This window comes from Primulina tabacum, chromosome 9 (assembly GCF_025594145.1).
Source record: "Primulina tabacum isolate GXHZ01 chromosome 9, ASM2559414v2, whole genome shotgun sequence".
In the NCBI taxonomy this organism is placed as follows: Eukaryota; Viridiplantae; Streptophyta; class Magnoliopsida; order Lamiales; family Gesneriaceae; genus Primulina; species Primulina tabacum.
The window spans coordinates 4,633,690-4,705,778 of NC_134558.1; the positions used below are offsets into that span (position 1 = coordinate 4,633,690).

The window sequence follows — 72,089 nt, forward strand, 5'->3', positions numbered from 1 at the left end:
CACATTTGCTCCGTATTAGTTGTTTTCCTCATATACCCAAATTTTTGGGAAAAAGCTTTTCATGAGAAATTCTGCTATTTCAGAGATAGTGTGGCTTGGAAAGATGGTTTTGAAGATGACATCGGGGATGGAAGTTACTCTTTTTAATGTACTTATATTCCAGATATAAAAGAAGAACCTAGTGTCAGGTTCATCATTAGTCAATCATGGTTCTAAACTTGTTTTTTAGTCTAGTAAAGTTTTATTGACCAAGAATGGTCCTTCCATTGGAAATGAGTATCTCGATGAGAACCTCTTCAAAATAAATGTAACATAGATTCTAAGCAAGATTGATGGCATTTAAGTAATAATTTTTTTTATTTGTTTGAGTTTTTCGATTTATTGTATGTTCATTTAGGACAATCAATTTTAATACTATGCGACATTTAATGAATTTGTAATGTTGCTTAAGTACAATATTGATCCAGCACATAAATGCGAGGTATGTATAGAAGCAAAAATGACCAAAGCACATTTCCATTCTATTAAAATATGTACAATTCCTCTAGAACTTATACACACCGATCTCAGCGATTTAACATTTGTGCAAACTAGAAGAGGGAAAAAATATTACATAACATTTATTGATTATTGTACGAGGTATTGTTATATATATATTTTGAGAAACAAAGATGAAGCACTTGGTGTATTCAAAACATACACAACCGAAGTTGAAAATCAACTTGGTAAAAAAATAAAAAATATTTGCAATGACAGTGGAGGAGAATATGTAGCACCTTTTGATGAGTTATGTTTATCCTTTGGCATAAGATATTATGATATGAATCTGATCGGACGTGGCGTGATAATGGTTGGAAAGAAAGTCAATGAAGCATTGTATGGACTCATAAGCAATTGAGAAGAGCTTGCAAGCAAGGTTCCAAGCTTCGACAGGGTTGTGATGCATGGGAGTGACCTTGGAAGCTACATGGATGTTATTAAGTGTGGATCAATGTGGATGGACTAGCGCCACATCGCCAAGGAAGAAGCGCCACAGCGCTAGGGAGGAATGCCTAGGCGCTGACTCTTCCGAAACCTCAACACCTGGGTGCTACTTGACCAGCGCCTAGGCACGTCGCAATGCAGATTTTAGATATGGAAAACATAGATTACGATTTCGTTGTATTTTATTATATAAATCCATTGTATACACGATATTAAAGAATAATATATTCAGTTTTAATAATATTTTGTGAGTTTTTCTCTCAAATTCAAAGTGGTTTTGTATACACCTTTGTGTGTTTCTCAAATCAAACTTATCAAAGTTCAACACTTTGTGGCGTTTGTCGATTGTTCTTCATTCAGGTTGTCAAAGACGAGTTCTTTGAAGATTCATTTTAGATCAATTGTTATCTTCATGAATATTTGTTGCTAGGATTTTCGTAGCTTAGATGTGAATATCACAAACTCTTACTTGTTTCAAAAAAATCGGGACAACACAACGTTCTTTGTTTCATCGAATTGAGGGCGTGACTCAGTTTTTGAGTGCTTTTGCTTTTCGTGATTGAAGAATCACATCACATTAAGCTATTGCACCATATTCACCTCAATCTAAAGGCGTTGTAAAAATTTTAAAAAAAATAGAACCTTGAAAGATATGATGAATGTCATGCTGATAAATTCCGGGAACAATATTATCAGCTAATCATATTTTAAACAAGTTACCTCAAAATAAAAATGATAAAACAACATATGAATTACATAAAGCTCATAAATTTTCCTACAAATACTTGAAAGTATGGGGGTGCTTTGCTAAGGTTAAAATACCAAAGCCAAAGTAAGTCAGAATTGAATCAAAGATTGTTGACTTGATATTCATTAGATATGTACACAACAACAATGCATATAGGCTTTTATTACATAAATCTGAAAATTTTGAAATGAGTGAAGGCATGACAATTGAGTCTAGAACGCATATTCTTTGAAAATATTTTTCCTTTCAAAGAATGGAAAGAAAAAAATCATAGCAAAAGAAAAAGAGAAATAGCGAATGAAAGTCCTATATGTAACGATTAACCTATTCATAATGAGGATGCTAGAACAAAAAAAAGTTTCTTCTAAAGGGGAGGAACCTAGACAAAATAAAAATACTAGAATCTGCCTTTTTGTCCACATTTTCACACATATATGCTGGAAAATGAAAAAAAAAAACTAAAAGATGATTTGTCTAGTATTGAAGCACCTTACTAGAAACAAGCCATCCATGCATAAATAAACTTCTTTATTCAAAATCATACTTGGGAACTAGTGAATCTTTCACAAGGAACCAAACCTTTGGGAGGTAAATGGATCCTGAAAAGAAAATACAAATTTTATGGAACTGTAGAAAAGTACAATGTTAAACTGGTGGCTAAAGACTATAAACAAAAAGAAGACATTGATTTAATCGATACTTATTCGTCAGTATCAAGAATAACTTTAATTCGAGTATTCATTGCAATTGCAGCTTTGCATAACCTTGAAATATACCAAATGAATTTTAAAAAAACATTTTTGAATGGTGAAATTGAAGATGAAATATATATGAAACAAATCGAAGGTTACATTGTTCGGGGTAAAAAAAAAGTGTGTGGACTCATTAAATCTCTATAGGGATTTAAAAAAGTGCCCAAGCAGTAGCATGAGAAATTTGTCAAAGTAATGTTGTCCAATTGTTTTGAAATTAATGAGTGTGAAAAATGTGTTTACATTAAAGACAATCGGGAATCTTACGTAATATTATGTCTATATGTAGATAACATTCTAATAATGGAAAGTAATGAAGAAATTATCAAAGCAACAAAGAAAATGTTACAAAATGTTTTGATATGAAATAAATGGGTATTTATGATGTTATATTAGGGATTAAAATCTCTAGAACTTTAGAAGCAATAGTCTCAATCTCACTATGTTAAGATTGTCGTGGGGAAGTTTAATATTTAGGATTCATCTCTTGTAAAGACCCTATGGGTGTGAGCATCCATTTGGGTAAAAATCATTGAGAGATTGTATACCAACTGGAAACAGAATTGGAAGTCTTACGTATATCACTAATTGTAATCGACTGGACATCATTTGTGCAATAAATAATTTGAATCGATTCACAAAAAATACTAGTGATGCTCATTGGAAGGCTTTGACATGGGTGCTTATATATTTAGGATACACCTTAGAGCATGAACTGTATTATACAAAATATCCTGCAATGCTAGAAAGATATAGTGATATTAATTTACTTCAAATTCACTAGAGTGACTATATTTTTAGCATTGGTGGTGGCGTAGTCTCTTGGAGGTCATCAAAACAAACCTGTATCGCTAGATTCACAATAGAATATGAATTTATAGCATTAGATAAAATTACAGAAGAAGCAGAATGGCTTCACAACTTTCTAGAAGATATTCTTTGTTGGACAAGTCTAGTGTATGCAATAATGATAAATTGCGATTGTCAGACGACCATTTCAAAGGCATAAAATAGCATGTACAATGGTAAATCTCGAAATATTCATCGAAAACATAACACATTATGACAATTGATCTCAAATGGAGTAATCTCTTTAGTTATGTTAAATCAAATGATAACTTGGCGGATCCTCTTACGAAAGCATTAATAAAAATCAAGTTGCCTACCAATAAAGTGAGTTTAACTATTGAACTTTTAACGGTTTCTTATCTTATAAAAGGAGAAGTATGGTAGGATACTCGTAAAAAAGACCACTTATTTAAGTGTGAGGATGGGTCACCTCAACCAAACATTTATGAATCCAAGAAGTGTTTCATGGCTAAAACAGGCACAACCGATAAAGAACCAAATGGAAATGGTAGGGAAGTTACCTGGTAGATATTGTTGTCTTGTTTTACACAAACCGCCAAAAATTTTAAGACATCATTTTCACGTAATGGCCTAATAAATCCGATAGTACTCTGCTAAAGAAGGTCTAAAGGAAAAAAAAAAAAAAAAAAAAACCTATCATAGTTCGTTAATTTTTCCATGTGTACTCTCTTGCGACATCACATGAATTCATGCGTTAATTTCATTAATACGAAGGATTGTTAGAATGTTTAAGATTTAGTGATTGAAATTAAACATAAAATATGAAGAAAAACTTAAAAGATTGTTCAATGCGTGTAAGTTGAGGCGCTGAGGGCGCCACATGTGTGGCCTGGAACAATCCAGCCCGCAAAGAGGCGCCTCCTAATGCGCAGTGGAGGCGCCTAAGTGGCTCCCAGGGAGCCTAAACCCCTCTCTGTGTGCCTTGTAATTTCCAGGATTGTGAGGGAAACGTCTAGGAGCTCATAAAGTGGCGAATAAGTATTTTGAAGCATTGATTGACAGAAATTTACGAGTTTCCATTATTTTTTACATCAAAATGGCCTCCCTTGATTGTTTTCATCCTACTTTTGGATGAAAGACGTCACTTTGTTGAAAAAATATATCCCTATTGATTGATATCATTAGATACATGAACATAAAAACAAAAACAAAAAACATGTTTGTATCATAATTTTATGAATATCATTGCACTCACATTGTTTTTTCTAGGGGTGTCAAAATGCGACACGACCCCACACGAAAAAAATCAGGTTCGGGTTGGGGTTTTCGGGTTCGGGTTGGGTTGATTCGGGTTAGTGCCATGTTAGGCGGGTTTCGGGTTGGGTCGCGGGTTGACCCGCGAACTTTTTTTTTGAAAATATTACCTATATTTTTATATATTGTATGCTTGAACAAAATTTATTGTATATTTATATGATAAATTTTCATCATTTAACATTTATTTTGCATATTTTTATTTTTTTAACAATTTTTTATTTGATTTAGTAAATATACTTTTAATTTTCGACGATTAAACTTTCAAATTTAAATCGAAAATTTTGTTTTATGTGTTTAAATTAAAATATTATTATTATTCTTTATTTTTTTGAATTTTTTTCATTAATTTTTTTTAAAAAAATTAAAAAAAATAAAATTCGGGTTAGGAGGGTTAGACGGGTTGAGTCGGGTTATACGGGTTCGTGTTCGGGTTAGGGGTTTTCGGGTTGCTTCGGGTTCGGGTTGTGTTCGGGTTGAAAAAAAAATAAAAAAAATTCGCGGGTTGACCCGAAACCCGACCCAACCCACCCGATTGACCCCCCTAGTTTTTTCTTTGCTTTTTTTTCCCGAAAGAGAGTACGCTGTATTTTTCTAATCATTGTTCTTGTGTATTACTATACTGAATAATCATAATATTTTTTGATTATAATATTACTTATCACGCAATAATAATCATAATATTTTCTAAATATGTTTTATATTTATCACAAAAATTTAAATTTAAAAATATTCAGACAAATTTTAGAACACAACTTCAATCAATTATAAAAAATTAGCAATTGTATATAACCCAATAATTCATATATAATCAATTATCACACTATCATGTGGATAAACACGATATTTAATGCCTCTCACTGTTTGATTGTTCCTTTTGACATCATGTAGACATGGTCCGCACGTGGACATTAGGCTTCCCCCACATGTACTTTGATAATACAAATATATAGTTTGACTGCGACACCTATACTTAGGTGTCCGTTTTAGTAAATAGATTTTTGTAATTCAATATTTTATGCATGTTTCGAGGGGTCGTATCTATTCAAAACCCGACACTATCTGTAAAAGAAAATAATTTACTTATTTTTATCATTCACGCGAGCTATATAAGATTTTTTAGAACTGGTTAAATTTTTTGTAAAAAAATGTTTTTGAAAAATAAACCTCAAAACAAAACAAAAAAACACCTGAATTTATGTGTAAAAATTGAATAAAATATATTTTTAGAAAAATATGTGTGCGCATACCATATATATATATATATATATATATATATATATATATATATATGATCGAGCAATTTGGTCAGGGTTCAAACTATGATGAGTAAATGTCTTATGAGACGATTTCATAGGTTTATATTCATGAGACAGATCAACGACACATATCTATCCTGCAAATTAATACATTCGGCGTAGAAACTATTTTTTCACGAATTGAGTTGTGCCGATGATATGTCTATTTTAGTTAAGTTTGATATGAGCAAACCCCGTCCCATATGTTATAATAAAAAAATATAATAATACATTTGTTTTTAAATCATATCATAGCTCAAACAACGTATTTCAACTTCTTTCTCGAAAAAAATAATCATTGATCTGTAGTTCATACACACATTGTAATTGTTAGCCAAGATCGAGGAGATCGGATCACAAAAATTGATTTCTTGTGATTTCGATCAACTCTTCTTCACAGGATCGATTTTTCTACGTATTTTAACACGAATCAATTAATTACAACACACAGAAAATAGAGATTACCTTTGAAGCGTCTTTCCGATATTTCTCTGCACTAGATCTATGCTCCAAACCTCCAAGCCTTCTCCGGTGTTCTCTCAAACTCTTAACGTAGAATTGTGTGTGGTCACAAGTTACAATATCACATATATATATAAAATATATTTGTGATATCTTGTAACAAAAAGATAATGACAATATCTTTTAGAATATAAATTTAAATGGACAGAATATATTATACCATATCTAGAAGATTCGATGATAAACTTCCATGTAATATATAGTCCAGATAAATTTATCCCACATATACCATAAATTATAACTCATATAATTTATCCGAGTTTATATTAGAGCCACCAAAGGGACCTGGTCGGATTCAATTAAATTAAGCTCCAATAAATTAATTTGATCCAATCAACTCATGATTAATCAAAATAATTTATTAATCTCATTCTACCCCACTAAAAGAATAAGATTGCACTCTCAAATTAATTGATATTACTGAAGCACAAAATCAATAAACATATCCTCTGATTTATCGACCCAACATATCACCCCTGTCGATCAATTAGAACATCTAAAACAGGGTATCATGACCGTATAACCCATATTAGATATTCATAGCTTCTCAACCCTCATCTTCTCTTTGACAGTCCCATGTGATCACATCACATAATTAATTCAACAAGAATGTTGAATTACTGAGCTCAGATTTTACTGTCTTCTAGAAGAACTTGTGAGTTTATGATCATACCTATTGACTAGGTGACAGATTCCATATTACGAACATATGTTCTTTGTTATTTCACTTTGATTCCTAAAACATCGAGATATTGACCAATAGTTTGGTCTTACTCATTGATGTATCAAAGAACTTCAAGTTAGTAATCAAAGTTCATTGTCCGCTCAGGATTAAGGTGTTATGTACGACAATCTAGTGATTTTGAATTAGTATGGTCAAATCAAATTCAAATATAACGTGGTCCAGTCGAATACATCAAAATGTATCCCTAATTTTATTACCAAACCAAAGATATGTTTCAATAAAATTGAGACGATCTTATCAAAATAATTTGTCCTTATTTATTTACCGATCGTGGACAATAAAACTTTGGATTGAATTACAAATTGAATCTTTCTGTGTTTAACGACTTAAACACTCAATTTATAATAATACAACAATCCAATGGACATATGCATTGCTCAAAATAAATTTATTTAAACAAATAAATTAACATTATTCTAATTTCAAAATGTCATCAACATATAACAAAAGTACTCAATGGGCATCATACTATCGAACATTATTTTATCCTCTCACTTGCCCTAGAGTAAATGAGTCATGTCTAGTACACCCATATTTTGAATATGTTCCTCAAAAGCTCTAGCAGGTAAGCTTTTGGTGAAAGGATCAGCAAGATTTTCAGCAGATGCTATCTTGCACACTGTCACGTCTCCTCTTTGAACAGTATCCCTCACTAAGTGATATTTTCGTTCAATGTATTTTCCACGCTGATGGTTTCTTGGTTCTTTTGCATTTGCCTCTGCACCACTGTTATCACAATATAAAGTGATGGCATTTGATGCAGTAAGAACAACCTCAAGGCTTAGCAAAAACTTTTTCAGCCAAACGGCTTCTTTTGCTGCTTCACAAGCCGCTACATACTCCGCTTCCATTGTGGAATCAGCAATACATGATTGCTTGATACTCCTCCAAACAACGGCACCACCACCCAATGTGAACACAGATCCTGATGTGGATTTACGAGAATCTCTATCAGCTTGAAAATCAGAATCAGTATAACCCACATGTGCCAACTGTGAAGCCGAATAAACCAACATATACCCTCTAGTTCTGCGAAGATACTTGAGAATATGCTTTACAGCAATCCAGTGCTCTGGTCCTGGGTTTGACTGATATCTATTAAAAATCCCAACAGCATAACAAATATCTGGTCGAGTGCATAGCATAGCATACATAAGACTTCCTACAGCCGAAGCATAGGGAACTCTTTTCATGTATTCCACTTCACTTGGATTCTTGGGATTGTGGTCCTTTGACAAGTGAATTCCATGTCTAAAAGGTGTTTGACCTTTCTTGGAATTTTGCATTGCATACCTCACCAATATTTTATCAATATATGAAGATTGAGATAAAGCAATCCATTTGTTCTTCCTATCCCGAAGGATTTGGATACCTAGAACATAACTTGCTTCTCCCAAGTCTTTCATGTCAAACTGTTGAGACAACCAATTTTTAGCAGATGTCATCACCCCTACATTATTCCCAATAAGTAGGATGTCATCAACATATAGCACAAGAAAAATCACCTTGTCATCCAAAATTTTCTTATAGACACAAGGTTCATCAAGATTTTGATCGAAACCATAATCTTTCACAGATTGATCAAATTTGATGTTCCAAGACCTAGACGCCTGCTTAAGTCCATAAATAGACTTTTTCAGTTTGCATACTTTATGCTCTTGACCGTTGTGAATAAAACCGTCTGGTTGTACCATATAAATGGTTTCGTCAAGATTTCCATTAAGAAATGCTGTCTTGACATCTATTTGCCACACCTCATAATCAAAATGAGCTGCAATGGATAAGAGGATCCGAATAGACTTTATCATAGCCATAGGTGAGAAGGTTTCATCGTAATCGATTCCTTCTCTTTGGCTAAAACCTTTGGCTACCAATCTAGCCTTAAATGTTTCCATTTTTCCGTCTATTCCTCTCTTCCTCTTGTAGACCCACTTACACCCTATAGGTTTCACCCCTTCAGGAATGTCTACAAGAACCCATACGGAGTTAGTGTACATGGATCTCATTTCTGATTCCATGGCACTCCTCCATTGGTCAGCGTCAACATCCTCCATAGCTTCTTTGTACGTGATGGGATCCTCCTCTTGTTCAATTGGAACCGCATCAAACGATTCTCCATAGAGCAAGTATCTAGAAGGTGGTCGAATGACCCTCCCACTACGTCTAAGTTGTGGAGGTTCTTGGTTGATTGGAATTGATTGTCGTTGTCTTAAGTTCTCTTCTTGATCATTTCCTTCATTCTCCATTTGGATATGATGGGGTGACCGATCATTGGAACCAATGTTTTCAACCACTTCATTTGTTTGGAAACCAGTGGTTAATGGTGGTAGAAATGTGAATTCAAACTGAGTAGGTTCAGTGCGGATCTCTGGAGTAGATGATTCAGTAATCTCTTCCAAAAGAACCTTACTCTTTGATTCACTCTCTTCTATGTGCTTGTCCTCTAAAAAGGTTGCATTTGTACTTACAAATACCTTCTTGTCTTGAGGACTATAGAAGTAATATCCTCTTGTTCCCTTAGGATATCCAACAAACATGCATAATTCTGATCTAGGTTCCATTTTATCCATCTTTCTCTTTAGCACATAAGCATGACATCCCCATATCCGAATATGTCTTAGATTAGGCACGCGCCCATTCCACAATTCAAAAGGTGTTTTAGAGATAGACTTAGAAGGAACCATGTTCAATAAGTATATTGCAGTTTGGATAGCATATCCCCAAAAGGATGTACTGAGCTTAGAGAAACTTAGCATAGACCTAACCATGTCCAACAAAGTCCTATTTCTCCTTTCAGAGACACCATTCTGCTGAGGTGTAGCTGGTGCGCTCAATTGGGATATTATCCCATTATCTGATAAGTATGTTCTAAAGTCATTGGATAGATACTCGTCACCTCTGTCTGATCGAAGTGTTTTTATGCTCTTACCTAATTGTTTTTCCACTTCATTTCTGAATTCCTTGAACTTTTCAAAAGATTCAGATTTGTGGGACATTAGGTAAACATAACCGTATCTAGAGTAATCATCAGTGAATGTGATAAAATACTCAAATCCTCCTCTAGCTTGTACACTAATTGGTCCACATACATCAGTGTGCACTAATTCCAAAACTTCATTGGCTCTATGTCCTTTAGATTTAAAACACCTCTTAGTCATCTTACCTTCCAAACAGGATTCACATACAGGTAAGGATTCCACCTTCAAATTACTTAAAGGACCATCCTTTACCAACCGTTGAATTCTATTAAGGTTGATATGACCAAGTCTCAAGTGCCACAAATAAGTTTCATTAGTGGGAAACAATTTAATTCGTTTGTTGGATTCAATGTGATGCAAAGAGCTGTCATCATGTTTTAAGACATATAAATCGTTATTCAAATGTCCCTTGCAAATAAGGGCTTTATTCAAGGTAATATCAACCACCATTTGTGAAAAATAGACATAATATCCTTGTGTAAACAATAAAGCAACAAAATCAAATTTCTAGTCTCTGGAACATAATAACAATGTCTTAAAACCAAATGTTTATTATTCGAAAAATAAAGATAAACAATTCCAACAGCTTTTGCAGACACCACAGCCCCTGTGCCAACTCTTAGAGTATGTTCCCCTTCATTGAGGCTTCTTGTTACTTGGAACCCCTGCAAAGTATTGCATATATGATTAGTGGCTCCAGAATCTACAATCCAAGTATCAGTAGAATCAACCACTAAACAAGACTCAATAAAAAGATAACTCACCACTAGCCTGCTTCTTGGAAGCTAGGTATCCTTGGCAGTTTCTTTTCCAATGACCCTTTTCTCCACAGTGGAAACATTTTCCCTTAGGCTTGCCTTCTACCTTGACCTTCTTTTCATTTTGTTGTGGACCCTTCTTGTTGGGCTTTTTCCTTTTATTCCCATTTTTACCTTTCGGCTTGGAATAAGATGACCCAGCAGAAGCAACAACAAATGCATCACCAGTTTTAGTCTTAAGAACACTTTCAGCATTTTGGAGTTCCTTCATCAGCTCAGTCAGGGACATGTTTAGCTTATTCATGTTATAGCTAACCTTAAACTGTGAGAACATCTCAGGGAGAGTCTCAAGTGCCATGTCAACCTGAGTCTCTGATTTGATTTCAGCCCCTAACACCTCAGCCACGTTAAACTGAGCGATCAATGCAAGCATATGATCTCTCACGGGCGTCCCAGGTTTCATGCGCATGTTCATAATGGTTCTAATGGCTGCTTGTCGTGCCTGACGTCCTTGATGCTCAAACATTTCTTGGAGGCTATCCATGATTTTTGTAGCAGTGTCCATGTTCTGATGTTTCTGTTGCAGCACATTTGAGATGGATCCCAAAATGTAGCAACGGGCCATCTCATCAGAACTGATCCACTTATCATAAGCCTGCTTCTGAGCTACTGTGGACTCCGTCGTAGGCATCGATGGACAGGGTTCATTGAGCACAAACTTGTGTTTCTCCGCAGTTAAGACAATCAATAAATTACGTTTCCAATCAATGTAATTTTCTCCGACTAGTTGGTTGTTGGTTAATATCATAGACAGTGAATTTCCAGTCATTTTTCTGAAATTAAAATAAATTTAAATGAGCAATGCAATAAATAAAATTATATGTTATGCATGAAATGCATTTGTAGATCCCAAAAACTACTACAACACAGCAATTTACCTAAAACTCCAAAATACATAATTTTTTCTTTAGGAAAAAACATGTTATTTATAGCTAGGCTGAGACCCTCCCACTAAATTCAATATATCTAGCAACTCATGCAATATTAATTTAGTATTGCTTGATTTTTGCCATCAAAAGATATTGTAAAAATATTCTATAGGAAATTCTCACAATATCATTGACTTAAGTGTACACCCTTAAATTAATTATTTATCAAGTACCAAATTAATTATGTCACCTATAGGGTGGTCATAATTAATTTTACTATAAAATAATAATGGGTCCAATCAAGTAACCAAAACAATGTAGCCCTCCTATAGGGAGACCAATAAAATTGGCACGAGGCATACACAATTCTTACTAATGGACTATTAAGGGAGACCGTGGGTTTATTTAAAATATACCCTCTCACACTTAATATTTAAATTTAATTTTGGGTTTTATCCGATTAATAAAATCATGATTATTTTAACTCTTAAAATAGTTCAATTATTAATCAAAATATTTATTCTCTAAAAATAGAATAAATAAAATTTTATGCATGACAATATAGTACCTAAAGCGGTGTTTATGCAATCTACATGGCATGATGCATGAATGACAAATATAAGCAATAATTAAACAAGAACAAATTTATGGCCCAACCTAGACACAAAAAAAAAATTAAAGATCTAATTGAACCCAAATTGGCCCAATACTTCAATTTTTTTCAAAAAAATTTCCAGCCCAAGTAATAAATCCAGCATTATGGTTTGGCCCATGAATAATTTTCGGATCCGACCCGAAAGCCCATGACCCGAACCCGTGACCCATAGCCCGCGACCCGTCTTCTGCATCTCACCCTACAGAAAAATCACCGCCACCGCCGCCGCCGCTGGATTCGCTGGAATCTTGCGGAAGTGAAGATCTCCACCTGCGCCGGTCACCGAAAAACCATCGAGACACCATATCCAATTCGAAATCGGAAAAACATATGCTCGATTTTTCCAGATCCAGCGCCGAAAATTTGAATCTTTTCGCATCTCCTCCGCGCCGCTCCACCGTGAAGAACAACGCGATGAGAAGGACCGCAAATCACCTTCGCATTCATTCCTCATCCTCACGGTCGCGTGCTTCCGATTACGCGACCCAGATATGCTTTTTCATGGTGGTTTTCGGAATTTTCAAAACAGGTCCCTGACGATTTGAAGAAGATGCACTCTGGTCCCTGGAATGCTTTGGACGAAATTTCCGTCTAGTCCTTGTAGTTTTAATTGAATTGCATCCGGCCCTCCAGTTTTTTAATCAGAAACAGAAAGGCCCAAATCCGAAAAAATACAATAAAATTGCATGAAAATAACAAGGGGAAACATGGAGTCGTAATCCACCCCCTTGGTTACAGACTCGAAAATACGAAATACAATTTCACCAAAAACTAAGGCCATAAACTGTTCAAAATTTAAATCAATCCATTCAAACCACAATCACATAAATCTAACACCGCTTTAAACTAAAACATGCATAAATAATTAATTAATTTGAAATACGCAAAACAATATCAAAACCCGTGGCTCTGATACCATATGTTAGCCAAGATCGAGGAGATCGGATCACAAAAATTGATTTCTTGTGATTTCGATCAACTCTTCTTCACAGGATCAATTGTTCTACGTATTTTAACACGAATCAATTAATTACAGCACACAGAAAATAGAGATTACCTTTGAAGCGTGTTTCCGATATTTCTCTGCACTAGATCTACGCTCCAAACCTCCAAGCCTTCTCCGGTGTTCTCTCAAACTCTTAACGTAGGATTGTGTGTGGTCACAAGTTACAATATCACACATATATATAAAATATATTTGTGATATCTTGTAACAAAAAGATAATGACAATATCTTTTAGAATATAAATTTAAATGAACAGAATATATTAGACCATATCTAGAAGATTCGATGATAAACTTCCATGTAATATATAGTCCAGATAAATTTATCCCACATATACCATAAATTATAACTCATATAATTTATCCGAGTTTATATTAGAGCCACCAAAGGGACCTGGTCGGATTCAATTAAATTAAGCTCCAATAAACTAATTTGATCCAATCAACTCATGATTAATCAAAATAATTTATTAATCTTATTCTACTCCACTAAAAGAATAAAATTGCACTCTCAAATTAATTGATATTACTGAAACACAAAATGAATAATTATATCCTCTGATTTATCGACCCAACAGTAAATTCCTAGTATCAATTATTTATGGATTAAGAACACCAAAAGGAAATGCAACTGAGGGTTAAATGTGTAATTCAAACGATGCTCCGTTTGTTTGTTCCTCGATGTTTAGGGCTTAAACCCGTTAGAAAAAGCCTGCTTGTTCGGATATTCACTGTACTGCTTCGAATTTAATAATTTATTATTTCAAAATTTTATTTATTTGTAGAATGTGTGTGATGATCATGGCTCCCATAAAAACTTTTATACAATTTTTTCAAAGATTGTTCTCGGATTTTACAGCAAAAACTCTTGTGAGATCGTCTCACAAATCAATTTATGAGATAAATATCCGACTTAGCTCAACTCATGAAAAAATATTATTTTTATGAAAAATGTTATTTTTATGATATGTATGAATTGGGTTTACTTGTCTCACGAATATAATTCATGAGACGGTATACCAACTCCAAATTTGAGCAAAAACTTGTGTGAGATGGTCTCACGGGTCGTATTTTGTGAGACGGATCTCTTATTTGGGTCATCCATGAAAAATTATTACTTTTTATACTAAGAGTATTACTTTTTTGAATATGTCTCTTGTGAGATGGTCTCACGAATCTTTATCTGTGAGACGGGTCAACCCTACCGATGTTCACAATAAAAAGTAATACTTTTAGCATAAAAAGTAATATTTTTTCATGGATGACCCAAATAAGATATCTGTCTCACAAAATATGACCCGTGAGACCGTCTCACACAAGTTTTTGCTTACTTTTTATTGTGAATATTGGTAGGGTTGACCCGTCTGACAAATAAAGATTTATGAGACCGTATCACAAGAAATATACTCCCAAATTTTATAAATTGGAATGTCAGATGAATTTATCATGATTACTATTAAAAATACTTAAATTGATATGCAACGGATTCGAGATTCATTTGAATTTAGTCAATCCAAAAAAATTAGGTAATTTGATATAATGTAATTGGAAACGGCCACCGAAAAATCCACAAATCAAAACGCATCGAAGAAGTTTAAATTCAAACGATCAGTAGCTGTTTGACGCATCCCGAACAATATTGAAGGGAAAAATACCGAAGCTGGTTAGCGAGGGTTCGGTCGACCTTACCCCTGCGGGCACTGCCTGCAGGGATTAATCCAACGGCTCGGATTTTTTCGAGCCAATTTTTTTTTTTCTTTTTACAGGGAGGTGGGCCCGGATCACTCATGTGGAGTGATCCGGGCCGTTCATTGCCCGTGCAGGCAGTGCCTGCACGGGTAGGTTGAAACAAACCGTTAGCGAGAGGCAGCCCCACTATTTTCGTAGTCCCCTCGAGCTGTGAAATAGACGGCCTCGATTTTTGTTGTTGTTGATGATCAACGGTCAAAATAACGTGGTCGTTGTGCAACAATCAACATATACATTGTTATTATCATCTTTTGAATATAAAAATTCATTATATTTTTTTTTATCAACATGTTTAAGCTCGTGATAATTATTTGTTTTCGAATTAATAGAACAAATATTTGTGAAATTTTAAAAGTGTTTAATTATGCTAGTGACCAATTTTTCAGTATTTATCATTCTACTTCTGATTTAATTTTAATACATTATTGCAACATTGCAGGTATTTTTAGTGCACATGTTAAATTTAGTGATGATGTTGTATTCAATGTATTAATGGCATGAAAGTAAAATGGAAAAAAATTTAGAAATTACTGAAATATTTTTATGTTATTTTGTTTTATATCATAGACTTAAACTAGATGATTTAAAGAAATCCAAATATTAAATTATGATTCTATATATCTTACTATGGAAACGTTTTCATTTACCTAATTGATTTTGTTTAATATTATAACTCATTTATATTATATTTATAATGAATAGAACATCAAATATGGTGGACAAATTGTTCCACATGAACCACAATATACTACCACTAATAATATCACTTTTCGATTTATTAAAGTACAACTTTTAGTAAGAGAATGGACGAAACGTTTATGAGGATCCTCAAGTTCCAATCAAGAACTTGATAATTATTTTACCATTACTTTTGATTTTAATGATGCAGATGAGTACATTTTCAACATATTGCGATGATTGTCGTAAAAAACACAACTATATCCAATTTTGTATATATGGCAAAAGAAATTATAGTTTGTCTCGTTTCAACTCTTGCAGTAGAACAAGCTTTTAGTATCAAATGAAATATATTTCTTAAATCATATATTTATGTGTGTGTAGCTACTCGAGTAGAAACAATTAAAACTTGAACTCGACTCGACTCGAGATCAATCAATTCAAGCTCGAGACAAATTTTGACCGGAGCACTCACGAATAGCGTGAAGGACTCCCTTTGCATAATTTTTAACAAGAATTGTATTTAAGGCCTCATCTTATCCCAAAATTTCACTTTTGTTGCATCCATGTCTGACTCGAGTTCTCCATATCCATTAGACGGGTCGACCTGATCTATACTTGTTAGTTGTCCTACATCAATTGGATAAAATACATGAGAGTTGCATATATGGACTTGGACAATCCTCCCCCCTTGAGCTACCTTTTTGCGTTGAATTAAGTCCAAATTCCAATCTTAACATGGTATCAAAACTTAGGTTCCACCGTTACGTGTTGGACTGCCCATAGGTCATTTGTAAACTTCACGCTCCAGATATTCATTTCTGTGAGTAAGGGGGATGTGTTAGTTGTCCTACATCGGTTGGATAAAATCTTTGAGAGTTGTATATATGGTCTGGTCAATCTTCCCTCATTGAGCTGGATTTTGAAGTTGGGTTAGGTCCAAGCTACAATCTTAACATGGTATCAGAGCTCAGGTTCTACAGTTATGTGTTAGATTGTCCATAGTTGAGACACTCGTTCTGCCCATAATTGGGTCATTTGTAAACTTCACAGTCCAGATGTTCATTCCTGAGTGTGAGGGGTGAGTGTTAGTTGCCTCACATCGGTTAGATAAAATACATGAGAGTTGCATATATGGACTTGGACAATCCTTGCGTGGAGTTAGGTCCAAGTTCCAATCTTAAAATGGTATCAAAACTCAGGTTTCACCGTTACGTGTTGGACTGCCCATTGGTCATTTTTAAACTTCACGCTCCAGATGTTTATTCCTGTGAGTGAGGGGGATGTGTTAGTTGTCCTACATCGGTTGGATAAAATCCTTGGGAGTTGTATATATGGTCTGGATAATCTTCCCTCATTGAGCTGGTTTTTGAAGTTGGGTTAGGTCCAAGCTACAATCTTAACATGGTATCAGTCAGAGCTCAGATTCTACCGTTATGTGTTAGATTGCTCATAGTTGGGACACTCATTCTGCCCATAATTGGGTCATTTGTATTCTTCACGCTCCAGATATTCATTCCTGGGTGTGAGAAGTGTGTGTTAGTTGTCTCACATCGGTTAGATAAAATCCCTGAGAGTTGCATATATAGATTTGAACAATCTTCTCCTCTTGAACTAGTTTTTGGGATTTAGTTAGGTTCAAGTCCTAATCTTAATACGATATCAGAGCTCAGGTTCCAACATTATGTATTAGACTGCCCATAGTTGGCCGTCCGTTCTTTCCATAATTGGGTCATTTGTAAACTTCACGCTCTAGATGTTCATTCCTAGGAGTGAGTGAGGTGTGTTAGTTGTCTCACATCAGTTGGATAAAATATCTGAGAGTTGCATATATGGACTTGGACAATCCTCCCTTCTTGAGCTAGCTTTTGAAGTTGAGTTAGGTCCAAGTTCTAATCTTAACAATACTTATACTGAAAAATAATAGTTTTGACATAAAAAAAATATTTTTCAATGGTCAGATCGGCCCAAAGATTCGTTTTATAAATTGATCCATGAGATGATCGCATATGAATTTTTGTGATAAAGTTATACATCTTTGCCTCTACAATTCATATATTTCAATTTATTATCCATATATTATACATATTTTATCATTCCAACTATTTCAGCCTTCCATGACTGGAATATTTATTCCTCTTCTAAATTGCACTAGAAAAATTAGAATATATTTTTACGTTGGAGATCAAAGTTTGAGAAACGGCTCAAACTTTTTTTCAAAAGAGAGGGCTGAAAATTGAGAGAGACAGGAGAGTGATTTTCAAAAATTGTGTTCTTTTGGAGGCTAGGATTTTTCGAAACATTGTGAATGAATTGTGTTTAACCCTAAGCCTAATACACATATATATAAGCTTAGGGCCCATTAATTAAATTAAATACTTAATGGGCTTAATCAATTAATTATTCTAGTCCAACTAGTTTAATTAATTAATTAATCTTTTAAAGTCCAATTAAGAACCTGAATAATATGTATGTTGCACTTGTACTCATACAAGCCCATTATACATGTACACATTATATTTAATTTAAATCCCTTATAAATTCAACATTGAATTTAATATTTAAATTATAAATTCAACTCTTTGAATTTATCACCTCCAAAATTTAATATTTATTAAACTCACCTTTTGAGTTTAATAAATTAAATCCTCAAATTTTATAAATTCAACTCCTTGAGTTTATTATATCCAAATTTTATAAATTCAACTTCTTGAATTTACTATCTCATAAATTCAACTCCTTGAATTTATTTTCTCAAAATTTAATTATCACAAAATTCAACTCCTTGAATTTACTATATCATAATATAAATTCAACTCCTTGAATTTATTCTCTCAACTGAATCAAATGATCCAGTGTTTGTGTGATCTTCAATGGTTCAGGGATACAGCTAGCCGTTAGTTCACAACTCCTTGTGATTCGGGACATAATCCTTTATTTGAGCTTACCCTAATTTGCCTCATTCTATGTATCAAAAATTGATCATGAAATTTTTAGAAATCATATTTCTGATTAAACCCATCGAATCATGGTAAGAGCGTCTAGTAGCAACGCCCCATGATTCCCTAGGTATCACTAATAGTGCCTACAAGAACCAGTCGGTTATTATTAACGTACAGTACGGTCCCTTCATCTCATATATCCCGATCGAATCTGCAACCTTTGGTTCATCGAGGGTTGCATAATAATTCGATAACTATGTGACACATATAAATAGTGGCATCGTATGTACTATTGGAGAACTCCTTCTCCAACGTACATCTCATACTCTGGCCAGATATTCCATGCACTATTATTTCATCAGATCACATAGGATATCCACACCCGTAGGTGAGCGGTGAATTCCCGACTACAATGCACTGGCTCCTATATGTGTCTTAATTGTACCCAAGTTCGTCACCTGATGACTCTCCTGGAGCCGGTAAACGAGTCAAAGCACAACCCTAGTATATAAAGCCTCAGTGTTGTCCCGGGTCGTAAGGACTAATGGTGTACAATCATAACCACAAAATTATCCTCTCGATGAATGATAACCACTTGGAAAGTTCGAGGGAGGGTTGTTCGATATAATCATCATATGACTACCCATCTGCATGTTTGGACATCTCTATGCCCTTACCCAGAAACGCGGTACACAATATCACATATGCTAGTCTCGAGCTCAAGCGACCTTTATCCATGTTTTAGGTGGCTGAATCGACTAGGAACGAATTTAGATCATACAGTATTTACAAATGAGTTTCAACATCGAATTACGATTCATTTGTATTAAAGTATAATCAAGATCTTTATCTATGCTTGATAACATGTGTATACAGATAAAGAAATAACAAACCATGAAATAATGAATTATATTAAAATAAAGATTGTTCATTACAACTGAGTCAATAAAATCCTCAGCCAACAAGTGGCTTGCAGGGCATCTACTTTAACAAGATTGCCCATAGTTGGGACACTCGTTCTGCCCATAATTGGGTCATTTGTAAACTTCACGTTTCAGATGTTCATTCCTGGGTGTGAGGGGTCTGTGTTAGTTGTCTCACATCGGTTAGATAAAATCCATGAGAGTTGCATATATAGACTTGGACAATCTTCCCCTCTTGAGCTAGTTTTTGGAGTTGAGTTAGGTTCAAGCTCTAATCCTAACACGATATCAGAGCTCAGGTTCCACCGTTATGTATTGGCCTGCCCATAGTTGGCCTTCCGTTCTTTCCATAATTGGGTTATTCGTAAATTTCACGTTCCAGATGTTCATTTCTGGGAGTGAGTGAGGTGTGTTAGTTGTCTCACATCAGTTGGATAAAGTATTTGGGAGTTGTATATTTGGACTTGGACAATCCTCCCTCCTTGAGCTAGCTTTTGAAGTTGAGTTAGGTCTAAGTTCCAATATTAACAATACGTATACTGAAAAATAATAGTTTTGACATAAAAAAAATATTTTTCAATGGTCAGTTCGGGCCAAAGATTCGTCTTATAAAATTGATCCGTGAGATGGTCGCATATGAACTTTTGTGATAAAGTTATACATCTTTGCATGTATAATTCATGTATTTCAATTTATTATCCGTTTATTATGCATATTTTATCATTCCATCTTGTTCACCCTTCCATTGATATAATAAGGAAATACAATCTATTTTTTTTTAAAAAAAATATTATTATACATGAACATGATATTTTTCAAATTATTATTTAAAATACAAGTATCGCTATCGAGCCTCCATGAGATTAGCATATGTTAGCAAGTTACAAATTGAGGCACAATAAGTGCAAGCACATTCAAGCATTTATAGCAAAACTTCCCAATTGTGACTAATCAATACATAGTCATCTCCAAGCGTGTGGACACCAAATTGCTACGACTACTTTCACATTAAATTCGTTAAATTGGTCACCCGTGGATGGGTCTCACATCCTTCTTACAACACAAAAAAATCCGAGACTACACTCGAGTTCTGACACAAATATAAGTGAAATTGTAAATGTCAGAATAAATTCAATATCTTTTTTCAATTTCTTCTACTTCCATATTACCTATAAATCAAATCATGTCAAGGATAATATTTTTTTAGAGATGTCGTATAAATTCCTTTATTTTCGACGTATTATTTTACCAAAAGTGCTTAGATTTAATAAAAATGAAATATCGGGAAACAAAATGTCACGATCTCTATAACGTAAAGTAAGCCAAAATAGGCTAAAAAGTCGTGTCATAAAGAAGAACATTGGAATAAATCCTAAAAAAATTGAGTTTTGTAGGGGTAACAATCCCCATTTTCTTCATATTTGTCAGGATTCACACTCTTTTATCCCCTTTTTTCTATTAATTTTCGTCATAATTGATGCCCCATTTGTTTATTTTAGAAAAATCCACGCAACATTTGTTCTCCACTTCTGGAATTCATTTCTCACTCGCAAAATAAAATTAAATAAACAAAAAATCTTATAATACGTCTCATAATTCAATTTTGTGAACCACATTTACGACCCGATATATCTCATGAAAAATATTATTTATTTATTAAAAACATTATTTTCAAGGTAGATATGAGTCGGGTCGATTCCTCTCATGGACATAAACCTATGAGACGTTCTCACAAGAAACCTACTCAATTAAATATCATAATTTCCTTTTTAAACTTTTCTCAAAATATATTTCTTTCCATTTTTACATTTCTTGGCATGATCATTAATTACAATTATCAAAATTTTCATGAATTTTAGCATTATCATATAATATTTTAGTCATATCTATTAATATCTTTTTTAAATTAAAATATCTCAATATAGTTATTATCCACACAAGTGTGAACTCAAAATATTAAAAATATATATTTGCGGCACAAAATCTTAGGCAGAGTTTGGTTGCATTGATTCAGTAGGATTGTGTTCATTTTTTCATGGTAATCCAACGTTTGGTTTAACTTTTTTATTAAACTCAGCCTATGTACTCCCCAATGGACTAGACTGTATTACGTTGGTTAAAATAAACTCATGATTGAGCCCAATATTATTAATCCTTGTATCCGTCAAACGTATGTTTTCCTATAATACCCTTTCTCCCAACCAAGAAACCCAACAAAAAGATTCTTCCTCCATCTAAACAACAACGTACGAAGAAAGGGGTATGACTTAGGTTTTTGTTGTCTGCGACGAAATCTTCAGAAATCAGGTAAATAGTGTTGCAATAATTTGTTTCAAACATGTATTTGCAGAAGCTATTGTCAAAATTTAGTTTTGTTAGGTTACATTTTGCTGCTGTCAGTTGCGAAAGATTGAGAAATCTGAAGAGAATCTCACTGTGTCGGTAAATGACATTTCTTTATGTTTATGTTTTATGAAAGCTGATGTTTGATTTCCATTTTGGGTTGAAATTGTACTGATTTCAATCTTGTCTTCTTTTGTGTTTCTAGTTTCTCTGTTTGAGGCAACCATTGTATCTTTCTTTTGTAAGGTTATCTTCTGCCTAGCTTGTTTTCGATTTCATTTATGTTATATTTCATTTTAATCGTAAACCAAATTTGAATAAACATCTGTTAATTTCTTACTTAATACAATGTCAAAGACGGCCGTGTAAAAGTAATCGAAAATTTTTTTAAAGAGTGATGATTTTGTTAATAGTGAAGAAACCAATGATTTTCGTATTGTATTTTAATTTGTTTTGAAGTATGTTTTGATGTATTTTTAAATAAGCATCGGTAAACAAGAAATTTGTTGTTAAACCTACAATATTGTCTTCGTTTACAATAACTGTAATTATTGAAGGGTTTTTTGAAATGCATAGTTAACCACATTTTAAATTTTAATTTTTTGTGAAGTGTATCTTCGATAGATGACCATTATGCGTAGACACATTCTACTTTTTGTGATGCTGCACCAAATCATGTGCTGATCATTGTTGATTATGTTACTCATGAGACGACATGGACTGAAGTTATGTGTAAAACGACGTTACAAGACGCGTAGAACAACAGTGTCCTATAGCATGACACAAAGAATAAATGTGCAAATGAACCATTTGCACATGATTATTCAAATATGAGATGTTCAATGTGTGGTGAACTTGCGAATGAATAGGAATGCATTTGTACGATTGTGTTACTTGCTAATGTTGGAGGACTAGTCGAATCTAGATATGTCTATGTTGAAGAGAAGGTGAGCATGTTTCTGACTGTATTGGCTCATCACAAGAAAAATAGACTTGTTGGTCATGACTATGTACGTAGTGGCCACACAATCAACACCCATTTCCATCAGTCCTCCGATCAATTCTCATGTTACATCCTATACTATTGGTTAAACCATCCCCTGTCAATGATTCTTGCACAATGAATCTTGGAAATGGTTCAAGGTAAGGTAAAACCATTTTTAACAACTTGTACAAAATAAACATTTGAACTACTCATGTATGAAGTTTGTGATAGTTAAATTGATGTGAAGTTATTATCATTAAATTGTACTGGGATGTCTTGGTGCATTGAACGGAACATATATAAGTGTACATGTATCTACCATGGACAAGGCACGATATAGAACAAGAAAAGGTACTATTGCAGTCAACGTTCTTGGGGTTTGCGACCGTGACATGAAGTTCGTATATGCACTTACGGGGTGGGAGAGATCTTTAGCAGATGTCAGGGTTCTTAAAGATGCATTGACTCGTGACGACACACTGAAAGTTCCAAGAGGTTTTGATATTATGATTTTTTATTCTCAATCGTGAAGTATGAGACTTATTTTTGAAGTATTATTTGCATATTTTGTTATTTCTTTCCTCTGAAATTTAGTGCTTATTTAATGATAATGACCTAATAACTAATTTCTTATTTTTAGGTTGTTATTACCTATGTGATAATTTTTTTTTCTTCTAGGGATAGGAATCAGAAGCTTATTTGGCCAGTATTTCATTTTAAAAAAAGAGAAACTTGATCCCGAACCCTACTAGAATCTGACCGATTGGGTATTCGGCTAGTCGGATAGCAAAACACTACTCGACCAAATTGGGTACCCGAACCAAACTGCCTGAAACCCGAACATCCGACCCGTGTCCACGCCTATTTTGTAACGTACCGTACTTTTAAACTATTTAAATTTTGCGGAAAATAAAAATGTTCTTAAATAATTAACAACCTCACAAAATACACTTGTAAATAAAATGTTTGATCAAATATTTAGAATGTAAACAAACTTGCAACAAGTGCTTGTTTAAAACAACAAAAAGTAATTCGTTAATCAGAGTAAATGAGTTCAACATGCATAGAAATCCTTAAAACTTAAGTGGTCCTCAAGTTAGTCCTCCGCCCAGTCCGAGTCATCTCACTGGTCTCCGCCTCTCGTCTCCTCAAACTCGTCATCACCTGCATCGATCAAGTCTAGTGAGTCTAAAGACTCAATATGTATAAACTGGGAATAGAAATTAACGTATAATACAACCACATGCATTTTAAAGTAGCGCATACAAACTTAAATCTTGAACATACATACGTAAAAATAGACGTGCCATCAATTCATAAACATTTTCATAAACGTGCTTGCATCGTACATAAGTAAACATGAATCATCAACATCATTTTGTGTAGAAATATGTTTCAAAGCAAGTGACTCATAACATAGGACGACTGATCAGACTAAACCACAGTACTGGACTGGCAGAGATGTCCACTACCACATACATAAGATCTCCGGCCATACTTTACCGGGTGGATTGGTCTCTGGTCATACTTTACCGCTTTCCAATCCTGATCAAAACCCGGTCATACTTTACCTCGGTGGAGAGGTCCCCGGACACGTTCTCCTGGCTTCCAAACCCATTCATATTTTGTCACAAGACAATTAGCATACCTCAAAAATATAAAATATTTTCTTTTGCTCGTCGAACATACTTACATAGCGTTGAGGGATTCGTTGGATCTCACTTGGGCTACTGCTGCACATGCTAAAACTTATTTCAAGCAACTCAAATTTTATAACTTAATCATGTCAATCGTACTCACTACCAAAATAATTAAATAACTTGTGACTTTCTAGACCACTCGGAACTTGACCATGTTCAACCATCATACTAAACTGTAACATCGATCCACAAAAACAATCCCAATATGAAGTATAAACATTCCCCAAACAATGGAAGACACAGACCAAGACTGCCCAAAATAGTAACACAAACAACCCTGAACTAGCGCCTAAGTGTCGAGACATGCAGCGCTGCGGCGCTAACAGCACCGAAGTGCTAACGCTGTGGCGCCACACGGGCAGCACCATGGCGCTAAAAACATTGAAACGTTGGTGTTGCGGCTCCACGAGGACAGCGTCGCGGCACCCGACCTGCGAAACATTTTCCCAAAAACGATTCTTGATCCAAACTCTAAGCCATGCCCAACCGACTCGAACCAACCCATCGAGACACATCCTAAGACGCTAAGACATTGACTCAAACCCATACAAATGCCCCAAACATTCCTCAAGAAATGAAACACAACCACAACGCATCACAATCCCATAAACTCGAAATTCGGCATTATTCACTTCCCTACGACTTCTATTGAAACCAAAACCTTACCGACTCGAAACGAAGCATCAACTAGCATTTGATCACAACACATGACACACCAAAATGCAGCAATGACTACTCGGCGATTCCCAACGAATCCTGCAACCAAATAACTCAAGAAACATGAAGAACATATTTTTAAAAACGTCACAGTTTGAGCAGTCACACGAAAATAATCATAACTCACTTGTTTCTTGTCCGAAAATTACGAATTTACTGTCGAATCGAAGGTATCAAAGAGTAATACGTTTTATATGTTGATTGTTTTTCCAGAAAGTTGATCGAAAATTTACAGTACTCGAAATGAAAATAGATTCGGTTTTGAGATCTAAAATTTTGATCCAAAATCGTTTCAAACATTTTTTCTCACGCTTTTGCATAACATATACAGATTTTTCATACAATATACATCTAAATATTTATTATGACAACACTATAACAAATATGGCTTTTCGCAGCACGCAAATTCTCTTTCCGCGGCGCACATTGCACGCTGCGAAATTGAAAGCCGTTGAAAGTTCAAGATTATCCACAGCGTACATGTGCACGCTGTTAATAATTATCAACGGCGTGTATATGTACGCCGTTAATATAACTATCCGCAGCGTGCAATGTACGCCGTTGATATTCAAAAAAATCTAAATATTAGCGACGGTTTTTCACAAAACCGTCGCTAATTGGCGACAGTTTAAAACCGAAGACACCATCGCTAAAGTAACGAAGGTTTATTATCCGTCGCAAAATTAACGACGGCATTTAAATTTAACGACGGTTACAAAACTGTCGCTACATTTCGCGACTGTTTAAAAACCGTCGCTAAAGTTTACGTAAAAATAAAAAAATTTACTTTTATAATTTAATAAATTTTAAAAAAAACTACAATAAAACTATGATATATTGACTGATGATCTTAACTAACACTTAAAAAATTAACCAAAAATTGAAACAAAAAAATGTACCTAAATCGAAATTAAAATCTTATAAGAGAGAAAAATTTTAAGTATTGTGAAGTGGTGTGGAGTAAAGTGGAACGGAAATCGGATATTTATAGATAATTTGCGACTATTAGCGACGGTTTTCCATCATACCGTCGCTATTAGAGACATTTTAAATATAATCGTCGCTGATTTACGGCTATGAGCGACGGTTTTTAAAAACCGTCGCCGACTTTAAATCGGCGACGGTTTACGTTTACCGTTTATAAAGATAGCGACGGTTTCAAAAACCGTCGCAAATGTTAAATTAGCGACGGTTTGACCAAAACCATTGCTAATTTAAAAATTCGCATCCATTTTCAACAGCGTGCTTTTAATGCATGCCGTGAATGTATAGGGTATTAACAGCGCACATTATTGCACGCTGCGGATAGTATATAATATTACTTTACGCAGCGTGTTTTTAATGCGCGGCGTTAATGTATATGTTATTAATGGCGCGCATTAAAAGCACGCTGCGAAAAGTATATAATATTTACAGCACACATAAATGCACGCTGCAGATATTATTTTCCGCAGCGTGCTTTTAATGCACGCCGTTATTTCTGTCAAGTACAACAATATTAATAGCGCACATATTGATGCACGCCGTTAAAAGTACTATTCGCAGCGTGCTTTTAATGCACGCTGTTGATGATGTGCTGCGGAAAATCATTTTTCTTGCAGTGCAAGATCGATGCGAAAAACGAAAGATTATACATGCCTCGATGATTTAAACTCACGAAACGACTAATAACGAAGCGAGAAGATGCGAGAACCGATCCGAGACGACTTGCGGCACGATTCTTGTTGCTAAATAAACGTGAGTCTACTGAAGAAAATTGTAGGGGAAAGGTTGGCTGCTGAATACTCTAAGAACCCTAGTTTCTTATCAAAAGCAAGAATGCCAAGTGTGTGCCGATGGGTGTGTAATAGTTTAGGTAAGAATTTTGTTTAATTAATTAATTAGGGGCTAAAGAAATACTTAGTTAAATAATTAGGGATAAAATACTACTAATCTAATTATTTAACCCTACTCAAAGGTTTAATAAAATAATTTACAAGGTTTAAAAATCCACATTACTCAACTTAGTATTTTTGAAAAGTTTAAAATCTCAAATTCACTTAATTAATTAAATTAGGCTTTAAAATGCTTAAAATTCTATAAATAATTTAAAATATCAATCTCCTTGACTTGAAATAAAATACCGCAATAACAGACAACGCCTAAATCGTCTCCAATCTCTTTTTCCGATCCCGTATCGAATATTCTTCTGAAACATAAAACTCAAAAAAATATTTTAACGTGCATCAAATTAACATGCACTAATTTAAAATAATGCAAATCATAAATCAAGCTGTCACGCCCCGAAACTCGGGATTGACACCGGCGTTGTTTAACAATCACACAATCGAAACAACAAGCCTTTCGTAGCACAGTATAAACCGAAACCAGTTTATATATCATAATCTCAATGAAATAACAATTGTCTTTACAATACCGAATTAAAGAAGACGACAGAGTTTTAATGCGGAAACGTAAATAATAACTTAAACATAATCGATTTCCTTGAGCATTCACCATCCCCAAAACTGCTCGGATTCTTCCTCCTCAATCTGTTCTTCGGACTTATCTGGGAAGGGTTGTAAGGGGGGTGAGTATTTTGGGAATACTCAGTAAATGGGAGACTTTGAACACAACATAACCAATTTAATAACAATTTCAAAACATATCATAAACGTACATCATGCTTTTCATAATCGTAACGTAAATTTCATAACATAATAACACTGCGATTTTTCACCTTTAACGGTTTACTGACGTCAGTCCCTAAGTTTTAATCCTCTAAGGGGGCGGGCCATAAAACAGTTCTATCCCACTGTTAAGGGCCATATGTTGGAATTCCACCCATTTTCAGGGAATTCTCACAGTGTCAAACATAAACGTACCAAAAGTTCGTAAAAACGTATAGACAAAACGACGGTACTCGACCGTATTTTTAAACTACAAAACCGAAATTTTCATGTGCATAAAAAAAAATTTGAAACAGCCCACTTACAATGTTTGGATGTACTTAAAAAACCGTGGAGTGAACGGCTTGGTTTGGATCACTTCGCGCTCCTCGTCCGGGTAGCGCTCCGGCTCGATTTCTTTGACGATTTTCGGGACGATTTTTGTGCAGTATTTTGGCTAGGGAGAGTTGCTGAATTTTCGAGTTTTTCAGCTCTAGGATTTCGAAATTATGTGTGTTGAATGAGGGGGGTTGATGCACTATTTATAGGGGAGGAGGGTGGAGCTAAATTTGGCACTAAAAATCATACCAAAAATCATATCAAATCTCCTAATATTGGCTCCAAATTTTCTTGTCATTCTCGAAAAATATGATGGCTAATATATGGGATTTGTTTCCAATTTCCTTATAGTTTATTCTTGTATGTGATAATTTCGAAAATTGCTAGGTCCATGCCTTAATTCCTCTAGTCTAGGATGGTCTCTACCCAATATAGAATATCCCTTTGCATATTTTCGAGAATATGCTAGCCTTATTGTAGGTATTTTTGACTTGGTAATTAAGATTTCCAACAATTAATTTCCCCATAATCATATCCTATTTATTAATAAAGTCTTATGCTAAACAAATTTCCTTACAATTATTTAATTACAAGATGGAAAAATCCGGTTCTTACACAAGCATCATAAAAAAAATCATTTCAAAAATTAAATAAGTAAATTAACAATTAAATAAATGCATAAGTTTACGTGTACTAATTTTGGGTTCTAAATATTTAGCATTAAAATTTAAAAGTATTTTAAATCTTATGTTTTAAAAACTGCAATACTAGGGAAGTTTTATCTAATTTTTTAAAAATAAAAGGTTTTGAAAAATCATTTATTCAAGATAGAGTTTTGTTTTTCTGGTTTTTGACATTGCTCTAAACGTTATTTTCCCGTCTAAACGTATACCCGACCACTGTTTCCTGATAACCATGGAATTGAGATCTGAACATCTCGTGAGGTCAGCTTCAATTGCTCGCGATTTATGTGATTAACGTAATTTACAAATAATTTCGTTACAAACTGTACCAAAGTCATTGGAATTTGGAACCTGATCATACCCTAGTAGTCCGTTTCCAATTCCAAATTAGAACCAGATCCAAGACCGAAACCGTAAATTTCAGAACCATGGCGAAGACCGCCTAAAAGAGTTGATATGAACTCCGGTTAGAATCAAGAAGCTACTTTCATGCTATCCCAACTTTAACTTTTCATCATGTTTAACAAAATGGCAACCATCTTTATATGTTGTGAAGAACATATTTTGAGATCCACACGTTATTTCCAACATGATATGGGTAATAACACACACAAAACAATCGTATTTAATCCAAAAGAACACTTTCCGATGCCAGATATGAACTCAACATTGCCACAGCCAAGTGCCTTGATCTTGGACAGGGAACCCCAAATTGCATGAATTCGGCTGCAAATCATCATAAGATTGAAGTTCAAGTTTGGGCAAGCATGATGACAATGGCAATAGCCTCGTCCTGATATTGTCATCTTCATCAGAAGCGTATGGCTCAGTAGCATGTGAAGAATCAGTGGGTTCGGCCACCAAAACCGAATCCGTGTAACGTGGACTGTCGGAGTCGAAAACGTCGCTCCTCGCAGAGCTTGATGCATCTTCTTGCTTGCAGGCCATGGCTGTTGCAGCATTTGGTGCAAGAATTGGCTGCTTTGGTTGTAAATCCAGTGGGCTCATGGGATCAAACGGTTCCATCTCGGGCAACTTCTCCTTGAGAAAATGAACCTATCGTGACACAGATATTGTGAGAATTAAACAAACGATTTCGTCACTGCTAGAGAAGTCGGTCCATAGCAATAGGCGGTATTTTACACAAAGGACTTCAAAGATGTTTAATTATTGCATACCTCAATCTTCAATCTCTCATTTTCTTTGTAAAGGGTTTCATAATCTGCATTGAGTAGATCGAAACTTGCTTTCAAAGAGTCGTATTCGTTCTCTAGCTTCTTCATTTTGTACCGGGCACGTCGGTTTTGAAACCAAATGGCTACTTGCCTAGGCTGCAAACCGAGTTCGTTAGCAAGCTTGACCTTCCTCTCAGGTTCAAGTTTGTTTTCCAAATCAAAACTTTTTTCAAGTAACTGGACTTGCTCCGGTAGGAGCCGCCTCTTTTTCTCCGGATGTCGGTAACATTCATCAAAATCCTCGTTGCCATTGTCTGATTTATCGTCAATCTTTGATAGGAAAAGCTTCTCAGAATTGCTTTTGCCTCGAATATATTCGAAGTTCAGCATTGTTGTAGAACCTGAATCAGAGAGCAAGCCTACAAGATCAGGAGCCTAATTCTAAAATTTTCGTATACTTATTTTTCGTTAAACCAAAAGTTTTGCAGCTAAAAAGAAAACTAGCTAGATTGTCTCTTCAAGAACCTTCTCATTCAATTCTAACTAGAAACTATGAAATTTTTCAGTAAAAAGCTCCTTTTTTAACACGCCGATACCATAAATCAAGACTCGACATAGTCTGTATACATGTCAGTGCAAAATCTCAAGCTCCACACGAAGAATATAATCTCTCAAATCAAAGGTTAATAATATCACACCAAAAAGGTGCTCAAAAATTATTCAACTGGATCGAGAAACAGATCACAAACAAGGGATCAATGGCAGGCAGGAAACAGCCCACAAAACGGAAACCCAAGAAAAATAACAGAAATGCAAAACCCGTAACTTTTTTATACTGCATTCACCTATAAAAGACGGGGAAGAAGAATCCGAAACCGAGAAGGAATCAAAAACCTCAGGAGCACCAGAAATCCTTTCGTTCTTCGACACACCATTTGACACCCCACCCTCCATAGCTGTTGTTCAAAAGATTGAATTTTTATTAAAAAAATTCAAAGACACATCACTTTTTGCACAACTTTAGGAAAAATTCAAGACAAATGACGCAATAAAGTTGAACTTCAGCAGCTTAACGATGATTCGGGCGTTTAAGAGTTACAAGGGCTGAGACCCATTAATCAGAAGATGCCTAAGAGAGAACTATGCAGAACGGGAGAGAGAATGAGATTCTTTGTATGGGAAGAAGAGCACGATTGCTTGATTGGGATGATAAAACGCTTCTTCTTTCTTCATGGGCTAGAACTGGTACACTTGGGATTACCGAATTGCCCTTTATTTTTATTAGAGAATAAATTTTGGATTATTTATTAAAGAAAATCAAAATCAATGCGACTCATGTCTATTTCAAACATAACTTTTAATTTGTGAGTCTAGGGAGAAAATATAGAGGGTTGATAGAAGTTATCTACATGACAGTGTTCTCATTCACTCAACATATTATATATGTGTTGAGTGATTAATCATGATCAATTATACATATATCATTATTGAATGAGTAACCATGATTTATCCACTCATCACACGTGTCATATGCTGAGTAGATAAAGACACTACTCATATTAGTACAATGAACAAAACCCAGAGGAAGACCACCTGAGCTAAAGTCCGATCTCACTTTTCAATTCGCTATTGACATCTAATAAATTAAAATGTAACTGCTAGGTTTTTTTTTTTAGATCGAACTCATGTCAAAATAAATAAATAAATAAATAAAAACTCTTGTTTTTAGTTAAGTAGAATAAGCGGCTTTTATATGATGATGTAATTATTTACTTACTCATTACACTTACATCGTTATTTAATTTGTGTACCATCGGATTCCTTTGAAATTAGCAGTGCCTTCTCCTTAATAATTATTTTTGTTTCATACATGATTTTGCCAATTGTTGATAAAAATATAAACATGTATCAGTTGAGATAGGGTGTCAATTCGGGTGAGTTGAGTAGGTTGAGTTGAGTTGAGCAATAGTACTATTCAAAAATTGCTCAACCCGAACCCTATCCGAACCCGAGCCAACCAGAAAACTCTCAACCCCAACCTGAACCCGAATCAACTCGATCTACCCGTATAACCTGATTTTGAATTTTTTATAATTTTTTTTAAAGAAAATTCAAAAAAAAACTAATATTTTAATTTAAATACATAATAATAAAATTTTTCTCATATATATGATTTAAATTTGAAAGTGTAATTGTAGAAAAATAAAGTATATTTACTAAATCAAATAAACAATTGTTTAAAAAATAAAAAAATGTTCAAAATAAATATTAAATTATGAAATTTTATGATATAAATTTACAATAAATATTTTTTAGACATACAATATATAAAAATGTAGGCAATATTTATTAATTATGTTTTTTTTTAAAAAAATAAAATTTTCGGTTGACCCGAACCAACCCAACCCGATCATTTTTTTGGGTCAGCTATTGGGTCCAACCCGATCTGACCTGAACCCGAAAATCCTAAACTCAAACATGATTTTTTTCGGATTGAACCGTATTGGGTTGGTGGGTCGTGTCTGATTTTGACATCCCTAGTTTGGGAATAGTTTAACATGAAAAAACCGATGAAATATTTGATGTCAAAAATATTTTTTATTTTTAAAATAACAAAAAGGATATTATTCAACAATTTTTGATTTTATGTGTTTGTTACTTTCTAATTTAATAAACATACTATAATATATTTAGTTATTAAATAGAATTTTCTATAATAATAATAATAATAAAATAAAATTAATCTTAAAATACGAGCAAAAAATCACAATTTCTACAAATGATAATAAAATTGATAAATTGATGAAAATATAGTTTTATAATGAAAGAAGTAAAATCGAATAGTACATAATCTAAAAAATTAATCTTAAGTTGAGTTTTTTATTTTATTTTATTTCGGTTATGTGCGATTTTTTTCCTATAGATCTCACAAAGCTAAATCAATTTTTGTTCTTTGGATATAGCAATAAGATGTGTATCTGTTGGAGAGATTTGCTGATTAGTTTTTTTTTAACATAATCTTGTAGTTTTATTTTGTAGGACTTTTATTGATATTTGTAAAATTTTTAATAGAACCTGTGGATTTTATAATTTATGATTGTTATTTTTTAAATTTCTTTGAACTAACATATAAATGTATATAACTTTTATTTATTTAAAATATTCTTATATATCGATATAAATATTTTTTATTTATTGATTTAATTTACGAAAGATGAACAAATATAATTCTAAATTTCGTTAGTTTTTGTAATCAAACTCAAAAAATAAAATGAATTAAGTTAATAATTTAATTTTAAAATAATCTCAGCAATAAAAAAATAATAACTCCAAAGAAAAGGAAAACATATGGAAAAGATAAATTAACTAGTGTTTGTATTGATATTATATTTAATTGAAATGAATGTGAGTTTGTGATTTTGAGATATTTGTCAATTAAATGTTTTTCTAAATCTTTAGGTTGAATCAAATATATTTTTTGATATTTTATTTTTGTATCTTAGGCTTTGATTCCTGCACTTAATAGAATTACATGTAATGATTAAAATTTTATTGATATTTTGAATACATCTACACTTTTGTAAAGTTTTTAAAAGTTAATTTTGAATATAACATGACTTTTTAAGACTCTGCAAAAGTTTACATTAAATATTGACCGACGATTTTGATTAAGAATAAATGAAGCAAGCGAAATATGTCAAATTATATTAAATGGATGATGAGCCCAAGTATTGATCCAATGGAGACTAATACTAAATTTTAATCACTTAACTTAACTAAAATAAATAAATAAAAAGAGATATATGAATTATTAGACTAAACTATTAAATAAAACAATTTCAATAAAAAACGATTGATTCAAAGACCAATGACATATTCAACTTCAAATAAATAACTAAAATACACAACGATACCGGACTCTACTAAGTTGACACATGTTAAAATTCAATTAATTATTAATTCTTGATAATCACGGTTGATACCCTCATAAGGATCCGGGTCGTCTTTAACCCGGTTTATTAAATGGGAAGCCCAGATCATAGCCAGCTTCCCGGGCATTCCATTTCTTCCCGGGCCATCATCATAGCCCGGGCTCTCATGCAAGCTCCCGGGAACTTTCTACTCGGGCTACCTCGAGAAGCGCACCATACTCGAGTGTATCGGTATGGGCAGTCTTATCTGTCAGAACTACAGAGGTTTGGCGTGTCAGAGAAGCTATCAGAGGTAGGGTGGCTTAACAGAAAGTCAACATCAAAGGCTATGAGTGGTAGGTGTACACGAAAATCGAAGTAATCATGATATTTCCTCCTATAAATAGCATGTATGTTTCTCATTTAAAGAGGGGGGAAAAATCCTGAGCATTGGCACTCACATATATTCGCATATATATCGCCATTTTCTCTCATCTTCAACCTGCTGACTTAAGCATCGGAGTGGCCACGTCGGACACCCCTCCGGCGCCCATTCACGAGTTCTTTTATTGTGTGCAGGTCACGATCGAAGTCATCTACTTTGCTCATTTTCCTAAACAACACTATAAATTATTGATTTGATCCGGTGGAGCATCCGACCCGGCTCACCCATTTAACCCGGATCGCATCATTGGCGCCGTCTGTGGGAACTTGAGCTCAAGACGTAGATATGGTTTCCATTCAAAAGTAAGTCCGACCAGCTCGACACACAGATCTTATATGTGGATTTCATATGGGCTCAAAGCTCAGCAGCTATCCCTAATTGGCATGAGATCATTTACTATGCACTCAGTAGCATACAGCTATATTAGTCACCTAATTTAGCTCAACCAGAGAAGTTTCACTCTACAGAAAATGAATTTGGATTCAATATTTCCAGGTTAGTGATTTGATTTTTAATAAAACTAGTATAGCAGGAGGAGCAAAAAGGTTGAAAGTCCGGGAGGTATGAGGCCCTGACACATTATTTTAAGTCCGGGAGACACGAGGCCCCGGCACATTATCTAAGCCCAGGGCACTACACCCTGGCTCGGGGCTCCGCACCTCGACCACTCTCAAGTCCCGGGACATGCTCCCCGGCCCAAGGCTCCGCACCTTGGTTATTCATAAGCCTAGGGCACTACACCCTGGCTCGGGGCTGCGCACCTCGACCACTCCCAAGTTCCGGGACATGCTCCCCGACCCAAGGCTCCACACCTTGGTTATTCATAAACCCAGGGCACTACACCCTGGCTCGGGGCTCCGCACCTCGACCATTCTCAAGTCCCGGGATATGCTCCCTGGCCCAAGGCTCCGCACCTTGGTTATTCATAAGCCCAGGGCACTACACCCTGGCCCAAGGCTCCGCACCTTGGTTATTCATAAGCCCAGGGCACTACACCCTGGCTCGGGGCTCCGCACCTCGACCATTCTCAAGTCCCGGGACATGCTCCCCGGCCCAAGGCTCCGCACCTTGGTTATTCAAAAGCCCAGGGCACTACACCCTGGCTCGAAGCACCACACCTCGACCAATCTAAATCCCGGTATTTGCTTTCTTGCCTGATTTTCCCATTTTGGTTATATGCACCAATATCCGGGTTTAAGTTTGCTTACATCTGGGTCACTTACTGATTATGAGGCATTTTATTCATTATAAGGATCAAGATCCCGGGTACTCATTTGAAGTTATCGGTTAAATCACAACACTTAGAAAATTTCCTAATTATTTTGTACACAAGAAATTATATTACTCGGGTCTTTGAAGATTTATCAGGATATGACTGCAAAAATGATAAAGGGAAAATGAAGATTTCATTAAAAAAAGAAGGCCCGAAGGCCGAGGAATTACAAGTAAGAGCAGGAAAAAGAAGAGAAACGCAAGTACAAATCCTATTCTATGTCCGGAGTGCGCGGACCCTGGCTGATCTTCTACGTCCTCGGAGTCTTCTTTCTCCTCCTCCCCGGCCTTTGGAAGTGATGCAATGGCTAGCCTAAAGTCTGGGAAGTTAGACTTATCCTTAGGCAAGAGCCCGACCTCTTCAAATTGTTTGCGACATTTGTTGAAACCAGTCTTGAAAAGAGGATAAGCCCGATCCTCAACTGCTGCCTTGAATTCTGGGGAGGTGAGGAAGGAGGTCTGAAGTTGCTCCCTCTTTCGCTCAGCCTCAGCCAGAGCCTCCTCTGCGGCATCCGACCGGGACGTCTGCTCAGTCATACCCTCTGCCAGGGATTTATTCTTGCCTTCAAGAAACGAGACGTGTTCTTGAAGGGATTTCTCCCGGACAAGACTTTCTTGTAAATCATCCCGGGCTACATCCAGGGAGGCGTGAAGGGCAGCCTTGTCTTCTTCATGGAGCCCTTTCAGCCGGGCAATCTCTCCCTGGAGGCGATCGTGGATCTCTCTGGAAGCCCGGACTTGGGGAGCCTGCCGAGTAGCTATGGCAGCTACCTCCTCGAAGGCTGATATCAGCATTTGCATGCCCTGTTTTGTAAGAAAGAGGTTAGAAACAAACAAGAAAAAAAAGAGGAAAGAAGGGTAAGGAAACTTACTGATAGAAGCCTGTTTGAGCCCTCGAGGAACCGAGGACCCGGGGTGGAGCTCTTCAGAAAAGCCTCCTCGGCAGGGATCAACATCTGCCTAATAAGGTTCACCCCGAGTGTTGTAGCCCCTGCTGTGAAGATGCTGGCCCTGGGTAGGCTGCTCGGATAGGGAGGGCTCTTGGAGTGGCTCCTGAAGGGCCTGTTGGAGGGAAGGGGTGTTGGATTGGCTTGCCCGGGAAGAACCTTGGTCTCCTGCCTGATCATCTTCAACCAGAATCAACTCCTGGTGCTTGTTTCATCTTTTCAGCAGCAGCCTTCCGTGCTGCCAGTTTCTTCTCCTTGGCTAGCCGCTCAGCCTCCCACTTTTTTGCGAAAGCTTCTTGCATCTTGTCTGCATTTATGAAAAAACAAAGGGTATCACCTAAGAAACATAAATAAAGAATAGGAAAGACAAGACAAGGAAAATAGAGTTATCGGGCTGAGAGCCCGAGCCAGCCGCCTCATCAATCGCTCGATCTATGGGGTCTTCAGCCCAGGCACTCAACCCATATGCAACCAGATTCTCCTGGGAAATAAGGATAGAGGAGGAGTATCTTTTGCCCTCTACCAAGTCTTGGCTCCGGGTATAAAAATCCTCAAATTTGTAGGCCCGGGGAAGGGTGGGTTGTTGAGGAAGGGAAGTAAGAAACTCTGTTAAACAGGAGAGAGGACCCGGGAGTCGAATATAAAAGAATCTTCCTTTCCACCCCTTCTGGGAAGAAGGGATGTCATCAAGGAACCGGGCATTTAGTCGGGCAGTGAGGGAGAAGGCATTATCTCCCAATCTACAAACGAAAAAAATAGTGGAGAATAAGGGGAGTGATAAGGAGATTATTCATTTTGAAAAGAATATAGGCCGAGGCCATAATGCGGAAGGAATTCAGATGAAATTGGTTAATGGGCACGCCAAAGAATTCAGCAACCTCGATATAAAACGGAGGGAGGGGAAAACGAAGACCACTTCTGACTTGGTCCCGAAAGAAAGTGGTGTACCCGGGAGGAGGGTTATTGGCTCTATCGGAAGGACCGAGAATCAGAATGGAAAAAGCAGAAGGGATAGACCCCTGAACCCGGAGCTCCTCGTCCGCCCCTGAGCGCAAAGTGCTGCTCATTGAGGAGAACCAAGGAACTCCCGGGGCCTCAATAGAAGGATGGTCAGAAGCACGGGCTTTGCCCTTACCCTTGTCCTTCTTCAGGACCCGTGAAGTGCCCGAAGAAGAAGGTTTAGTTTGGTGGGCTGCAGGCTTTTTAGAAGTTTGAGCAAAACGATGGCGAGGAGGAGAAGGGGGGAATCGGAGCGCATCGCGATGGACTCATACCCAGATGAGCCTCGCGCATTGGCTCCTGAGGTGGAGGAAGTAGAATTAGACATGGATTATAGAAAAGTAACTTACGAGTTTTTGAAGGGACTAGTTTCAGTGGTACCAAGTCGCCGGAGATAGAGGAGTTTACACGCCGGAAAGCTGAGAGGAAAATTTGCAAGAGCTTCGCCGCAAATTTGAATTTGAAATTAATTTTTGAAAATGAGGAGGGCTAATATATATGGGCGAGGGGAGATCTCTGTCGCTAATCTAGATACACGTGGACGATCAAGATGTCCCTCGTAAATTGTACCGGGCATATGAAAGGACGTGCACGAATGTCAATATGTCAGACTTATCGGATCCTTGGAATATGGAACGATTTTCGGCGGCATAAATGCTAAAGCATGGGTAATAATGATACTCTTTGGACTACCCGATAATACTAAAGACACTATATTCAAAGCCCGAGAGATATGAGGCCCCGACACCATTTATTAAGCCCATGAAAAATAAGGTCCCGGCGCCTCATTCAAAACCCGGGTTGTATCAGACCCCGGTACCCCATTTCATCTATAGGACATTTGAAGCCTCCGATGCTCTTACACACTCTAAATTATGTTTCAACAAAAGTACAAAGTATAACTGATCGGGACAGCGAGTCAAGCTCTATCCCGACTATTTTAGGGATGGGTGGTGATACCCCCATAAGGATCCGGGTCGTCTTTAACCCGGTTAATTAAATGGGAAGCCCAGATCATAGCCAGCTTCCCGGGCATTCCATTTCTTCCCGGGCCATCATCATAGCCCGGGCTCTCATGCAAGCTCCCGGAAACTTTCTACTCGGACTACCTCGAGAAGCGCACCATACTCGAGTGTATCGGTATGGGCAGTCTTATCTGTCAGAACTACATGGGTTTGGCGTGTCAGAGAAGCTATCAGAGGTAGGGTGGCTTGACAGAAAGTCAACATCAAAGGCTATGAGTGGTAGGTGTACACGAAAGTCGAAGTAATCATGATATTTCCTCCTATAAATAGCATGTATGTTTCTCATTTAAAGAGTGGGGAAAAATCCTGAGCATTGGCACTCACATATATTCGCACATATATCGCCATTTTCTCTCATCTTCAACCTGCTGACTTAAGCATCGGATGTGGCCACGCCGGACACCCCTCCGGCGCCCATTCACGAGTTTCTTTTATTGTGTGCAGGTCACGATCGAAGTCATCTACTTTGCTCATTTTCCTAAACAACACTATAAATTATTGATTTGATCCGGTGGAGCATCCGATCCGGCTCACCCATTTAACCTGGATCGCATCAACGGTGAAATCCCCAATTTATTTGTTAAACGATTCCTTGAGTTAATAAAACTATTTAAATATAACAGTGTGATTATTTCTAATTGAATTTAATTAGATCTAACTGCATTAAATCATTGTGGAATTTCAGTTTTCACCTAAAACCGCACATTGAAACCGGGTACTATTTTTATTTTTACTCAGTTTGATCATGTGTTGGTTGACATCTTTGTTGCTATATTAAAGCAATTATCTTTTGATTTGTGATTAATTAACATACATGTAAATAGGTGATCAGACTATTAACAAGAAATATTAAACAACATCAAACGATAATTAAAATCAAGAAAAATAATATAATTAAAATAAAACCAAATATCAAATAAAGTATTGTCTGGCTCTATTGTGGTCTTAGCTTAAAGAAATTTATTCCATAAAATCAAAACAAAGAAAAACACAATTTTTGAATTTATAAAATAAAATTTAGAAAGGAATAAGAAAGTCCCATTGTTTTCTTTGTGTCTTAAGTATCCGTTCACCTTTTATTTCTTCTAACCTTAATGGGCATAATCTCCAAATTTTTGAACTCATATCAAGTTCAAGTTGTTGATAAGATCGTAGATATTTTATTTTTAAAAGATGAGACTTCATTTCTATCAAGGTTTGCCTATATTTTTTTCGAAACTCTAAGATTCTCACGTTAATAAAATATAAAAATAGTTTATTTCCTTTATTTTCGTATTTTGTGTTTTTTGAATTCTTTTACAATCATCTTATCTCCAAAAATAGGGTTTTTTCGTCTTTAATTAATATTTAAAAATAATAAATCAAATAAGCACAAAATAAAGAATGAAAATTCAAGATAAGCATGAAAATGAAATCCCTAAAATTCGATAGGATTTGGACTTATCAATCCCTCAACACTTGACATTTGTTATTCCTCAGACAAATCAGAGAATAAAAATATAGGAGATGAATATTCGATGATCTCTACAAAAATGAGACAATCAATAACTTTTTAATCCACCAAATTCCGTCACACTCAATCAAAGGATCAAACTTCGGAAATCATAAAATTCACTTTCATTGCAAATTCAAAACTAAAACATTCACTAGAAAAGATCAAGATATTGAGACTTGTAGTACGGAAGTCAAAACTCATATTCTTCAATGGTGTTTCACTTCAACGATTGCTAAATTTATTTTGCATGAAACACTCCATAAGTTAATCTTTCATACCATTTCCTACTAAATGTTGAAGGATTATGACCGATCAATAGGTATTTTCAAGTTTTTAATGTTAGGCCATGATTCACGGTTACAATAAAAGTATGGAGATTCAAAATGAGAGAAAATAAATATTTAATCATACAACGTACTCCTTTATCTCTTATCTTCCTCACCTTATTGAATTTCATCATCCTTGATCTAACTTTTTCATATTCATTCTACTTTCATCATTTAACTTTAGTTCTTCGATCAGCTTATTGTTATATGACATCATTCATCCTTTTTTTATATACCTCATACTTTCGTTCATCTTCCCTCATCTTTTTTGCTGGATAGGTTCGGGCATCTTCGAGGGTTCTTCAAACACAATATTCTCAATGAGCTGCAATTGCTCGTGTTCTAAGAATGTAAACACCGATAAATTAGATCGAGTTTGGTTACAAACCAAGCGAAAAATACTCGAAATAATCCTTCGTGAAGAAAGCTGATATATTTTAAAGACTTTTAACTTGTGTAAACTGGTTAACTGATTTAAGAGGAATAAGTTCGAGTTTGTATGAGTTTAGTTATGGTGAGAACTGAACTGATATCAACTGAACTGATCAAATTAGTTTAAAACAAAAGTTAATTGGTTAAATACACAAGATATGTTTATGGATGTTCGGAGATTTCAATTACTCCTACGTCACCCCTTCTACCACCTCGGGTAGGATTCACTAGAAGACTTTGATTTATACAACACCTTGTACTAATCAAATCGGTTTAGGACTTATCCTACTGCCTAAATGAACTCCTAGCCTAGACTGAGGACAACATCTTCCAGCCAACACTTGTTTAACGTATGTGTGTTAAAGACTACATACACAAGTTTTATGTCTTTGTGCAAGACTCACTCAACTGATTTTTAAGCTCTACTCTCTAATATATGTGAGTGATTGTGTGTGCGTGTGTGTGTGAGAACTGAACAATGAATATAACGAGAAGGTGTTCTCATACATTGAGAATTTTTGCTTCTATACTAAGCAGTTGGCATGCCCTATTTCTCTTTAGAACTTCACACACTTCTTGTTCATAGTCTTCATTGTTCTTCATCTTCTATTTATAGCCGCGAAGCTTGATCGTACAGCGAGACTCAATTATTGTATCCGTTGCATTTTGAATCCGTCCCTCAATATTTGTCTTGTACTTTCTGACAGCCATTCTGGAACGTTTTGGCTTTAAGCACTGACGCAACATCTATTATTGTCCTTTGACTGGACAAAAGCTTTTTCTCAGTGCGCACAGCTGGATTCCATTGAATAAGCTTGTCGTGTTCTGCAACTAATTGGTTCTAACTGATGTTCTGAACTGGTCATCTGAACCGATCTTCAGTTGGGCTGGTGAAATTAGTTGACTCGTTAGTTGAACTGATTTCACTCTTTCAGTTGACTTCAGTTGGATAATCAGTTGAGCTGGTTTACGATTCATCAATTGAGCTGGTTCAATTCAATTAATCAGTTGGTACTTTCAGTTTGCATTCTTAGCTTCAGTTACGTTCAGCTAACTGCACACTTAGGTAAGTTCATTATTAACAAAATAAAAAGTTTTGTTCACATCAAAATCAAACAAGATTGCGAACATGAAATGTTCCAACATTTTTTTTTTCCTTTTCCAGCTTTTTTTACATAATACTGCAGATTTGATCATCTTCCAACTTTTTTTCATCTTCCTTCAACTTTTTTTTATTCTTCATTTTTTTTTCAATTCTCAACAACATTTCATTTTATTTCTTTTCAATCACCATACTATACAACATTCCTTCCTCCTCCTTTCTTTTATCATTATTTTTTTCCATCAATCTCCTTCTCTTTCTTTTTTTTTCTTTTTTTTGCAAACTCCTCCAATTCTTCTGATATATTGTCAACACATAAGAGTTATTGAAATTCTAAATCACTAAAGGGTTTATTTATCTCAAAATTAAGGTAAAGGAATAATGTATGAGCTAAAATTGGTAGTTGATGTTGGATTTTGAAAGATATACGAAGAGGGCTGATTGTATGCCTTTGACACACTTCATTATTTGACACACTTCATTCGATTTATTAGGCTCAAAAAGGGATATTATATATATGAATGATGGATTGGGTATGCTTGAAACGCTCAAAGAGTCAAAGGATCGCATAAATCATTCCTAAGTTATTCTTTTCCGTATTTTCACCTTGAAAGATAATCATAAAAGTTCTGGATTGTTCCTTTTTTTCATCAGCTCACCTCTTGCCAATTCAAAATTAATTCATATAATTTTGACTTAAAGTGTATATACGATGTCTCAAAATATGATACAAAACTACTTCATGTTCAAATCCAGCTAAAATTACAACTTATCTCAATCAATTTTAGATGTGATTCAATATCTTGGGTGATAAAAAATATGTCAAATAGTGTGTCATGTAATCACAAGTGGAGTTTCTCAAAGAAAAGCCATAAAATAAAATCATTTTCAATGATTAAACATTAAAACACACACTACTTGTTGTGACGTTAAACAAAATAATCAATCTTCCCTTACGTTAAAGATCGACAATGTCCTCAGTGTCATGCTATGATAAAACAAAAACAAGAAAATAATAAATAACAAAAACACTTCCCTGACATTGTCATAACTTTGAATAACCATTGGAGAATATGCTGCTAGAAATACTCAAGTGATAATCCTTTATCTTGATAAATCATCGGGGTGCAAATCAAGTCACTGCTGAGAATTCAAAACCTATAAAATAAAAAAAAACAAAATAAAATATTAGAATAAAAAATACTTAAAGAAAGTAAAAAATGAAAAAGAACACTGGTTTGCCCTTCAGTAAGCGATAAATTTATTGTCTATAACTTGACTATGGAGAAGCAATCATCAAAGAGTGGCCATAGTAAGTATCATAGAATATTACATATGAGTCTTGATTATGTGTGCCCTCAAGCTTGATATGAAATTTACATTGTAAGCTCGTCGCTTCAACAACGCTCGACATAAACTGATTATTAGGGGAAAAAATTTAATCCAAATATCGATCACACATAGACTAATATTAATTACTAGATTTTTTTACCACTTAACTTAAACTTAAAAAAATAAATAAAAGAGAATATATGAATTATTAATCTAAACTATTAAATAAAATAATTTCAATAAAAAACGATGGATTCAAAGACTAAGGAGAGATTCAACTTCAAATATATAACTAAGACACACAACGATAACAAACTCTACTATATTGACAGATGTTAAAGTTCAGTTAATTATTTAATTCATGACAATCACGGTGAAATCATCAATTTATTTATTAAACGATTCCCCAAATTAATAAATCTATTTAAATCTAACAGTCAAATTATTACTAATTGAATTTAATTAGATCTAAATGCATTAAATTTTTGTGAAATTTCGGTTTTCACATAAAACCGCACACTGAAATCGAGTACAATTTTTAGTCAGTTTAATCATGTGTTGATTAACATATTTGTTGTTATATTTAACCATACATATTTGGATTCGTGATTAATCAACATACATGTAAATATGTGATCAGACTATCAACAAGAAATATTAAGCCAATATCAATAAATAATTAAAATTAAAAATAATAATTTGCTGAAAATAGAACAAAATATCAAACAAAATATTTTTGACCATATTGTGGTCTTAGCATAAAGAATTTATTTCATAAAATCAAAACAAACCAAAAACAAAATGTTTGAATTCATAAGAATAAAATCTAAGAAATAATAAGAAAATCTCAGCGTGGTTAGCGTGATTTCCCTTTTGAAGTTGTTTATTTCCTCTCTAGTGAAACTCTAAATTCTTTCTTGTTTATCCAAGTTATGTCTTCTACTGGAAGCGCTGTACATGAATGATTCTGCATTTTCATTTTTCTCTATGTTTGTGCCCTCTGTATCTCGAGTATCTGTTCATCTTTTATTTCTATTCACTTTAATGAGTCTAATCCTCCAAATATTCGAAACTCATATCAAGTTCAAGTTGATAATATTATAGAGATTTTATTTTTAAAAGGTGAGACTTCATCTTTAAATTTCGACAAGATTTGAACTTATCAAATACCACTAAACTTTGCGGAGTGAGTAAAAGTCTAGATTAAATAATTCTAATCTTTTAAACTTCACAAAAATCATTAAAAATCTAGAATCAATATACCCCTTACTCCGTTACCGGACACTAAAAAGGACCCAATATAAAACATGTTCATATTGCAATCTTACCATCATCATATTTGATAGACTCAAAATTTCTTGAAAATCGATTATGTACTAATTTAATATATACGATGGTAAAAATATATATGAAAATTTCAAAATCCTCTATTTCCATCTTGAAAACGTCGTTACTAGTTTCTTAGCCACAAAGCAACAATTCAAAGTCTTCCGTTGCTTGCACAAATGCAAATAATTCATTGGATTCTAAAATCTAAATGCTGATAAATTGAAGGAAAAACAAAGTGTTAGACTTAATTTTATTGTGGAGATGCTAGTACAAAACCAGTAGATGCTGGCTTAAGCATAAAACCAGTAGATATAAATAAGCAGAAAATCAGAAGCACTTGTACCGCGCTAAAACCTGTAGCAGCACTTATCAAGTACTTCTTAATCTACTTAACAAGTGACTTCTTAGCTAAAACCAGAACTAGAAGGAATACAAAACTCGAAATTGACACTAGCAGAATTTTGTGTATCTCAAGTCTTTAAATATTACCGTTGATCTATTAACGTGATACTAGCATTTATTGCTTCATTAAATGCCATTAAATGTTGTACTGGGAACATTTAAGACGGCTTACCATTTTTGGTATGAACTGAGACTGATTGCTTTAATGTATTCTGCAGGGTCCATTTTCAGCAATAAAACTGAACCACTGAAAAGTCAAAAGAGCTGTTCAGATTTTAAAACGTTGGATGAAGCCTATATATGGAGACGAAGGACTTTTCAAGAAAAGAAGTGAACGAATCTCAATCAGAAAAATATCATTCGAGCATTGCTAGAACTTTCAGCTATCTCAAAAGCTCAACACTGAAAGAGCAGCACACGCTTCATTGCATACATTTGATCACTTGAGATCATATTGTGCTAGCTATTTTCATTATATCTTCTTAAGCTATTCACTTCATTATCTCATTAGTAGAAGAATCTGTAACTGGAAAAGAGTCCTTTCCAGAACTTAAGATCATTCAAGTAGTTGAGTTGTAAAACTAAGAGTTTCAGTAGGAGAATGGTAAGTCCTGTTGAAGTGGGTGTGTACAACTGCTGTACTGTATTCACCAAAGTCTTTTAGTGATACCTTCTGGAAACAGAAGAAGGGGAGACGTAGAAGATTCATCTTCGAACTTCCAGAAACAAACCCTGTGCCATCTACTGTTTTTCTGTTTCATTATTTTTCACCCACTAACCAACATATCGTTTCCGCACATTCTCTTGTGATCTGCTGGTCTTTAAAGTTGAACAAAAATCTGCTAGTATCTTTAACAGGATTCTAGCACATCATTCTGGAAAATCAATTAAGTTTGCCGTTGAGTTTATTCAACCCCTCTTCTAAACTCAACCCGATCCTCAACACAAAGTTAAAAATATATTATTATTATGAGTGGGTCTTTTGTGAGACGGTCTCACGAATTTTTTTCTGTGAGACGGGTCAACCCTACTAATATTCACAATAAAAATTAATACTCTTAGCATAAAAAGTAATATTTTTTCATGGATGTCCCAAATAATAGATTTGTCTAATAAAATACGATCCGTGAGACCGTCTCACACAAATTTTTTGTCTATTATTATTATTATTAATGTTATTATAAAAGAAAAAAGAAGGAGGTTAAAAGAGTAAATGCAAGTGTGAGAGAAATTAGAGATGACAAGGAAGAAAGAGGGGAGGGGAAAAAGCCAAAGGAAACAAGTCGAATCAATCACAATCTCTACGATTTAGGAAGACTTTGATGACTCGTCCACACCACCCCTCTTTCCTTCTTTGCCCCACATTTCACTCTCCCGTTTCCCTATTTTGTCCATTTCTTATCAATGTTCTAAGTTGAGACGCTGGCGGCGACCGACCGCACCGAAAATGTGCTAATTAGTCGGTCTAGGCGGGTTTAGTCTCTGCTTATTTTATTTATTTTGAGCTTTTTATTTGGGTTTTTAATTTTTGGAAGCTGAATTAAAATAGAATTGAAAGTTGAACAAAGGTCTACGTGAATATATCAAACAAGAACAGATTTGTTTTTGCGTTTGCCCTGCCTGACGCACACCGCTATCATCTTCGTCTTCATCAGAGCAAACAAGAAAATCGAACCGACCTCTACAGGTTTTTCTTCTTCTTATTCTTCCGTCTGAGATAGCCTTGCTTCTAACCAGCTGTCAAGAAAAGAAGATGCAAGAGACTTTCTAATTAGAAAAACAGAATGAGTGGGATGGCGGATAGGGCAGAGAAAAATTAAAGGAAATGTTATGTATATTGAGCCTTTCACAACCACACGAATTCCCGAAGACACCCAAGATTGATCAACCTTTAATGATCAAGAATGCAAAAGAGAAGATAAATTCATAAAGTAAGAAAACACAAGTATTTATAGTGGTTCGGCTTTAAACCGCCTACATCCACTTTGAACTCGGAACAAAGTTTATTGATGAACACCGAAAAGTAATATCCAGCATTACAGAGATGAAGCAAGGAAGAAGATGATCACTTGCTAACTGAATTCTTAGACCATTTATAAAATTAAATCTAATACTCGGCCCACTACTCAAATTAGCCCAGCCCATTAACATTTAGCTTATTTCTCCTATTCCTTAATCCAAGCACATAGCTAATACTTTCTTCGTCACTTGATGTTGGGAAATACTAATAAAAGCTCAACAAATCCACCTGATCATTATTATTCCAACGTCTCCTCTGCTCCTCGAGTTCAAGTACCTTCCTTCACTCAAGGAGGTTTTCCAACTTTGAGTAGAGCTAGATATTGTTAAAACTTGACTCCAGCTACTACTTTAGTTAACATATCAGAAGAATTGTCATCAGTTGCAACCTTCTTGATATTTACTTTTTCCAATTGCTATTATGTCTCGGATGAAATGAAGCCTCACATCTATATGTTTTGTTCTTTCATGGTGTATGAGATTCTTGGCTAACTGAACTGCCCCTTGACTATCACACCATATGGCAGCTTCTGTTTTCTTGCCTTCTATTTATTCCATTATGCCTTTAATCCATAATGCCTCCTTAAAGGCTTCGGTGGCAGCAACATATTCTGCCTCAGTAGTTAAAAGGGCTACTATGGGTTGAAGATTTGCTTTCCAGCTTATTGTATTCCCATAAAGGATAAAGACGTAACATGTTTGAGACTTCCTTCTGTCTTGATCACCAGCGAAGTCTGAATCCACATACCCTTCAACTTTCTCCCTGTTACTTCCACCTGTTTGTGTAAGTTAGTCCAATATCTTGAGAACCCTTTAGGTACCCGAGTATCCACTTGACAGCTTGCCAGTGTTCTGGTCTTGGATTTGACATGAACCTACTGACTAAGCTTGATGCATAGGCAAGGATCTGGCCGTGTACATACCATCCCATACATTATGCTTCCTACTGCATTGGCATAAGGTATTACCTTCATTTGTTCAATACCTTCATGCGTTGTGGGACTTTGCACAGCTGAAAGCTTTATGTGAGCTCCTATTGGGGTTATAACATGTTTGGAGTGTGCCATGTTAAACCGATTCAGTACTTTATTTATATAGCTGCTCTGAGTAATGTGTAAAGTTCCCTTTGATATGTTTTTTTGAATTTCCATCCCCAGTATTTTTGAAGCTTGACCCATGTCTTTCATTTCAAACTCAGCAGCCAAAAGACCCTTTAGATTGTTTATGGCACTATGTTTGTTGCTTGCTATGAGCATGTCATCAACATATAGAATCAGATAGAGTTGCTCATCATCATGAACATGTTTGTAATAGAAACATGCATCATAACAGCTTCTTTTAAAACCATTCTCTGTCATGAATTTATCAAATCTCAAGTACCATTGTCTAGGTGCTTGTTTGAGGCCATATATCGATTTTTTCAGTAGACACACTTTATCTCTGTCATTAACCAGTGCATACCCCTCGGGTTGAGTCATGAAGATTGTCTCCTCCAAATTTCCATGCAAGAAAGCCGTCTTGACATCCATTTGCTCTAAGTTCAGATCATAATGAACCACCATTGACAGCAGGATTCTTATTGATATATGTTTCACCACGAAAGAGAATATTTCTCTAAAGTCTATGCCTTCTTGTTGTGCATAACCTTTAGCAACCAGTCTAGCTTTGTATTTGGGATCCATTACCCCTGGGATTCCTTCTTTCAGCTTATATATCCATTTGCTTCCAATGATCCTTTGATTCTTTGGTTTTTGAACTAGAACCCAGGTGTTATTCTTCTTCAGAGATCTCATCTCATCATCCATAGCTAGTTTCCAAAGTTTACATGTATCACTGCTCATGGCTTCCTTGTAGGTTCTTGGTTCATTGCTCATGAAGTCTGCAGCAGTCATGAGAGCATAGGCAGTAACTTCATCATATCCAAACTTGTTGGGAGGCTTTATATTTCTTCTTTTTCTATCACTTGCAAGCTGATAATGACTTTGATCCTCTTGGTCTTCAATCTCTTCTTCGACATGAGTTTGTATTACCTCTTTCTTTATAGCAGATGTAATTTTTCTTTTATCTCCAGATGCTTCATGATTGTCCTCATTTTCAATAGTGCCTCTATCATTTTCTGTAACAGTTTGAGTAGGCTTATCATCCCACATCTCTTGTCCATTAAAAAATTACATCCCTGTTAGTGATGAGTTTAGATTTAATTCCATCCTTGGCCCAACATCTGTATCCTTTTGTTCCATCAGGATAACCCAAGAATATACACTTCCTAGACCTTGGTTCAAGCTTACCTTCATTCACATGTACATAGGCAGGACACCCAAAGATCCTCAAATTTGAGTAGTCAGGTTTCTTTCCAGACCACACCTCCTCGGGTGTTTGAAGCTTAGAGCTGTTGATGGTGACCTATTGATCAGGTGTACTGCTGTGGATGCAGCCTCCCCCCAAAAGTTCTTTTCTAAGTTTGCAAACTTTAGCATGCATCTAACTCTTTCTAAGATGGTTCTATTCATCCTTTCTGCAATACCATTTTGTTGAGGAGTGTTCTTAACTGTCCGGTGTCTAGCAGTGCCTTGTTCTTTGCAGTATTCTGTGAATTCATCACTGATGTATTCTAGTCCATGTTAGTCCGGAGCCTTTTGATTTTCTTTCCTGTTTGATTTTCTATTAAACCTTTCCACTGTCTGAAGGTTTTGAAAGCCTCAATTTTCTGTTTTAGGACATACAACCACACCTTCCTTGAGTAATCATCAATGAAGGTGATAAAATATTTGGCTCCACCTAATGTGTTGACAGTACTGTCTCTTTGGTTGTGTGTTTGGCAGTGTCAAACTTCACTCTAGTTTGTTTGCCTAGCACACAATGTTCACAGAAACTCAACCTATCAACCTCATCAGTTCTAAATGCACCTTGTTTCTTTAATTCATCAATACCTCTTTGACTTACACGACCAAGCCTCAGGTGCCAAACTCTGGTCATATCCTGTTGAACTTACTGTAGCTAAGCTTGAGGATGGGAAAAATGTTTTTCCCTGCAGTACATATAAGCCATTTTGCTTGACTCCTTTCATAATAACCAGTGACCCATAGCTTACATTCATTATTCCACCTTCTGCTTTGTAGGAGGAGCCTTTGGCATCTAAGCTTCCAAGAGATATCAGATCTCTCCTTAGGCCTGGAACATATCGCACATCAGTGAGTGTTTTACATGTGCCATCTTTCATTCTGATCTTTATTGATTCGATCCCAGCAATGGTACATTCAACATCATTACCCATTACCACTTTACCTCCCTCATAGTTGTCTAGTTGCTCGAACCAGTTCTTATTTGGAGTCATGTGATATGTACAGCCTGAGTCTAATATCCAGTCCTCATCATTATGGAATGTTGAGACTGTTAGCACACCAGAGCTCTCATACCCATCAGAGAGCATTGCTTGATTACCTGACTCATCTTCCTTTGCTTTTCCTTTGTGTTTTCTCTCAGGACAACCTCGCTTGAAATGCCCTTTTCTATGGCAGTGGAAACATTTCAGTCTTGTTCGAGATTTTGATCTGGTTCTACTCCTTTTCTTTTGAGTATTGTATCTCTTTTCAAGCCTTCCTCTCATTGTCAACCCTTGACCATCTTCATCAATCTTGCCCTTCCTTTCTTGACTTTCTTTGGCTTTAATGGCAGTCACAACCTCATCAAGAGATATATTATCTCTTGAGAACTTCATTGTGTCAACAAAGATCTCATAAGATTTCGGTAGAGAGTTCATGATCAATACTGCTTTGTACTCATCTTCGATGTTGATAGCAAGATTTTCCAGTGCAATAATGATCTAGTTGAATTCATCAAGATTGTATTCAATGGATTTTTCTCCCATCATCTTGAATCCGAATAATTTCACTTTAAGATGGATTCGATTGTAAAGTGTGTTTGTCATGTATAGCTGTTCTAATTTTAGCCATACACCCGCTGTACTGGTTTCTTTATCAACTTCAAGTAGAACACGGTCACTTAAGTGCAAAATCAGAGTGCTGTATGCTTGATCCAGAATCTCTGCCTTCTGATCGAGTGTGAGAGTTGTTGGCAACTGTTTTTCCCCTTCAAGAGCTTTGGCAACCTTCATTTGTACCAGGATTGCCTTCATCCTCTTCCGCCATATCGAGAAATCTGTCATGCCATCAAACCTCTCAATCTCTACATGAGTAATTCCCATTCTTGATATTACTGCCGAGAAGCACTAACAACCTGGAGCTCTGATACTAGTTTGTTATGTATATTGAGCCTTTCACAACCACACGAATTCCCGAAGACACCCAAGATTGATCAACCTTTAATGATCAAGAATGCAAAAGAGAAGATAAATTCATAAAGTAAGAAAACACAAGTATTTATAGTGGTTCAGGCTTTAAACCGCCTATATCCACTTTGAACTCGGAGCAAAGTTTATTGATGAACACCGAAAAGTAATATCCAGCATTACAGAGATGAAGCAAGGAAGAAGATGATCACTTGCTAACTGAATTCTTAGACCGTTTATAAAATTAAATCTAATACCCGGCCCACTACTCAAATTAGCCAAGCCCATTAACTTTTATCCTAACTGGCCTATTTCTCCTATTCCTTAATCCAAGTACATCGCTTATACTTTCTTCATCACTTGACGTTGGGAAATATTGATCAAAGCTCAACAGGAAAAATTCCTATCATTTTTAAATATGAATCGGTTAATGGACAACCTTTTAAATTCATGGTTCGCGCTCGCGTAGACCAGATGTTATCGTTCTAGTTCTCATGACATTTTGCGAAATGGTCACGACGCGGAGATTTTTTAAAACTTAATATAAATTGAAAATTTTGGAAAAATATTTAAAAACATGTAAATCAAAATAAATATTATTTAAATAGATTATTTGACGAAAACAAGATAGTAAATATATTTTTTAAATTTTATTCGCATATTATTGAATGACAAAGTATATCTTTGTTATATATCGAAATTTTCACAACCCTCTCAAAATTGAAATATACTATTAAGAAAGTTTTGGGTTATAATTAATTAAACTTTTGAAAAGTTTCAATTGGAGGTACATATGTTAACTCAAATTGAAATTAAATTTCTTCAAAGCTTCCTTAAGATTTACATATTATTTAACATGAACTATACATCAACTAAAATCAACATTTTACAATCAATTTAATTATTTTATTATTACACATTCTGATGAAAATTTCTCAATATAAATAGATAAATCTCAGTGTAGTTTTTCTCTCTTTGATGGATGAGTGGGAAGTAGACTCGAGATTCACCACCATCTTAGATCAATTGATGTGCTTTCCAATGTTCATAGTCAAATTATTGTTAACCATATTAAATTATGTATAAAATATAAATGAGAATAAAATGACAATAATAATTGAAATATAAATTTATTGAAAAATGATATATTGACATATAACTATATGACAATATTAATGTAAAAAAATACCTGCAAATGTTAACCATCGAGACTAATACCAAGAACAGTGACGTGCAAGAACTAAATCAACAGTAAACTCTCCCTCGAGATTCAACTGAGAAAATCGATCTTAACCATATGGTCGTGGATAAAAATCAGTGTTGTATTGTCCACAAGGATATTGATTGAATCGGAGATTCGAAACGGAGTCGGTGTGGTGTAATGAATGTGGATTTAATAACGATTCATCACGACGATGACGATCTCCAAATTCTCGATGCCCAAAAGAATTACTAGCATCACTTGAAGATACATATCCATGGTCATGATGTCTAACATCATCTGCTGCGAGTGATCGATGATCATGATATCTATTTTGTCCAATATTAGAATACGCTTCAATTGATTATTCATGTGATTGGTATATTTAGATGGCTCATAATCAAATCCATAATTTCTAATTTCAATTGCATTAGATGAAGAATGATCATGTCTAATATTATAAGGCTTCGTTTGGTTCATGTGATGTGATAAGTGAAGATGTATAATCAAAGTGACAAAAAAAAAGTTGATGATAAATAATGTAGAATGATAAAATATATGGCGTTGATATGATTTTAAAACAATAGATTAATTTTGTGTATTAATTACCATTACCAAAATACCCATACAATCACTGAAGCCTTAGAAAGACCAAATTAATAACATATTTTTACATTAATTGGATAATAATTAAATATTTACAAACATACTAAATAAAATAATATTACTATTCTTATCACGTATATATTATTTTTATTAGTATTATTTTAATTCTTAATATGTTGTTATTATTTTTTCTTACTGTTTTATTATTAAACCTTTTTAAAAATGTGTACATTTCGTTATATATTGTCAAGTAAAATATCTATTTTTTAAGCTTAAAATTCTCTATCTTTAGTATTTTGAAAACCCATTTTCTTTTGTAATTAATTTATCATTTTTTCCTTTCAACCTTAATTTCACATTTTATGTCAAAAAGCAACGAGTTGTTAAAAAACTATAAACAATTACGTGAATATATATTAATGGTAATAAACTATTCTAATCATAAAAATGCACAAAGAATTACACATCTAGAGAGTGAGAAAGCATCACACACTTTTTTCAGTACGATGCGGGCCTAAATGAGGTGTTGGAAATTTTCAAGTTCGCAATCTTGATTTTGATGTTAACAAAACTTTTTATTGTGTTTCTAACATATTTACTCAAGTGTTAAGTTGCAAACACAAGAAGCAAGCTGAAACTGAATTTTGCACAAACTGAATTTCTGGCGAGCTTCGGTATTTTGATGATATCTCTCAACTGGATTATCCAAATGACAATCCGCCAACTGGACTGATTAGAAAACTCAATTTGGAACAAATCATAATTCACGTCAGTTGGGCAAAATCGGATGTTATCATGGTCTAACTGATCGCTCAATTACCGAACTGATCACACGAAAATAGCAATCAGTTGAGTTTGAGCAGCTGCGGTATTTTGGTCATATCTCCCAGCTCGGTTATCGAAATTAAGCGATTCAGTATGCATTGGAAAGATAAGACGATGATCTACAAATCATCTTCAGAAGTCAAAGTCTGAATCAAAGCTTAAGATGCTGATAAATGACGATGAAGTTACTGGTTCTGCAAAAACTGAAATCAGCTAGGCTGATTTCAGCACACTAGCTGAAACTGAACCAACTGCTGACCAGCTGACCAACCAACTGAACTGAACTAGCTGCTGACCAACTGAAACTGAACCAGACCAGCTGAAGACCAGTTGAACCAGACCAGCTGAACTGAACCAGCTGAAACTGAACAAGACCAGCTGAAGACCAGTTGAACCAGTCCAACTGAACCAGTCCAACTGAACCAGACCAACTGAACCAGTTGAACTGATTGACCAGTTGAGTTGACCAGTTGACCAGAGTTGACCAGTCGAGAAAATGTCCAGCAAGATGAATTTGACCGTTGCAATTCCAGAAACAGTACAGAAACTTTCCAACGGTCATATTCTTGTGTCTAACGTATATATCAGTGTTGGAGCCTATAAATACAACATATTGAAGATCAAACAATAGCTTTGGAAGAGGATTCAAAGAATGGGCAGTTAGCAAGAAAAAATCAGTTAGTTGAGAGCACAAGCCCTTGTGTGAGGATACATTTGAAATGTGCACTGTAAAAGATAAATTCCTCACACACACAATCACTCACACATATACGAGAGAGTTGAGCTTACAAGTTTAGTTGAGTGTGTCTTTACACAAAGACGTAAAACATTGTGTTTGTAGTCTTTGCATATGAGACATTAAATAATATGCTAATTGTGAGGTGCTGCCTACAATCTTGAGTGCTAGGAGTTCTAGTTGGGTGCTGCCCTTCCGGATCGGGTTTGTACAAAGAGTTGTATGAATCAAAGTCTTCTAGTGAATCCTTCCCAAGGGGAAGAAGGGGTGACGTAGGAGTGTTTGAAATCTCCGAACACCAATAAAAAAATTCGTGTCTATTTGTTTATTGCATTTATTTATCATTTTCACTGTTTTTAAAGATGCATTGTTGAAGCATTTTATGTGTTCTTCAAATACCAAAATATTGCATACCAAGTGTTTGATAAAATGCTTCAACCGAAAATCTTTTTACTCATTCAACTTGCATATATCTTAAATGGTTTACAAAATATTTAATCGATTTCTACGAAGGATTATTTCGAGTGTCTTCCGCTTGGTTTGAAAACCAAACTCGATTTAATTCATCGATGTTCAATATTTCAAGAACCGAGCTATTGTAGCTCAACGATGCTCCCCCCCAATCGATCCTAACACGAGGGCTAATAAGATAACTCAAAACATATGATATTCCAACCAAACGCAGGATGATGATTGATTAGTTATTAATCAATATCTTATCCAGCTAACCAAACTGACCCTAATTATGAGAATACCCAAAGCTAGGTTCATTATATCCAATGGCACCACGACTAAATTGTTGAGAGCCCCAATGGTAATTTCTTGATTTATAATCATCTCCAGATTGAAATTATTGGTTACCCCCAAGCCAAAATTTTTTATTTGTTCCTCAACACCCACATATGAATGTGAAGATCTACTAAAATGTTCATTGTCTTCGGCACTCGAGAATCCTAACAAACTTGCTAAAAACAACGTTGTTCCTCTATCCCAGGGTGATACCCATGATCAGTGTCTTGAATGGCATAATAATTATCTTTCCTTGTGTCCATGCATTCCAGTATCTGGTGATCATCTTGATGTGTTTGGTCATTGTGTTGTTTTTTTTTTACCACTTTCACCATTATTTCCATCAATATTATCATCACTATTGTCACTGCTTCCGTTATTGTCTGCTTCATCACTATCACTTAATATGATTCTTTTGCCTTTTGATACTCTTGAGGTGCCCTCATTGTTTTTATTCTTAGAATGACTTTGATCATTATATGCATGTTTTGATCCTGGGCATTTGATGTTCCATGGCTTTGATCTAACCATTCTAAGTCATCATCTTGCAATAAAGGGGAGTCATTATCTCTTGTTCATTCATTTAAAATATCATCATCTTTGAATATGTGATCAAAGTCTATAGGACTATAATAATAATTGTTGGGGATCAATATAGAGTTTAGAGGGGGAGGTGAATAAACTCATTCATTTGACGGTCGTTTTTGCAAAGGGTGCTAGAATTCTATTAGAGATTATAGCTAATCTTGTTCAAGTATATAACCAGCAGACCACAATATAGTGCGGAAACGATATGATGGTTTAAGGGTAAAAATGATAAAACAGTAGGCAGTAGACAAGGGTTGTTTATGGAAGTTCGAATATGAAATCTTCTACGTCTCCCCTTCTTCTGTTTCCAGAAGGTATCACTAAAAGACTTTGGTTTTTACAGTGCAACACTTGTACACACCCACTTCAGCAGGACTTATCCTTTGCCTACTGGAACTCTTAGTTTCTTAACAAAATAAAACGAATACAGCAAAGTTCTGTAAAAGACTCTTTTCCAGTTTAAAAACTCTTCTCAAAGATTTAGTAATGTTAATATGATTGTAGAGAGAGTAAGAAACAGTCAGCACAATATGATCTCAAAAGATAAGATAACTTTTGTGAAGCGTGTGCTGCTTTTCTGTATATTGAGCTTGAAGATGATAAGTAGTTCTAAGTGCTCAAATCGACGTTCGTAGAGTTAGAGAATGTGATCGTTGTTTTTGGTGACCTATAAACGTCGTTGATCTTGTGTATTTATAGAAGTCTTGATTCCAACGTCTATAAATAAAACGGCTTCTTTGACTTATGATAGAATCAGATTTATTGCCGAAAAAGGTTCCTGCAAAAAGCTTCAGAACAACCAGTCTTGTTTCATAACAAAATTGGTAAAACGTATTAAATGACTTTGTTCAGCATTGATGATGCATTTAATACACGTACTTGGTAAAGTAACGGTAACATTTAATATATGTTCATTAGGTTCTGATTTAGTAAAAGTCAAGTTATGTTTCTGTTTATCTAAGATACTCGAAGAGTACTGCTTTGTTCAGGTGGCACGAGAACTTCTGCTTTTATACTATCTACTGGTTTTACTAACGCGATTTATTGGTTTTGACTCTCATCACCACAATCAAATAAAGTCTATCAATTTTCCCCCTTTGCGGTGGTGCCAAAACCTAGAAGTAGTTGTGATGAAAAGAAGCAATTATATAAATAAAAACAAATAGCAGTTAAAACCAAATAATTGATAAGTAAACAGTTAAACAGAGTTCAGAAGAGAGTATTAAATCAGAAGTTCAATCATCAGTTTCAATGTCTCTGAACATTGTATCCTCATCCTGAGGATCTTGGCTTCTGAAAAAAGATTCTGCAACATGTCCTCCAGTTCTTCCTTCTTCTGTCCTTCGTTCTACTGCTTCCCCCTTTTTGGCATCAATGCGAGTAAGCAATTCATCCACTCGTCCAGTAAGATTGATAATGCTATCATTCATCATCTCCAGAAATGGGGCTTGATTTGAAACCCGAGCACTAAGGGCTTGAAGAGAATGAGATTGGGACTCAATCTTGGCATCGATGGATTCAAGTTTCAAATCAGTAGCCTCAACTTTAGTTGAGGATTGAGTGAAGAGACGACTCATGAGCAGACAAAGTTTGAATGACATCAGATTGACCAAGAACGATGTTGGCGTGACTAGACAAAACATTCTTTCTGAAAAGGTCGGATTCAACTTCAAGCTTAGCCAACGATTCTGCCGTTTTAACGACATATTTCGTTACACGCTCTGGGAAGAATTTGGTGGCATCGACTTCACCGGCATGTTCATAGGATATCTTTTTGACGATATCTGAAAGTGTGTCAATATTTCGTTTCAGTATGTCAATCTCAAATTCAAGATTAAAGCGCTCTTCGTCTGGGGATGGACTTCTTGCGAGCATACGTTCTGAGATTTCAGCAAGATGCGCAATATGAGCAATGCGAGATGGTGAATCAGTAGGAAGAACAACTAAGGCAGTAGAAGAAACAAGATCTTTTGGAGCAGTAGTAACAGCAGTAGACTGTTCAGCAGAAGATCCTTCAGCAGCAGCAGAGGGTTCAGGAAGTGCTCTTTCTTCTGGTTGCTCGCCTTCCATGGCCTCCAGTTATTCAGCGGCTCGAATTTGATCATTCAAGATAGCTATCATTTCTGCTTGATGTTCAGCAGAGAAAATCTCCAAATTTATTCAGTGATTGAGATGGGGCAGCATCTGATTCTGCTAAGTGTTGGTCTGCTGGTTGAGTTTGCGGTTGGACCATGTCATCAGCCTGGGCTGCTTCCGGTGCAGCAGAGACATTAAGAACAATAGATTGAATGACTTAATCCACTGAAGCCAATTCACGAACAGATAGAAGAGATGAAGACTGAGTAGGCTGCTTCGGAAATGCAGGAGTACTGGAAACCCTTGCTTCTTGAGGAGCTATAGTTCTTTTCTCAACTGGCTTAATATGAGCAAAGTCTGGAATGAAGCCTACTGAATACTGTACAGATTCTTCAAATGTCTGTTCTTGAGCAAGAAGTTGCTCATTCATCATTCTCAAACGGTCAGATAGAATATGGATCACATTCTTATCTTGGGCAGCACTTGGAATCATAGCATCAAAATTAGACTGAAGAGTCTTTAAAACTGATTCCAGCTTCTGTCGTTTCAGCTGCTCAAGAATGAAACTTCTTCGTCTCATTGCTTCAATCACATTTTCAGTTTTGGCAAGTTCAAGAACCTTTTCTTCATTCTTTACCATTTTACGAAATGCACCTGGTGTTCTGAAGAATGTGAGTGGATGGAATACTCGAACCTTATGCCAATCATCAAAGAAAGTCATTCTTCATTGGCAGATTTCTCAATCTCTTCCAAATGAAGATCAATGCTAGTTAGAACGGATGATTTGGCGCCGTGAAATTGTGATTCTTCAACGGGTTTCCCTTTGCCTTTATCTGAAGATGAGATAGGCATCACGGGTCTAAAAGCAGAAGATCCTGCAGAAGATTCATGAATAACGACTCCAGGCGAGGGTCTGAAAGTCGGAGCAGTAGATGAGGTGGTGGCAAAAGAAGTAGCTGCTGGCTTAGTGACAAGAACAGATTCTTGCAAAGAAGAAGCAGCTTCTGGAAACACTTAGTCTCATAGGGACAGTGTCTAAATCAGCAATGGCTACTGTTTTCTTGATGCGGAGCACCGTGCGAGCCTTCTTCTTGCTTGGGGTGGCAGGGATAGATGCTTGGGTAGAAGCAGCAGACTCCTCAGAAACTGTTTTATCAGAATCAGTGGAGATAACCACTCTTTTTCTCTTGATCTTCTTCTAAGGTCCTTGAACCTTAGTCCGAGCATCTCCAATTTCTCTTTTTAGAGCAATAAATTCCGCCACAGTTGGCTTTGGCCTCAAGGCAAGCACATTATCAGCATCTGCCATTGTCACAAAAGAAGCGTCTTTTTCCGAAGTTAAAGGAAAACCAGCATCCTTTAGCATTGTGCTGATCTGCACAGAAAAACCAGAACTCTTCCTAACAACCATATCCTTCATGATTTTAAAAAGGAAACGGCTCCAGTTGTAAGGTCCAAAAATTAAGACAACGTAATCCAACTGCATGCAAATCTAGGGAATATGAAAAAATATCTAATTAATTGATTTTAATTGTTAATTGATTATGTGACATCATTCTTAAATGTTAAATAGGATTTTATTGTCATAATGCATAAAACTGTATTTCTAAGGAATATTCAAGTTACGATCGAGGAACGGAGACCGAGGGATGAAAAACGTAAAATGTTTTTATTTAAATAATTATTTTTAACTGTTTAAAATATGGTTGATGGTTTTTCATATTTTTGAAAATAAGGAGTTTTGAGGTGATTTTATACGCCGAGACGTAAATTTTATCGGTGTTTGTTTTTCAACAAAATTACAAATTTTTTGGCAACCCGGCTATTAAATTCACAAACTTATTTTTACCAAAACTACTTTAATATTTTAATTAAATTATAATTAAGACTAATGGGCCTAAATTGTTTGCTTAATAGGCCTAAAGCCTTGTTAGTGATTTAATTAGTATATATTATATAAAACTCATCCTAAACCCACACAAATCACACGCCTCTTTTCTGAAAAACTCCTCCCAATACACACGACAGCACACACATCATATTTGGAAGAAGAATTTTCGGTTTCTGCAAGGAAAACATCAAAGCCATCGTCTCCTCGCCCCCGTTCTTCGACGTCAACATTTATCGTACGTTTAAAACGCAAAGGCACGCCATACATCTCCTTTTCTCATCTATCACATCATAATATCGGTTTAAAAGTTGTGTGCATGAAAATCATGAAGTTGCTTTGTTTATTTTCGGATTATTGCACATACATGTATCTAATCCATGAATTTTGATCCAAAAACTTGTGCTATTCACGTTAAGGGGCTGCCATGATGTTAGGTATTGGTCAAAAAAAGTTTATGCACGCTCTAGAGTCCTAGGGACACACCATACCCACGTAAGCCACAACCAAATCAAGTTGGATCGATAGTTGCTGTCATGGAGTTTGGGTTCGGATTTCTTGTTTAAGGGGATGGCTTGGTCTTGGCCTTGGCCAGGGCTCGGCCAGTGTCGGTTATGGGTCAAGGGGAGAGTCCTAGCCAAGCTAGGACTCACGGTAAGGGCTGGGGAAGGAGTCCTAGCCATGCTAGGACTCCCACCCGAGAAACACGCAGCTTGAGCGTGGGTGAGTGCAGGAGTCCAGAGGCTTGGGGGCTCGGCATGTAGGTCACGGGCTGGGCTAGAGTGTCTCACTAGGGTCCTAAGAAGGTGCACAACTTGTTGGTTCAAGGGCTGGGGCGTCGGCTGGAACCTAGCAACCAAAAACGGAGAGTCCCTTGCATGTGTGAGCTTCTCGGCTGCAGCATGCTTGGAGTGGCTAACCTCGGTTCAGTGGTTAGGGGTCAGGTTCAAGAGTTCCTAAGGTCCAGTAGGGAGGGTGTTGGTCAGGGTTTGGTTCAACATGGTTCGGGGGTGGCTCGAGAAAATCGAAAGATGGCTCGGTGCTAACCAATAAGTGTCAAGTTAGGGTTTTAATAGCTAAATTAATTGAAAAACAGCTCGCGGGGGTCGAGTCGCGGTTCATAAGGGCTAAAATAATATAAAAAGACTAAGTTTTTAATTTACGAATTTTATATTAAAGTTTGGAATTTTTCGGAATTAAAACACCGTCAAAACAATTAATTAAAGATAAATTGAAAAGCCTAGGTTTTAAGAATTATGGGAATTTTAATTTAAGCTTAAATGATTATTTGGGACATGTTAGAGTCAATGAATTCAAGAAAAAGTAAAAAACGTGAAATTTTACGTCCAAGGGTAAAACGGTCTATTTACACCTAAAAACTAGTAAGCGTCATGGTAGTGCTCTAAATGTTGTTTTTATTATATTATGATTATTTTTTAATTTTTATGAAATTTTACATGATGAAATTATGAGTTTTAAATGTCTATTTGACTTTAATGATTTAAGGAAGACATTTAAAAGACATGTTGCATGCTTGGCTTAAAAAACATAAGGTTATGTTATGCATGATTTTTATAAAGCAATGAGAATGTAAAACATTGAAGGAAGTGAAGTAATCGTGACTATTGAGGTATGAGGTAAAAATGGAAATATCGTGAGGGAAAAGGCCCAGAGGGAGCCCGTCGATCGTATTTCTATTCGAAAGAGAATAGGCCAGGGCCCAGTTGACCGGTGAGAGTGTTGCTGGTGTCCCCCGCCGCCCAGTACCGCGGTTTCATGTAGATGGATCCATCGACTTTTTGAGGTTTGAGGAAAGTCACAATTAACGATCTGAATTCAATAAAGGAAAAAGGAAAATGTTTATTATCTTGAAAAAGGTTTTATGTCATGTCATGTTGAGGAAAAAGAAAGAAAAAAGTTAAGGTTTATGTTTGCACGTCATGAAAAAGTTATTTTTACGTAAAAATATTTTCATTGTTGCATGAGATTTTATACGTATTATTTGTTATAAAGATTATGGTGTGTTGAGTCTTTAGACTCACTAGGTGTGATGGATGTAGGTGAGTTTGAGGGAGGTCTTGATGGATGAACTGACTGGACTGAAGGTGCACACAACCCGAGGATCAGCACTTCTACTTTTCCGCATTTATGATTCATGATTTACGTTAAAGATTTTAAGATTATTTATTTATGCTTATGAGAGATTTTGAGAGGTTTAGTATGAGCTATACTTTTCAAATTTATTGCTTTTTAGGTTTGGTAAAACAATTGACGATTTCATTTTTATAACTATTTCACTTGATTTTTAAAATGTTAGTTGGTTGATGTTTTATTTTAATGGGTAAAATATTTTATAAAAACATATTTTTATGTAGTATATGTACATGGCCGAAAATATAAGTGAAAAAAAAATTTCTAGTACTTTTTAAGCAATAAAAAGGGTAGACGTTACAGTTGGTATCAGAGCAAATGTCCTGTAAAGGGTTGTGCCACCATCAGCGCCGGAAAGATTAGTCGTCAAGCATCAAAGTTGTAAGTTTTTACATGCTTTATATGATTCAGTATGAAGTTACCTGCATGACTACATGAATATTATGTTTATGGTACATGTTTACGAGCTTTCTGAGTATTTATGTTTTGTATGCTTAAATTGCTAAATGAGTTAGGATATGTCACATGATTAGACAACTTAGATTTAAATGCTTGTTGGTTACGTTAGAATTTGAAAAACGTTCAGATAAAATGCCTCCTAGACGTGCCCCCGTTATTGAGAATCAGGAAGAGAACAGCGTGAATCATCAAGGGAATAACCAAGGGAATGCACCACCACCACTACCACCAGGGGATGCTGCTACTCGTGCTTTAGAGGGGATGGCTCGTCTCTTCGAGTAGCAGATACAGCAGCAGCAGTTACAATAGCAGCAGTTGCAGCAGCAGTTACAGCAGCTGCAAAGGCACCTAGGCCACAGCACGGCATTTATGATCAGTTCCGGAGGCTAGGGCCGAAGGTATTTTCTGGCACCACCGATCCCTTTGCTTGTGAGAGTTGGATCCGTTCACTTGAGGTACACTTTCGTTATCTGGATATGGGGGATGTGGATCGAGTGAGGTGTACTACTTATCTATTCAGGGATGACGCTTCTTTATGGTGGGAGGGAGCCGAGTACAGTGTTAATCTTGCTACTAACACTTGGGCCGTTTCAAGGAAATATTATATGAAAAATACTTTACTACCAATGTTAGAGGGCGACTGATGAGGGAGTTTATGACCCTCCGCTAGGAGGACGCGGCTGTTGCCGAATTTGTGAAGAAGTTTGATAGGGGTTGTCATTTGTACCCCTCATTTCCGGGGATCCTGCAGTGAAGCTTAGGCATTTCATGGATGGCCTACGACCTACCCTTCGCAACAATGTTATGATGATGCGTCCATTGGATTATGCTACCACTACTGCTTGTGTTTTTCAGTCTGAGCAGTCGTTGAGGGACATCGATTTAGAGAATCAGCGCAAGAGGCAGCACTTTCAGAACAACAATCTGCCAAATAAAAAGCATACACGGGTCCTTCTAGACCTCAAGGGCCTCAAAAGCCCCAAGGTCAAGTCAAGAAGCAAGCACCACAAAAGCCACAGAATCCTGGAGTACCAAAGCCTGCTGAGAGGCAACCATGTAAGGAGTGCAACCGTCTACATCTTGGCAAATGTGAATGGGGATCATTTAAGTGTTTCTACTGCAAGGAGGCTGGACACAAAGCTGCTGATTGCCCAAAGAGGAAAACAGCTACTACGGCACGAGCTTATGTTATGAATGCCGAAGAAGCTGAGGAAGAGGCAGACACTACACTCATTACGGGTAACCTAGTTATTTAACATTTTTATATTTCGTTTTGTTGCATGAAATGTTAAATTGGTTATTGAAATTAAATTGAGATTAAGCCTAACCTAGTGGAAATTAGGTTGCATGTTCTATTTAGTTGGACTTAAGTTATGATTTTAGAAACCATAGAAAATGATATTAATTTTGCGCCATATTTTATGTAAAGGATGACTTAATTCCAAATAAAAAGTTTGAGGGCCAAAATTTAAAGAAAATCATAACTAGGATTTATAGGGGTTTCGAAATCATGGGGTCAAATGTGCAATTTTCGAAAATTTGGGGACTAAAGTGAAATTTCAAAAAAATTGAAGGGCTAAAAATGCAATTTTTCAAGAAATGCTTAAGTTCAACGCACAATCTTCACATAAATTTGGGAAATTAATGATAGAAATTCTTTAAGCTTCGACACAAAAAGATTTAAAAGACATTTTCGCCGCAGGGAGGATCATCATTCTAGGTGTAGCTACCTATGCATTGCTAGATTCAGTGGCTACACATTTATTCATATCTAAAACCTTCATCAAAAGATTGAATATTACTCCTCAAGATATGGGTATGGGTTTCAAAGTTTCTATTCCTTCCGGTGAACAAATGCTCACGTCTAAGATTGTCAAGAATCTGGAGCTTCGTTTATTCAAAGATGTTGTGCGGGCAGATCTTATTGTGCTTCCAATGCCCGAATTTCATATTATACTCGGCATGAATTGGTTATCAGCGAATGAAGCTTCGATTGATTTTCATCAGCGAACAGTGTCTATTCGACCGCCTAGTGGTAAACCTTTTGTCTTTGAGGCGGCGAGAAACAAGCAAATGCCGCACATTATCTCTTGTCTATGTGCGAGGAAGCTTATTAAACGTGGTATGCCAAGCTTTTCTAGCATGTGTCACTACCACACATGCATCTATCAGTCAGAAGTTAGAAGATGTTGATATTGTCAGAGATTTTCCTAGCGTCTTTCCCAAGGACGTTTCTGGTATTCCACCCGATCGTGAAGTGGAATTCTCTATTGACCTAATGCCGGGCACCGTTCCTATATCTAAAGCGGCTTATCGTCTAGCACCTGCCGAAACTGAAGAACTAAAAGATCAAATCCAAGAATTGCTACACAAGGGTTTCATTCGCCCTAGTTATTCTCCATGGGGCGCACCGGTATTATTTGTGAAAAAGAAAGATGGTAGTATGCGTCTCTGCATTGATTATCGACAGCTTAACAGGGTCACTATCAAAAATAAGTATTCACTGCCAAGGATTGAAGATTTATTTGATCAGTGGCAAGGAGCATCGATATTTTCTAAGATTGATCTGCGATCTGGATACCACCAGTTGAAGGTAAAAGAGTAAGATGTTCACAAGACATCATTTCGCACGAGATATGGGCACTATGAGTTTATGGTCATGCCATTTGGGTTGACCAATGCGCCATCGATCTTCATGGATCTCATGAATCGCGTATTTCAGCCGTATCTGGATCAGTTTATTATTGTATTCATTGATGACATACTGATCTATTCCAAGAGCAGAGAGGAGCATAGCCGTCATTTGAGGACAGCACTACAAGTACTGCAAGATAGGAAGCTTTATGCAAAATTCAGCAAGTGCGAGTTTTGGCTTGATAGATTGACATTCTTAGGCCACATCATTTCTAGTGACGGCGTTGAAGTTGATCCAAGTAAAGTGGAAGCAGTGAAAGAGTGGCGAGCACCAAAGAGTGTTACCGAGATTCGCAGTTTCTTGGGACTAGCTAGCTATTATCGCAAGTTTATTCAGGGGTTCTCATCTATAGCGGTACCTATGACCTCCTTGACAAAGAAGAATGCAAAGTTTGTTTGGGGACCCGAGTGTCAAGACAGTTTTGACAAGTTGAAGCAAGCCTTGATTACAGTGCCAGTATTGTCTATGCCATCAGGGCAAGGGGAGTATGTTCTTTATACCAACGCTTCTAAACTTGGTTTAGGCGCAGTTCTAAGGCAAAATGACCGAGTTATAGCCTATGCGTCGAGACAGTTAAAAATTCACGAGAAGAACTACCCTATTCATGATCTTGAGCTTGCAGCAGTAGTCTTTGCACTAAAAATTTGGAGACATTACCTTTATGGGGAGAAGTGCAAGATATTCACCGACCATAAAAGTTTGAAATACTTCTTCACCCAAAAGGAATTGAATATGAGACAGCGCAGATGGCTTGAGTTAGTGAAGGATTATGATTGTGACATTAGCTATCATCTAGGAAAAGCTAATGTAGTGGCAAATGAATTGAGTAGAAAAGCAGCAGTTATCACTCATCTATCACTACAATGACCGTTGCAGTCCGAGATACAGCGGTTTGAGCTTACAGTGTATGCTAGGGGCGAGGCCCCAAATCTTGCCACATTATCAGTACATTCGACTTTGAGAGATAGAATTCGTGATGGACAGTCCACTGATGAGCAGTTGCAAAGGTGGAGAGCTAGAGATGAAGCCAAGGGTCGGAAATTATATTCAGAGTTGTATGGTATAGTTCGTTACCGAGATCGGTTATGGGTTCCTAGTAACGATTCTTTGAGAGATATTATTATGAAGGAAGCCCATGACACCCCTTACTCCATCCATCCAGGAAGTACGAAGATATACAAAGATTTGCAGTTGTTATATTGGTGGCCAGGCATGAAGAGGAACATTTTGAGATTTGTGTCCGAGTGTTTGACTTGCAGCAAGTTAAAGCAGAACATCAAAGACCAGCGAGGAAATTGAAGCCACTCCCTATTCCCGAGTGGAAATGGGAAAATATCACTATGGACTTTGTTGTGGGATTGCCAAAGACTGTTAAGGGATTAAATGCCATATGGGTGATAGTGGATCGTCTTACGAAATCAGCACATTTTCTACCTATTAAGATGACATTCACCATGATTCAGTATGCAGAGTTATATATTCGGGAGATAGTTCGTCTGCATGGGATTCCAGTGTCTATCGTTTCTGACCGAGATCCTAGATTTACGTCATATTTTTGGAAGAGTCTGCATGCAGCGATGGGGACCAAATTATTATTCAGTACAGCATTCCATCCTCAAACTGATGGTCAGTCAGAAAGAGTTATTCAAATTTTGGAAGATCTACTGCGAGCATGTGTTATCGATTTCCAAGGCAGTTGGGAACCAAAATTACCTCTAGTGGAGTTCACCTACAACAATAGTTTCAATCATCTATCGGGATGGCTCCTTTCGAGGCACTTTATGGAAGGAAATGTAGATCTCCTATTCATTGGGACGAGGTTGGGGAAAGAAGAGATATTGGTCCGGATGTGATTGAAGAGACTACCGAATTTGTAGTCAAAATTCGTGAGAGAATGAAGGCTGCGCAAAGCCGACAAAAGAGTTATGCGGACAAAAGATGAAGGGACTTAGAGTTTGCAGTGGGCGACCATGTATTTGTGAAAATAGCACCTATGAAGGGTGTTATGCGTTTTGGCAAGATAGGAAAGCTTAGTCCAAGATTTATTGGTCCGTTTGAGATTTTGGAGAGGATTGAGACACTAACTTATAGAGTGGCATTGCCACCAACACTTTCAAGAGTTCACAATGTGTTCCCTATTTCGATGCTGCGGAAGTACATGTTGAATCCATCACGTGTACAAAATTATAAACCTCTACAATTGACTCCAAATATGACCTATGAAGAAAGACCTGTCCAAATCTTAGCAAGACAAGAAAGGAGACTGCGAAATAAAGTCATTCCAATGGTCAAGGTTAAGTGGCTGAATCACTCGGAAGAAGAAGCTACTTGAGAAACCGAGAGGGACTTGAAGAGTCGCTATCCAGAACTATTCGGTAAGTTCTAATTTCGAGGACGAAATTTTATTTAATGGGGGGAGGAATTGTAAGGTCCAAAAATTAAGACGACGTAATCCAACTACATGCAAATCTAGGGAATATGAAAAAATGGCTAATTAATTGATTTTAATTGCTAATTGATAATGTGACATCATTTTTAAATGTTAAATAGGATTTTATTGTCATCATGCATAAAACTATATCTTTAAGGAAAATTCAAGTAGCGATCCGAGGGCTGTAAAACGTAAAATATTTTTATTTAAATAATTATTTTTAACTGTTTAAAATATATTTGCTGGTTTTTCATATTTTTGAAAATAAGGAGTTTTGAGGTGATTTTATACGCCGAGACGTAATTTTATCGGTGTTGGTTTTTCAACAAAATTATAAACTTTTTGGCAAACCGGCTATTAAATTCACAAACTTATTTTTACCAAAACTACTTTAATATTTTAATTAAATTCTAATTAAGACTAATGGGCCTAAATTGTTTGCTTAATAGGCCTAAAGCCTTGCTAGTGATTTAATTAGTATATATTATATAAAACTCACCCTAAACCCACACAAATCACACGCCTCTTTTCTGAAAAACTCCTCCCAATACACACGACAACACACACATCATATTTGGAAGAAGAATTTTCGGTTTTTGCAAGGAAAGCATCAAAGCCATCGTCTCCTCGCCCCCTTTCTTCGACGTCAACGTTTATTCGTACGTTTAAAACGCAAAGACACGCCATACATCTCCTTTTCTCATCTATCACATCATAATATCAGTTTAAAAGTTGTGTGCATGAAAATCATGAAGTTGCTTTGTTTATTTTCGGATTATTGCACATACTTGTATCTAATCCATGAATTTTGATCCAAAAACTTGTGCTATTCACGTTAAGGGGCTGCCATGATGTTAGGTATTGGTCAAGTAAAGTTTATGCACGCTCTAGAGTCCTAGGGACACACCATACTCACGTAAGCCACAACCAAATCAAGTTGGATCGATAGTTGTTGTCATGGAGTTTGGGTTCGGCTTTCTTGTTTAAGGGGATGGCTTGGTCTTGGCCTGGGCCAGGGCTCGGCCAGTATAGGTTATGGGTCAGGGAGAGAGTCCTAGCCAAGCTAGGACTCACGGTAAGGGCTGGGGAAGGGCTAGGACTCCCACCCGAATAACACGCAGCTTGAGCGTGGGTGAGTGCAGGCGTCCAGAGGCTTGGGGGCTCGGCATGTAGGTCACGGGCTGGGCTAGAGTGTCTCACTAGGGTCCTAAGAAGGTGCACAACTTGTTGGTTCAAGGGCTGGGGCGTCGGCTGGAACCTAGCAACCAAAAACGGAGAGTCCCTTGCATGTGTGAGCTTCTCGGCTGCAGCATGCTTGGAGTGGCTAACCTCGGTTCAGTGGTTAGGGGTCAGGTTCAAGAGTTCCTAAGGTCCAGTAGGGAGGGTGTTGGTCAGGGTTTGGTTCAACATGGTTCGGGGGTGGCTCGAGAAAATCGAAAGATGGCTCGGTGCTAACCAATAAGTGTCAAGTTAGGGTTTTAATAGCTAAATTAATTGAAAAACAGCTCGCGGGGGTCGAGTCGCGGTTCATAAGGGCTAAAATAATATAAAAAGACTAAGTTTTTAATTTATGAATTTTATATTAAAGTTTGGAATTTTTCGGAATTAAAACACCGTCAAAACAATTAATTAAAGATAAATTGAAAAGCCTAAGTTTTAAGAATTATGGGAATTTTAATTTAAGCTTAAATGATTATTTGGGACATGTTAGAGTCAATGAATTCAAGAAAAAGTAAAAAACGTGAAATTTTACGTCCAAAGGTAAAACGGTCTTTTTACACCTAAAAACTAGTAAGCGTCATGGCAGTGCTCTAAATGTTGTTTTTATGATATTATGATTATTTTTAAATGTTTATGAAATTTTACATGATGAAATTATGAGTTTTAAATGTCTATTTGACTTTTATGATTTAAGGAAGACATTTAAAAGACATGTTGCATGCTTGGCTTAAAAAACAAAAGGTTATGTTATGCATGATTTTTATAAAGTAATGAGAATGTAAAACATTGAAGGAAGTGAAGTAATCGTGACTATTGAGGTATGAGGTAAGAATGGAAATATCGTGAGGGAAAAGGCCCAGAGGGAGCCCGTCGATCGTATTTCTATTCGAAAGAGAATAGGCCAGGGCCCAGTTGACCGGTGAGAGTGTTGCTGGTGTCCCCCGCCGCCCAGTACTGCGGTTTCATGTAGATGGATCCATCGACTTTTTGAGGTTTGAGGAAAATCACAATTAACGATCTGAATTCAATAAAGGAAAAAGGAAAATGTTTATTATCTTGAAAAAGGTTTTATGTCATGTCATGTTCAGGAAAAAGAAAGAAAAAAGTTAAGGTTTATGTTTGCACGTCATGAAAAAGTTATTTTTACGTAAAAGTATTTTCATTGTTGCATGAGATTTTATACGTATTATTTGTTATAAAGATTATGGTGTGTTGAGTCTTTAGACTCACTAGGTGTGATGGATGTAGGTGAGTTTGAGGGAGGTCTTGATGGATGAACTGACTGGACTGAAGGTGCACACAACCCGAGGATCATCACTTCTACTTTTCCGCATTTATGATTCATGATTTACGTTAAAGATTTTAAGATTATTTATTTATGCTTATGAGAGATTTTGAGAGGTTTAGTATGAGCTATACTTTTCAAATTTATTGCTTTTTAGGTTTGGTAAAACAATTGACGATTTCATTTTTATAACTATTTCACTTGATTTTTAAAATGTTAGTTGGTTGATGTTTTATTTTAATGGGTAAAATATTTTATAAAAACATATTTTTATGTAGTATATGTACATGGCCGAAAATATAAGTGAAAAAAAAAATTTCTAGTACTTTTTAAGCAATAAAAAGGGTAGACGTTACAGTTGGTATCAGAGCAAATGTCCTGTAAAGGGTTGTGCCACCATCAGCGCCGGAAAGATTAGTCGTCAAGCATCAAAGTTGTAAGTTTTTACATGCTTTATATGATTCAGTATGAAGTTACCTGCATGACTACATGAATATTATGTTTATGGTACATGTTTACGAGCTTTCTGAGTATTTATGTTTTGTATGCTTAAATTGCTAAATGAGTTAGGATATGTCACATGATTAGACAACTTAGATTTAAATGCTTGTTGGTTACGTTAGAATTTGAAAAACGTTCAGATAAAATGCCTCCTAGACGTGCCCCCGTTATTGAGAATCAGGAAGAGAACAGCGTGAATCATCAAGGGAATAATCAAGGGAATGCACCACCACCACTACCACCAGGGGATGCTGCTACTCGTGCTTTAGAGGGGATGGCTCGTCTCTTCGAGTAGCAGATACAGCAGCAGCAGTTACAATAGCAGCAGTTGCAGCAGCAGTTACAGCAGCTGCAAAGGCACCTAGGCCACAGCACGGCATTTATGATCAGTTCCGGAGGCTAGGGCCGAAGGTATTTTCTGGCACCACCGATCCCTTTGCTTGTGAGAGTTGGATCCGTTCACTTGAGGTACACTTTCGTTATCTGGATATGGGGGATGTGGATCGAGTGAGGTGTACTACTTATCTATTCAGGGATGACGCTTCTTTATGGTGGGAGGGAGCCGAGTACAGTGTTAATCTTGCTACTAACACTTGGGCCGTTTCAAGGAAATATTATATGAAAAATACTTTACTACCAATGTTAGAGGGCGACTGATGAGGGAGTTTATGACCCTCCGCTAGGAGGACGCGGCTGTTGCCGAATTTGTGAAGAAGTTTGATAGGGGTTGTCATTTTGTACCCCTCATTTCCGGGGATCCTGCAGTGAAGCTTAGGCATTTCATGGATGGCCTACGACCTACCCTTCGCAACAATGTTATGATGATGCGTCCATTGGATTATGCTACCACTACTGCTTGTGTTTTTCAGTCTGAGCAGTCGTTGAGGGACATCGATTTAGAGAATCAGCGCAAGAGGCAGCACTTTCAGAACA

The 72,089-nt window shown here is 36.0% G+C and overlaps 2 protein-coding genes across 2 annotated transcripts; both read right to left on the reverse strand.

Annotated features, from left to right (window-relative positions):
- Positions 1-10,663: 10,663 nt before the first annotated feature.
- On the reverse strand, positions 10,664-12,518 carry LOC142556452 (uncharacterized). Its single transcript, XM_075667916.1, has 2 exons — positions 10,916-12,518; positions 10,664-10,816 (listed from the first exon to the last, which is right to left on the reverse strand). Exons 1-2 carry the CDS (start codon positions 11,736-11,738, stop codon positions 10,788-10,790), a joined length of 852 nt encoding a protein of 283 aa, XP_075524031.1. The 5' UTR covers positions 11,739-12,518; the 3' UTR covers positions 10,664-10,787.
- Positions 12,519-29,704: 17,186 nt separating this feature from the next.
- Positions 29,705-31,618, reverse strand: LOC142504543 (homeobox-leucine zipper protein HAT5-like). Its single transcript, XM_075617388.1, has 3 exons — positions 31,226-31,618; positions 30,384-30,781; positions 29,705-30,261 (listed from the first exon to the last, which is right to left on the reverse strand). Exons 1-3 carry the CDS (start codon positions 31,332-31,334, stop codon positions 29,869-29,871), a joined length of 900 nt encoding a protein of 299 aa, XP_075473503.1. The 5' UTR covers positions 31,335-31,618; the 3' UTR covers positions 29,705-29,868.
- Between the last annotated feature and the right edge of the window lie 40,471 nt (positions 31,619-72,089).

Bases quoted from the DNA above. Each gene is read 5' to 3' on its own strand.
- LOC142556452 (XM_075667916.1), bottom strand. From the start codon at position 11,738: ATGACTGGAAATTCACTGTCTATGATATTAACCAACAACCAACTAGTC. The intron at 10,817-10,915 runs GTGAGTTATCTT...AATACTTTGCAG, and splicing joins TTCCAAGAAGCAGGCTAGTG to GGGTTCCAAGTAACAAGAAG.
- LOC142504543 (XM_075617388.1), bottom strand. From the start codon at position 31,334: ATGGAGGGTGGGGTGTCAAATGGTGTGTCGAAGAACGAAAGGATTTCT. The intron at 30,782-31,225 runs GTGAATGCAGTA...TCTCTGATTCAG, and splicing joins TTCTTCCCCGTCTTTTATAG to GTTCTACAACAATGCTGAAC. The intron at 30,262-30,383 runs GTATGCAATAAT...GTGTCACGATAG, and splicing joins ATGAGAGATTGAAGATTGAG to GTTCATTTTCTCAAGGAGAA.